The sequence below is a fragment of the Papaver somniferum genome, chromosome 1 (assembly GCF_003573695.1).
Source record: "Papaver somniferum cultivar HN1 chromosome 1, ASM357369v1, whole genome shotgun sequence".
Lineage (NCBI taxonomy): Eukaryota > Viridiplantae > Streptophyta > Magnoliopsida > Ranunculales > Papaveraceae > Papaver > Papaver somniferum.
In genome coordinates, this window is record NC_039358.1 from 184,288,105 (window position 1) to 184,360,193 (window position 72,089).

A 72,089-nucleotide genomic window follows, 5' to 3' on the forward strand; every position below is an offset into this window, starting at 1 on the left:
CTTCAGATAATTAAATAGCTCTTTCTGTGTAGTAGCTATATCGGTTTGATTCTTTGCAAGAGTCTCTTGCACTTTGATGAGATCAGCAACTGTAGATGGTGGGTTTCCTCTGACTTACTTAGGGTGTCGGCCGAACAGAGGATGGCCTTCCGTTTTAGGGTGAGGAGGAGTAACATCATCACCGTCAGTGTTAGAGGCCAAAATTGTTTCCGGGATATCCTGATTGTTGTTGTTGCTAGTGCTAGCGTCGTTTGTGTTGGAACCTGTAACTAACCCAAACCTAAGACCATCCATCTTGTGAAATTGTGAGATTGCAACCGAGAGATTAATCTCCCGCTGTAGTCGCCAATCTGTAGATGGGGAAAACGATTTGCTGGTTTTTACGGAATTGAGGAGACCTCCGTGTGGAGACTCTTTGAACCAAGCGAAATGTTGAACCTCACACAGATGCACTGCAAGAAGGGAGTACTTTAAGTTCGAGAGATCAATCTGTAGGAGGGAAGATGAGAAATGTGTGGGATCAATGGTAATCTGAGATTGTAGGTGTGCTGTGATTTCAGCGTAAGAACGCTCTGAATGATTGAATTTTACTCAATTGAGAGTGATTGCTCAGACGATGAGTTCGTGTAGACGAAGGATTGTCTGTATGAACTTGCCGAGAAATTGCTTGTTTAGACGAATGTTCGAGTGTTCGAATCTTGTTTTTTCAATCAGGATTCAGAGACATTTTATAATGTCGGAGTTGAAAACACCATGATCCCATGAAGTGTGACAGTTGCTGGAATCAGAGAGTGGGGAAGTGAGAAATCGTGTTAAAACCAGTTGCTCATCGTGCGGAGACTTGGTTAATTTTCCACCCACTACTTTGCTGACTTTTCCAACTGATTGCACGACTTGCTCACATTCTCGTCGTGGGTGAACACACGTGTCGTAGACCGCCAGACCAAAACCCTAGTTAATATCCCCCCATGTAACACGATTGATATCTCATGATTGTGGAGTCAGTTGCTGACTTTATGGGACGATGAGTCCATGTATTGTTGAGTTGAACATGATTTGCAAATGTTCTGAAACTCATGAATTAAATATGTCTGCTGAAGGAGGTATTATTATGTTGATTACCTAAGACGAGCAAACTGTGTTGTTGAATTATTGAATATTGATAGTTGAATCAATATTCTTGAATCTGAGCAAATATTGCTGGTTCGAGCAAATATTGCCGGTTTGAGCGAATATTGCTCGTTTGATGAATTGTTGGTAGCATAACTAAATAAAATATTAATTTAAGATACTGACTGCTGGGTCAAGTAAAATGAACGAAAATGTTGATCATGGAATCAACATAAAATTATCAGAGTATTTGAATCCGCTCAGAATCATGTTTTTGCAGAGTCTGGATTCAAAACCCTAATTTTATGAAATGATGATTTATTAAAAAATCAACCGCAGAATGAAGCAGGGACCGGTTACATGGGATGATGACTCCACCATGTAATGCCCATATGCTTGAATGAGCAAAATACCAAAGTCTCTTGAGGACCAGTTGGTGAAAGAATGATTAAATGTTGGTTTAATCACTTATTAAAATAATGCTCGTGTGAGCGACAGATAATAAAACCTAGCCATGAAAATATGAGGGACCGACCAATAGGTCATGAGACCGGCTCTTGGTGGCCATGGGACCAATTGATGGTCGTTTGAGCAAACTCTTAATTGTTTGAAAAGAGTTTGAACCTAATATGAGCAACTGAGCAAATTAGGTTTAAATAGTTAAAACATGTGGGACCGACCACTTGCAAGCCTCAGGGTCACCCTTGGTCGGTCAAGGGGATGCCCCATGTCACCCTGGTGTCCATGTCTCGGTCCTGAGAGTTTCGATATTTTCCAATGCGCATTTGAGCAACATTTTGAGAAAATATGAAGAATTCAGGGTTTTGCTGAAACTAGGAAAATACATGAGATGATGAAAAATAATTACTAAAATAGGGAATTGCAAGGTGTGGGACCGTCCACGGCTAGGGCATGGCCGGCCGTCTGACAAGCACGGTCCCACACTTTCCCAGTTTTATGTAATTTTATGCATTTTCTCTGAATTGAGGGAAATTCCATGAAACTGGAGAGTTTTATGAAACTAGGGAACTTCCATGAGATGAGAGAAATAAAATAATAATAAAATAAGGAATGATGGAGTGTGGGACCGGAAATGACCAAGGCATGGCCGGCCGACCAACAAGCACGGTCCCAGGACACTCTTCCCAATTTTATGTAATTTTCATGATTTTAGGAAATTTTCATAAAATCAAAGAGTTTTGTTGAAACCAAGGTATTTTGTTTAAATCAGGGAGTTTTCATGGAATGAGGAAAACAAAACAAATAATAATAATAAAATAATAGGCGTGTAGGACCGGCTAGGGCATGACCGACCGGCTAGGCCCCGATCCCAGAAGTTTTCTTAATTTTATAATATTTTTCATGGTTTTAGGGAAAATTCATGAAATCAGAGATTTTTCATAGTTTTAGGGAAAATTCATGAAATCAGGGAATTTTCATGGTTTGAGAGAAATAATAAAATAATGGGGACGTGAGGTGCGGGATCGGCCACGGCTAGGGCATGGCCGGCCGGTTGGTGCTCGGTCCCGTGACACCTTTCCCTAATTTTATTATTTTCTTGACATAAAGAAATATCATGAGATTAGAGAATTTCCTTGAATCGAAGGAGATTTGCTCGAACGAGAGAATTTTCATGAGATCGGGAAAAATAATAAAATATGATAAAAATATAAAATTGGGTGTGGGACTGGTCACGGCATGACCGGCCGGCTGGTGAGCCCAGTCCCTGGCGCCTTTGCTAATATTTTTTTATTATTTTTTTTCCTTCCTATTTTGCATAGGTTCATCGTTCATTCGTATTTTTGAAATGCTCACTTGCGCATTCAAATGTTGGTATGTGCATTATTGCTAAGTACACTTGCACCATTTTAGTCAGGGCTTATTCGATGCTCAGATGCCTGTTTCGTTGAATATTTATCACTAACTCGTGGAATTCTGCTGGGAAGAACCACAAATTGAAGTGACGAAATATAACGAAGAATCGTAGAATATTGCTGGATATTCAGGCGATTAGAGATAATTAAATGATGGCTCTATACTAGCAGAGCTTCCTATCTAGGAGCATTAATTATCTGAGAGTTGAGCAAAATGAACTTGTTGGAGTATCATATTTCTCCTATATAGTCAGGGAAAACCTGGTTGCATCCTGAAGACGTTGTCGCTCTATACTAGCAGGCATGCTGTCTAGGAGCCGCCCAATATTTCGATTCTATATAGAAGTAATTACCGAAATTGCTCAGTATTCATGAGATGTTTCGTGGTCTCAGCTGGGAGACTACACATCTACATATACTCTGAGAGACAACCTTCTCAGTCAGAGATTTTATGGCATGAGCTTTCATGCTTTATTGAGAGACATGAGTCTCAATACTCATCGGATTGTCGGATCCGGAGTATGCATAATTATGGTTTTATGATTTTGCCCTTGTCGAAAATCCACCATCTACATTAAGTTCCCTGCTTAGTGAGGAACGATCATGTTCCTCAGTCAGCATTGAATGGTGATTTTCCAGGTACGGAAGAAAATAAGTAATTGAACTTAGTCATAAGATAAGACATTACTGGATTTCGACCGAATGAGCAAACCATGGTTTGAGAAAAAACCCCAGTGGTATAATAAAGCGTCATACAGTAAGCATAAATTGGTGTAGAATCACTGATTTGATGGTGGAACCTTGGTCGGTTTAGGATTCACGGGCCGGGCCCGAAAAGGAAATCCTTATGGAATTAGGTTTTGGAAATAAAATTTGGTATAAAAGGAATTAATTCCCTTTTTTTTTCCTCTCACCTTGGCCGACCACCATCTTCCTCAATTCATCATTTCCCTCACGTCAGCGGCAGGAGAAGAAGTTTTTTCGCTGGAGCCGACCGTCGCCGGCCGAATTCCGGCCAACTCCGGCGCCGACCAGGTGCGTCAATTTTTTTTTTCTTTTTGCATTTTGTTGTTTGTTCATGAGTTGTTCATCACAAAATCTTATACATGTATATATATGAGTGTGAGTTTTGTTGAAAAACCCCGATTTTATTTAAACGTATGTTCGTTCGATCATTAGTTTAGGAAACTAGCAACAATCTCTAATTTAAGAGAGATTTTTCTTTGGAAATAGACCTGAGTCCAGTGATAAAATTTTGTTTATGAGCTTTCATGCAGACCAAAACTTTATCTTTAAAAGGCTTGAGCTTTCACAAAACCAAAATAAACCTTCGCTTTATAGAAAAACACTCGTACGAAGGAAAATAGATTTTTTTTTTATGTATAGACTTGTGTCCAGTGATAAAACTTTGTTTATGAGATTTCATGGGAACCAAGATTTTACCATAAAATATGTGAGATTTCACAAAACTAACATAAACCTTCGTTTTAAAGAAAAATGCTCATACGAAGGAAAATATATTTTTTTTATATGTAGCCGTGACATATTATGCAAAATATGGTGACATATTTTACTCACTTTGAAGATTTTACGTGAGTAATTCACATTAATCATTGTTTTGTAAAATCAAAACGTGGGTTTTGAGTAACTTTCGAAATTAGACAACTTTTTTATGATGAAATATTATCTTGGTGTAAATTTCATAGCTCAGTTGTGGATGTTTATACTATGAAAATTATGTCTATGATTTTATGAAAATCAGTCTAAAAAAGTTTCGTTCGTTATTCGCAGGTTTCAAGGAACGAACTAATTTTGGGGTGTTAACTCTTACAGCACAATCACTACTGTTAGTGGAATCGTAAAGAGCTAAGAGTTAAGTCTTGCTCACACATACAAGTCTATCAAAGGATCAATCTGTCTCCTACAGAAAAATCCTAAAGTTTTTGTTCCGTCTTTTGATAATAATCAAGGTGAACAGGAACCAACTGATAACCCGGTCTTATATTCCCGAAGAACAACCTAGATTAATCAATCACCTCACAACAATCTTAATCGTATGGTAGCAAAACAAGATGTTGTGGAATAACAAACAATGAGACGAAGATGTTTCTTATTAATTTTTATATCTTGCCTATCAGAGATATCAAATCTCAAGCCAATCAATCTGATTGTACTCGTACGATAGAAGATGCAAGATCAGATCACACAACTACTATAAAAGTAGTATCAGTCTGGCTTCACAATCCCAATGAAGTTTTTAAGTCGTTAACCTGGTTTTAAAAGAAGAAAACCAAAGGTTAAAGGATAACCGACTCTAGTACGCAAACTAGTATCACACGTAAGGTGTGGGGATTAGTTTTGCACAATACTGGATGTCTCCTTTATATAGTCTTTCAAATCAGGGTTTTCCCTTGGTAACAACGCAATCAATATTCATCGTTAGATGAAAACCGGATTTAGATTCAAGCTAATATTTCTCAACTGTTAGATCGAAAACTTAGCTTGTTATACACAAATGAACTGCACGCTTCTAGGTTTGTTAACCGTACCCAAACGTGTACATTGTTGGTTCAACAATAGTTAACCAAAAGGTTATCCATATGAGCATTTCATATCAACCATGTTCTTCTTCACCATAACTAGTTCAAATGACTCAAATGAACTAGTTAGAGAGTTTTTCAATTGCAAGGAAATCTTATGTAACTACACAAGACACAATTGAAGCAAAGATGATTGGATTCACTTGAATCGGTTCATGAACTTTTATAGCCACGGTTTGCAAACTGCATTCCTTAGTCTTTTTAAAGTTGAAGTTCAGAAATCATCTTCAGATATATAACCTTCTTAAGTTCGCACACTAGGTTCGCGGACTTAAGCAACCGGACAGAGTTTACAAACTCCAGCAGAAAATCTTGGCAAGAGACCTTCCGCCGGTTCGCGGACTGGGTCCGCGGACTAGTACTCATGCAACTAGTTTGTCAACTCCAGCAGAATTTCTCGGGATGAGAAGTTCGGCAGTTCGCGGACTTGGAAACAAGCCATTCTTCCGGTTTCTCTTGATCAACAAAGTTCGCAAACTTTGACTCAAGGAATAGGACTTATACATAAATGTGTTTCCACAAAAATGCTTATGTCCATCATTGGTTATGTAATCTAAACTCTCATTTTAATCATTGAAACATTCTTAGAGGACGTTATATAGTTGTTACACCATTTCTCGTCAAAGAAATTTTCAAGATGATTGAAACATATCATGACTTCCATCACTAGGTAAAGATAAACTTGGTCGAAGCGCAAAAGATTACCAACACATATTTCGAGATATAGATAGGCGAGGTATACTCGGCTCGAAATACCAAATGTGTATAATCTAAGTCTATATATATAGCATACGACTTTTTTTCTCAAGAAGTTGGAGATAGAGTAGATAGACTTTTGAGTGACAGATAAGTTCAAGTCTTCACATACCTTTTTGTTGAGAAGTTCCACCGGTTCCTTGAGTAGTTCTTCTACTTGTATAATGAATCGCCATGAAGTCCTTGAGCTCAACTACACTTTCTATCCTAGTCCGAAACTTAGCTATAATAGACTAGAAATCAAGACTTATAGTTTTGATCACTAACATTGACAAACATGCTTGAGATAGAAACGCATACGAGTTCGACCGAGCAATGCTCTAACAATCTCCTCCTTTGTCAATTTTAGTGAAAAAATTATCAATACATATGGAATACAAAAAAGATAAAGAAATTTAAGTAGATCCTATTCCACATGTCTAATCTTCAACATTCCTCGAAATCTTCGTCACTTCCAAGTACTTCAATGATCCCAAAGGTTGTAAGTTTAGCATCACCGTTGTTGAAGATCCGTAGCTATAACAATGAGAAAGCATCGGTCTCGATTATTGTTATACAGTGTCATAGTATTATTACACAACGTCAAAGTTCAATTGTTCACAACTTCAACAATAATACTATGATGATATGTATCACTCCCCCTTAGTCAATACTCCATCTCACATGGAAACCACTCCCCCTTACATATGACCCGAAGACCATATGTATTCGTAGTGTGAACTACATATTAATTCTCCCCCTTTTTGTCAATAAAATTGGCAAAGGTACAAGAACGGGATCATAATGAAATTTCCGTAAGAGACATTTCATGACTAAAAAGAAAGAACACACATCTTTTTATTTAGATGCAATCATATAGCCGAAGCTAATAGCATTCATCAAGGAGTTTAAAGATACAAGATAACCCCTAAAATTCCACAGCCGCACACCCCTCAAGATATGACCATTAAGCACAAGTTCAAAAGAACTCTCCCCCATTTGATGTTATTTCCGAAAGAACAACAAGAGCGACCTTAATTTCGAAAGAAAACAAGGATTTTATTGGACACCAAAAACCATAAGAATGATTTTTTATATCCAAAAACTCAATCAAATTAATCACAAGTAAAACCTGTGATCACTTTAATCGGTATACGCAATCAAATCAAACACAAAAAGTGATCAATTCAATTGTTTGTGCTCAACATAAGAAAACTCATGGAGACACAAAAATACTCAACTAGATTAATTACAAGAGAACCCATAATTAATCTAATTGGAATACACAACCAAACTAATTACAAAAGTAATCAATTTAATTGTCAATTGTTTTGCTCGACATAGGAAAACTTACGGAGCAATAACTAAATAACCAAACAAGATGATTAATTTAGTTCAAAATGCTCAACATAGAGTACCTTACGGAACAACCAACAAAGCCAACAAAAAATAATCAACTTGGTTGTATCGTGCTCAACATAAGACACATTACAGAGCCTCACAGTAATACATACGAATATGGATCAGGGATGATCAATACTGCGGAATGCACAAGGATTCATTCTATCTTCAATCATTATTTGCATAAAACAATAATAGACATAATCCTTGAAACAAAAGATTTTAACCTATCTTCCATCAACATAATTGACAATATAGGCTTAACTTTTGTATTTGTCAAAAGTCCATTCATCCTTTTACCAATACGTGAATACCGAACACAAACGACTTTACTTTTCACAAAGTATGGGACCTTCAAGTTCACGGACGCAAATACACATATCCCATAACAAGTTGCAATATAACAAATCATAAAGATTAATACTGCAAAAACATCACCCTCCAAATATTTTAGAATTTTATACCAATAAACCTAAAAAAATAACACAAGAAGATGAAAAATAATAGCTATGTGTAGTCACAATCATTGCTATTCAAAGCACTAGTTATTCTTCCAACTAAACCAAAAAGAAGACATACTAGGCAATAATGTCTTTGAGAAATTCTTTATCATTCCCGAACTCCTTGTCGTCAACAGCCATTGGAATATAAGGTTCGTGGAGGAAGGAGTCAATACCAACAAACCGTCTTGGATGATGATGTCGAACCAGGGCTTTCTGAATTTCCAAAGATCTTAAAACACAAGCTTTTATTTCAGTAATGTCCTTTCTTACTTACTTCAACTCATCAAGAACATCGGAAAACTTCTGAGAGTTAGAAGGGACAGGCCTTGGCTTTCTTGTATTTCTCCTTTTTCTTTTCAGGGAAGGAGTTACTGGAGATTCTCTTTTTCCTTGATTGATGGCTTAACAATCATGTTGACATATTTTCCATCCAAAGACATTATGCTTGGAGAACAGTTATAAACAACTGATTTCTGTGAGTGGAATTCACAGTCTCAACAAGTTGTCTTAAGATATAAAGGATATCAGAGAGGAAAAAGGAATCTAGGGTTCGCAACCTTTTACACAGGTTCGTGGATGCCCAATTCTAAACCCTATAAAGAGTAGAATTATCGATAATAACTCTTTACTTTATTTGATAGACAAGAAACACGAACCTAAGAAAAAAACTTTTTCTGAAGCCTGAGCAGTACACAATCTCATCTCTTTTGATCAGGCATATGAGACCAGATTTACCAAACAACACAATTAATTTGTGCTGTGGTGAACAACAATTTGTCCACCATTTTTCTCTTGAGAAGAATCCTCTGACTTATGTCTATCAAAACGATTTGACCATACCTTCTTCTCTAATGATCTAATTTTGTTTTTAGAAACCAACTTCTTAGTCGAAGATAAAATCCTACATACCTCAGCAGTCTTCTGAGCAAGTTTAAGCTTCCTTGCCAATCGATTTGCTCTTCGTTGAAGTTTGTTGGCGTGACTCACTTGATGCTTGTACTTGTAACATCTTGATAGTTCATGACCCTTATGAGAACAAAACGAGCACGTCAAACTTGGATAGTATTCAGGTATCTATGGTGTGAACGCAGCTAGACACATAGTGGATCCTGAAACATTAAAACCAGTGTTTCCAAAGGATGGGTCGATTGATTCTTCCAGCTTGATTGGATTCTCCTCTTCACCGAAACCATCAAGGTTGATATATGTATTGCTACAATTATCAAAATCAATGTTTTCACATAGAAGACTGACACTTGATTTCCTGTCTTCATCAGAATCATAGATCTCAGACATCTCATCAAGTGTTACAGCAAGACCTTTGTTCCCAGTGTATTTTCTACGATTTTGGCACTCGTTTGCAAAATGACCAAAACTTTTACACTTAAAGCATTGTGGCATATCCTCGTCATCAGCCTCGTCAGCATCCCTGTTTTTAGGAGGGGCGCGATTGTGAGGTTTATCTGACGACCTAGGTTTGTCTCTTGAAAACCGTTTACTTCTCTTCAATAGAAGATCCCTAAACTGTCTTGTGATCAAGGAGACTGATTTGTCAAGATCTTCATCCGAAAAATCATCCTCAGACTGATCATCCTCATAGACAAACACTTTTACTTTTATCAAGTAATTTAGTATTCCTTTGTGCTTTAAAGGCAACATCCTTTCCGATTTTGGATGTATGCTCATGATCAAAGATCTTTAGCTTTCCAACCAATGTATTTCTGGAAAGATTATCAAGGTTATTTCCCTCAACGATGGCATGCTTCTTAGACTCGCATCTAGATGGCGGCGATCTGAGAATTTTCATCACAATGTCCTTTTCAAGAATAGTCTTACCCAATGCAAACGATGCATTAACAATCTCAGACACTTTGTGATTAAACTCATCAAACGTATCTTCATCTGCCATATGAAGGTTCTCCCAATCGGAATTAAGGTTTTGAAGCCTAGCTTCCTTTTCACTGGAGTTACCTTCGAATACAGTTTCTAAGATACCCCAAGCATCTTTAGACTGAGTGCAATTAGACACATGGTGCTAAAGATTTGGGGTAATGACATGTATGATAACATTCAAACCGTCAGAATTTTGCTTTGCAGCATTTATCTCAGCAGGGGTGTATTCACCAATAGGTTTTGGAACGTTTATATCTCCAACTGCCACAACGGGAATATCATAGCTATTAACAACATATACCATGATTGAAAATCACGTGCTTGAAGAAAAGCTCGCATAGCAATTTTCCACCATAAGTAATTAGAGCCATCGAAGACTGGTGGTACGTTAATAGAGACAGCACCTCTGTCCATAGAGTCAGATCGCTACAAACACAAACTTGTAAGGTCTTAAACGTGTTTGCCTGCTCTGATACCAATTGAAAAAGCGGGGGTCTAACAACACCACCCAATATTTTTCTTAGCAATCTGTATGGACAAACTCGAATATACTTTCAAGAGAATCAACTAGACTCAATCAATTAATAGTATATCAACGGGTTTATATCTCTCGCTTGATTTGATTTCCTCAATAGAAACTGCGAGTACTAATCAAATACAAGGAATAACTTGGATGGTACCAAAGACCAATATCCAAGTGTCAATCAATTCCAATCAACAACCATTAGGTCGGATTCTCCAATTGATTGAACTAACGCACAACCTGTATTATTTCAATTATAAATATAAAACAATATAATGTGGAAATTGAAATAACACAGACACCAGAAATTTTATTAACGGGGAAACCGCAAATGCAGAAAAACTTCGGGACCTAGTCCATATTGAACACACACTGTATTAAGCCGCTACAGACACTAGCCTACTCCATGCTTACTTCGGACTGGACTGTAGTTGAACCCCAATCAGTCTCCCACTGATACAAGGTACAATTGTACTCCCTACGCCTCTGATCCCAGCAGGATACTGCGCACTTGATTCCCTTAGCTGATCTCACCCACAATTAAGAGTTTCTACGACCCAAAATTGTAGGCTTTGACAATAAACAAATCTGTCTCACACAGACAAGTCTATCAAAGGATCAATCTGTCTCCCACAGAAAAACCCTAAAGTTTTTGTTCATTCTTTTGATAATAATCAAGGTGAACATGAACCAATTGATAATCCGGTCTTATATTCCCGAAGAACATCCTAGAATAATCAATCACCTCACAACAATCTTAACCGTATGGTAGCGAAACAAGATGTTGTGGAATCACAAAAAATGAGACGAAGATGTTTGTGATTACTTTTTGTATCTTTCCTATCGGAGATATCAAATCTCAATCCAATCAATCTGATTGTACTCGTACGATAGAAGATGCAAGATCAGATCACACAACTACGATAAAAGTAGTATCGGTCTGGCTTCACAATCCCAATGAAGTCTTTAAGTCGTTAACCTGGTTTTAGAAGAAGAAAACCAAAGGTTAAAGGATAACCGACTCTAGTACGCAAACTAGTATCACACGTAAGGTGTGGGGATTAGTTTTGCACAATACTAGATGTCTCCTTTATATAGTCTTTCAAATCAGGGTTTTGCCTTGGTAACAAAGCAATCAATATTCACCGTTAGATGAAAACCTGATTTAGATTCAAGATAATATTTCTCAACCGTTAGATCGAAAACTTAGCTTGTTATACACAAATGAACTGCACGCTTCTAGGTTTGTTAACCGTACCCAAACGTGTACATTGTTGGTTCAACAATAGTTAACCAAAAGGTTAGCCATATGAGCATTTCATATCAACCATGTTCTTCTTCACCATAACTAGTTCAAATGACTCAAATGAACTAGTTAGAGAGTTGTTCAATTGCAAGGAAATCTTATGTAACTACACAAGACACAACTGAAGCAAAGATGATTTGATTCACTTGAATCAATTCATGAACTTTTATAGCCACGATTTGCAAACTGCATTCCTTAGTATTTTTAAAGTTTAAGTTCAGAAATCATCTCCAGATATATAACCTTCTTAAGTTCGCACACTAGGTTCGCGGACTTAAGCAACCGGACAGAGTTTACAAACTCCAGCAGAAAATCTTGGCAAGAGACCTTCCGCCGGTTCGCGGACTGGGTCCGCGGACTGGTACTCATGCAACTAGTTTGTCAACTCCAGCAGAATTTCTCGGGATGAGAAGTTCGGCAGTTCGCGGACTTGGAAACAAGCCATTCTTCCGGTTTCTCTTGATCAACAAAGTTCGCAAACTTTGACTCAAGGAATAGGACTTATACATAAATGTGTTTCCACAAAAATGCTTATGTCCATCATTGGTTATGTAATCTAAACTCTCATTTTAATCATTGAAACATTCTTAGAGGACGTTATATAGTTGTTACACCATTTCTCGTCAAAGAAATTTTCAAGATGATTGAAACATATCATGACTTCCATCACTAGGTAAAGATAAACTTGGTCGAAGCGAAAAACTTACCAACACATATTTCGAGATATAGATAGGCGAGGTATACTCGGCTCGAAATACCAAATTTGTATAATCTAAGTCTATATATATATCATACGACTTTTTGTCTCAAGAAGTAGGAGATAGAGTAAATAGAATTTTGAGTGACAGATAAGTTCAAGTCTTCACATACCTTTTTGTCGAGAAGTTCCACCGGTTCCTTGAGTAGTTCTTCTACTTGTATGATGAATCGTCATGAAGTCCTTGAGCTCAACTACACTTTATATCCTAGTCCGAGAGCTATAATAGACTAGAAATCAAGACTTATAATTTTGATCACTAACATTGACAAACATGCTTGAGATAGCAACGCATGCGAGTTCGACCGAGCAATGCTCTAGCACTAGGTACTAGGATCGGTTCCCCACATATATATGGTATCTTACTTGAATGTGTTGCACATGTCCATAGGATCGGTTCCCCTTTTCCTAAAAACATGTTGCACATGTCCATAGGATCGGTTCCCCTTTCTGCTAAATCATGTTGCACCTCATACAAGGATCGATTCCCCTTTGTAATGTGTTGCACCTCTTACTAGGATCGGTTCCCCTTTACCCAGAGTCGGTCTTACACAAAATCACAAACTCGATCATACCATCTCAGGTGATTACTTAAGATCGGTTTCACTAATAAAAGTCATACCAATACATAAATCAGGCCTTTGTGAATAGTTTTACCAAGAACACAAACAAGTCATGAGCGGTTATACTAATCATACATATTGGTTGTTCATAAGATATGCAATGAATAACAATACCAATAACGCCTGGCGATTTCCTTTTCGATTCACAAAACAAGTTCATGAATTTACTTCCTTAAAACACATGTAAAACATTGTTTCCTAGGATAAAATCCTCACCTCATACCCATACATAATCACAATAGCATTTAAACGATTATGTCGATGTCTTATCTACAAAGTTTAATGGTTAAGAAATAAACCTCGTATTGTATTCCTTAATACTATGTCTATCTAAAGTGTTCATGCTTCGCAGTTTTGTTTTCAATATGCACGACTTGAAAGATATGTTAGGGAATGAAACAGTTCAAGTCAAATATCACTAACATCAAGTGGAAGGATGATGTTGTCGTTGTAGATTCTTACTTCTTCACTTCTTCAAGTCTTCGCAATACTTGTAATGTCTCGTATCCTAATACTTTCAAACTAACCTATATGAAGTTGACTCTAGTATATAATCAAGCGACTCTTTAAATGAGTTTTGATTCATTAAAATATGACAACCAAACTTGACATACCAACGCTTGGTGGGTTCAACCGAGCTATGCTCTAACATTTGAGCTAACTAACACTAACACTAATACACTATAAAAAGGCTAAGGATCAAAGCGGTGAAGCAATATGCAGTTTAATTGCGATTAATTTGGTATGTTGGAGTGCCATGCTTGTGCCAAAGGCGAGACTTAGAGCAGTTGAGAATCAATAAAGGTATATAAAACAAGAAGAAATGATGGATTAGACCAAATATGATAAACAAAACCTTTTTTTTCTTTTATTTTAATCAAGAAGAAAGTAAATTAATCAAAATGAAAAATAAAATAAGTAAAAAACCCTCTAGCACCTAAAACCCTAGATACTAATTTTTCTGGATGGGGAAGCCGAAGACAGGAGCAGCCCAAAAAACGGGGTCGAAAAAATGAATCAAAAAAAAGTGACCAAATAAAAGAAGACACTTAGGATAACTCCCCAGACGGAAATTGAGACAGGCCCTTAAATGAAACGACAATCCCAGTAAAGATCTTGACTAGATAAAGATGTCAAACAAATTCCACCTAAACCGCCCATACGTTGTGACATTACCTACCAATGGAAGTAGACAGCGAACACACATCTCGAGACAAAACTTCGAGATCAAGAAAGAAACGATGAATATTCTTACACACGATTTGAAGCCGAGTCAACCCGGAGCAACACGTCCGACATGGAACACATCATCTTCTCCGATGAAAGCTAACAGGAAAAGCAAAAACTTCTCCTACTGTAATGAGAATCAAAACCCAGCAACAATAAACTATGGGTCTATTGATAAAGTTGCTTCTACGATAAATTTTCACTACCATAGACGAAAATCACTACCACTCCAAACGACTACCTTGATAACTGGTGGGAAAACAGTGAGAAACAAAGGGCCATGATTCCCCAAACTAAAAGAAGAAACCTAAATATCTACCATTATTTAATCTTCAGAAAAAACAATAAGGCAACCCAAGAAGAAAAACAGAAATAAATGAAGAAAATAAAGTATGAGCTTTACACAGAGAGGAAGCAACATAGAACATAAGAAAAGAAAGAAAATAAATCTAATCCATCATTTACAGCTACTTCGAAATAACCAAATTGAAAAACAAACTTGACTCTGTCCCGCCCGACAACAAGGTCCGGCACCACAGGAGAGGACTACTCCCGATTTTCCATCATGCAGGATGATGTTTTGATTTCCATGTATGTTAGTAATCAGAAGATGGGTTTTGGCAATTCACAATGGTCTGGGACATACAGTGATGGTTTGAGGATTTCAGGCTTCCTTCTTCAGAATACTGAACCAGAAGACCTTTTCAATTAGTTGATGTTCGTGTAGTTGTGATGATGGTTTAGAACTTAGAGAGAGAGTGTGTGAGTGAGAAAGTCCTAAATGGTTTTTTATTTTTCTTCTTTTTGGTTGACAATCCACATTATAAGAATAAGCTAAGTCTTATAGGCTAGATTGATCTGTTAGATTAGCTAAAAAGTGTTGCAGTTCAAAAAAAAATGTTGTCTATTTATTAACACTAGTTCTCTCTCCTAGCATTTGCTCGAAGTTGAACTAGCAACGAGTACAAAAATTACCTTTTCGCTGAATGGTTCAGCGTAGATTGATTAATTTTTTGATCTGACGGTTGAGATTGGTTCCTCTGAACCAAACAGCGTTGGGCGGTAGTCTAAGCTGATGGGAACTACTAATCTAGATGCTAGATTAGCACTCCCATAGGACTTAGGAGGTAGTCATAGCTGACGTGGACTGCTAATCTAGATGCTAGATTAGCACACCATAGGACTTAGCCTAAGAGCTTTGAAAATGATAGTGAAGAGAATGAGCCAATGAAAATTCGAGAATGGATCAGGATCTCGTTATTCGAGAATAAGTCTAAGTTTATAGATCTATCATGTTGTTTTTGTGAGAATATATATTTTGATTTAAGCTATCCGATTGATTTGTGATATAATTCACATAAGATCCTTTTTTTTTCTAGTCGTATAGGGACGTATAAATTAAAGTCACATTATTCCTTATCTGTTACGGACGAGAGAAATAAGATGGTGACTAAAAACGATATGATTAAGTATTGCAATTGTTCTCAGAAGTTTACTTCTCTTTTAGCCAGTTATGAATAAAAAGAGTAAAGAGTGTAACTTAAGAGAAATCATGAGGTCACTTTCTAATCACATCTACGATAAAAAAAAACGATCTCATGAAAATAAGCAACACACAAAGAATAATCAATAAAGATCAAGTATCGTAAATATCATCAGAATAAAATTTAACTAAATAAACTTCAATAATTGATAGATGATAAATATGAAGTACTAATGTACGAAAAAGATTAATGAACTACTTCAAAATAATAGTTATTCATCCTTAAAACAAATAAGAATAAGTCCTCAGAAGGAGTTACCTGGAAACAAAAAAAATTGAGAAATTTTTCATTATCTCCAGAAAAAGAAGAAGATTGTTAACGACATCATAACATAGGGTTCATGATGTTTAGCTTTGAGGGCTCCAATCAATAGTTCATATTTCTTGACACTAGCTTACTATCAGACTTCGGACTGGAAAGCAGTTGAGACCGAATCCACGCTTCAAGCGATTCAGTTACAGTCACGCTCCTTACGTCTCTTGAACCTTGCAAGGCTCTACGCACTTGATTCCCTTGGTTGACGTCCTTTACATCCTATAGTTTCTTCAGCAAGTGAAGACTTTTGATACCAATCTGCCTCTAACAAATAAGCCTATTTGATTTCCGTTTATATCAAAGATCAAGGTGTAGAAATATGTTTGCAATAGATAAAGATAGTAAACCTCACAAATATAGAAATTACGACTCCTGAATAGCAGCCTAGATTCTTAATCACCTCTCAAGAACAATCTCCGAAAGATCGACTAAGATCAGTCTTTATATATTTATCATGAGGAATCACAAAATCTGAGATGATGAGAACTTTGCGATTACTATCTATCTTGCCTGAAAAAAGATTATGAAAACCTCGATAACAGAAAAGCAAGATCAAATTCACCAATTATCAAGATAAAGATAGTCAGACCTGGCTTCACGAATCCTCAAAGCTAACTCTTTTAGTCGTAGACCTAACAACGTTTCACAGAGGAAACCTATGTCAATAAAGGACGACTTTAGAATCAACTAGGACACAAAGTGGTAGGGATTGATTTTTCTAGTTGACAGAGATGATATATTTATAGTTTTCAAAGACCTGGGTTAACTTAGAATTCAAGCTAAGATAACTTGAGAATCAAGCAAACAATTTAGGTCTTCAAAATACAATTGAAAACTATACATATAGGTTGGGTTACGGAACCGTGTATAATGACTGTTCGGTTTGGCAAGTTAGCCAAAGAACTGAAAGCTATTTGATGTTCATTTAAACAGCTAAGAAATTAATCATGATACAAACACATAAGTTTTTAAGTAGTCAATGAATTTTTGGAAGTGTTTAAGAGAGTTCTAGCAATGCCAAACATATTAAAATAATAAGTCTTTAAGCATTTACTAAATAATGTCGAGACAGTTGGTACAACGGTTTGCCAACCCAAAGGGCTTGTTCACGAGTCAGGGTGTTACGGTTCGTGACCTGAGTTCGCCAACCCTACTAGACTATCGAACTCAGTTAACCACCGTTCGTGAATGCTAGCCTATTTATCCAACTTGTAAAATTCAGTTCACCACGGTTCGCCAATCAGGTTCGTGAACTGTTCCCAACTAAACTTGCGGTTTGCGAACTGGTTCGCCAACCTTCCTATATTTCTGTATCTCATATATCTATGGTTTGCGAACTGTTTCGCAAACCTACCATGTGTATAAATTTCAGTAAGTTCATATTTCTCTCTTATGATGTTTGAAACATTCCCAAGTGATATAATCATTTTCATGGGCTGAAAAAGTGGTGGTATAACAACAACACCCAATAATTCGTTCGACAATCTGCATGGACTAACTCCAATATAATTCCGAGAGAACCAATTATAAAGCGAGCTCAATCAAGAAATATACCAAAGAGTTATATCTCAATTTCTCAATACAATCTACAATCGAACAAATAAAAATCTGTGAGCCCGGTTGATATGAGAAATAACTTGGACGGTACCAAATACCAAAGCCCAAGTGTCAATCAATTTATATCAAAAACCAAATGTCGGATTTACCAATTGATTGAACTACGCACGACCTGTGATATTTCATAAACAGATATAATGCGGAAAAGAAATAACACAGACACCAGAAGTATTGTTAATGAGGAAACCGCAAGTGCAGAAAAACCCCGGGACATAGTCCAGATTTGAACATGACACTGTATTAAGCCGCTACAGACACTAGCCTACTACAAGTTAACGTCGGACTGGAATGTAGTTGAGCCGTAACCAAGTCTCACACCGATTAAGGTACAATCGCGTTCCTTACGTCTCTGAATCCCAGCAGAACTCTACACACTTGATTACCTTAGCTGATCTCACCCACAACTAAGAGTTGCTACGACCCAAATTCGAAGACTTATAAACAAATTTGTCTCCCACAGATAAGTCTATTCTGATAGATAAATTTGTCTTCGACATAAGTACCTATGAAATTTTTGTTCCGTCTTTTGATAAATCAAGGTGAACAGAAACCAAATGATAATTCGATCTTATATTCCTGAATAATAGCCTAGAAATATCAATCACCTCACAATAACTTAACTATATGGTAGTAGAAAAAGTTATTGTGGAATCACAAAGAATAAGACGAAGAGCTTTGTGATTACTTTTTATATATTACCTATCGGAGATAAATCTCGAGTTAATCTTAGAAAATATATTATTAAATACGATAGAACAAGTAAGATCATATCACGCAACTACAGAGAAAATAGTTAGGTCTGGCTTCACGAATCCCAAATGAAGTCTTCAAGTTGTTAACCTATAATGGTTTTGGAAAAACCTAGGTTAAAGGAGAATCGACTCAAGTCGCAACTAGGACACAGGAAAGTGTCGGGATTAGGTTCTCCAGTTGCTAGAGTTCTCACTTATATAGTCTTTCAAATCAGGGTTTGCTTTCAATCAAAGCTAAGATTACTTAGTAACAAAGCATTCAATATTCACCTTTAGATGAAAACCTGATTTAAGATTCAAGCTAAGTCTGCTTAAAACCAAAGCAATATCTCTCCACCGTTAGATGGTCTTAGCTTGTTACACACAAATGAAATATACTTTCATTTAGATATGAGTAACCGTACTTAAACGTGTATATTGAGTTGGCTCAATAATAATTAACCGAAGTTAGCCGTATGAACACTTTTGTCTTAACCACATTCATCTAACACATCTAGATCAACTATGATGATCAATCAACCATGAAACATAATCAAATGAATCTAATTATTTTTCAAATATAGTTGTTCAATTGTTCACAATTTCACAGAAATATATATGAACCAATTGAACCAAAATCGGATTGATTCATGAGGATCAATTCATGAACATTAAGCCACGGTTTGCAAAGATTGCATTCCTTAATTCATAAATGTATTTGTTCATGAGTATGAAAACATACTTAACCGATTTTAGAACTTTAACCACCAAGTTTGCAAACGAGTATGCAAACTATAGCTTCCGGACTTTGGTCTTGTCCAGCAGTTTGCAAACCGGTATGCATACTGCTATCACAGACCGTAACTCAGGTAGAACCGTTCGCAAACTGGTATGCAAACTTGGTTCCCGGACTTTAACAGTTAAAACCGTTCGCATACTGGTATGCAAACAAGGTTTTCGTACTTGAATCATACCACAACAGTTTGCATACTGGTATGCATACTGTGATGTATCCAGACAAAGGTTAATTGTTCTAAACTCCCATTTCAATAGTTGAAACATCCTTAGAAGACGACAATAGCTGTCTCACACAAACTATTAGCTTATAAGTAATTTACAAGTGATCGAATGATCAATAAAAAACTTTCCGAGTCGACATCAAATGATTGTCTCACACAAATTATGTAAGATGTTTCAAGGAGATTTTCACATGATCATCTTTTGACTTATTATTTAGTTTCCAACAAATAAATTGTTTACAACTAAACTCGTCAAGAATACGATGAACGTAGCTAAAGAAAGCTTCCAACACATATTTTCGAGAAATAGATAACCGAGTTAAACTCAGCTCGAAATATCAAATGTGTATAATATAAAAGTTTATATAGCTATACGACTTAGTCTCATTAGGAGATAGAATATAATAGACTTCTGAGTGATAGATAAGTTTTAGTTTCCACATACCTTTTGTTGATGAAGTTCCTCCAAGCTCTCCTCAGTAGATCTTCGTCTTCAATCGATGAACATCGTGAAGTCTAAAGCTCAGCTACACATTTTATCCTAATCTGAGACATAGCTATAAGTAAACTATAAACCAAGACTTATAGTTTTGATCACCTAAAATTGACAAACAATCTTGAGATAGGAACGCTTGCGAGTTCGACCGAGCAATTCTCTAACATGGGCAATTTTCAATTGATCTACAAATTAATTCATAGAACTAATATATTGTTAAGGACCTTTGAACATCTAATCGTTAAATCATATTTCGAGATTTTTCAGAAGACAAGCTTGACTCGAAACATTTTCTTTGTAATTCCGCTATAAGTCATATGACATAGTCTCAATAGATAGAACGATGGTATCGTGAGTAAAATAGAATGGTTCAGTCTTCACATACCTGATACATAAGTTCTCCAAATGTCTTAGTCGATCTTCAGTCTTCAAGGGTGATCTCTGATACACTACTACAATTCTAACCTATCCGAGACTTGACTTAGTAGAATATAAATCAAGATTTAGTTTTGATCACCTAACATTGACAATAAGCTTGAGATAGCAAAACTTGTGGGTTCAACCAAACAATGCTATAACACTTGGTTACCTTGCTGATGCCTACCTTAATATTGACCCCAACTGATAATATGATTGTGTCCTTTAGGCTTTCTTAGTTGAATTTGATCAGAACAACTTTTGTTTAATAAATATATTTTATTGAAGGGTTAGCCTTCGTATTCACTGACACTATTGATGTAGATTTGCTTGTTTGTCCTTTTACTATGTATATAATGGTTTCCTTTGTATTAAATTTAGGGACTCATAAGCATCTAAAGGCTTAATTAACCCATCTAGCATAGTTGAATGATTTAACTTCCCGTTCTAAAGATAATTTTTAAAACATTCCTATTTTTTCCTTCTAATGTACACATAGTACTGTGTACATAATTATACACATGTAGATTGTTAATGTATTTATAGTTGTACACCTGCTGATTGTTAATATGTACATAGTTGTACACACGCTGATTATTAATGGTAGAGAACTGTATTATACCATAATGCACCTTTGACATCAACCTTTTATAGTTTTATGTATTTAATTTAGGGACTCATAAGCTCAAATAATAGAGCGCCCAAACCTATCACAATGTTTGTGGAGGTTGACGGTTCAAATCTATCCGAGTTTCCATGTTATATTTATCCAATATGGATAGATTTTTGTAGATGTGTACATAGTTGTACAACATTGTCCCATATCATGAATATATTGCTTGTTTTATGGGTATGAATATTGGATTTTCTGGATTTTGTGGATGTGTATATAAATGTACATCAATGTCCTGTCTCATTGATATACTGTTTGTTTTGTGGGTATAAATGTTGGATTTCTTTAGATTTTTGTAGATGTATACATGTCTCTACACCATTGTCCCGTCTCATGGATATATTTCCTGTTCTGTGAGAATGAATGTTGGAGATGTGTACATAATTGTAAACCAGTGTAAATTAAAAAACGAAAATTATATAGTCATATGGTATTCTTTTTGTAGATTTCAGAAAGAGCTTTCCGAATATATAAAATTTACGATTTTTGGACGAGTTGTTTGAATGACAAATTGTTTTTAAATTATTTTTATGTTATTTAAACTCGCTAACATCATCATGAGTCATTTTGGACTAAACTATAAATATTTGAACTAAATTGTCAATCAGGAAGGTTATTTATGTACTTTTCATATATGCGTTTCCTCCCCTTCTAAAGATCTATAATTTGCGTTCCTCCCTAAACAAATTTAAATTAGTGTTTCCTCCTATTGTCAAGTATTCCGTCCAATTGCCAGTTAGCTGACTCAGCAGGACCGTTTACGTAGCAAATATATACACATGTCAAACATGTTTCCAAAAATACCCTTATCTTCTTTGGTTAGTTAAACCAAAATTCATTTGTCCCAAATCAGTAGAACCCATCGATTCCTTATTCAAATTCTTTATCATAAAGCATCAACTTAAATGAATAATAGAATCAAACATATCCAGTTGCCTCCTTAAAGACAAAAAATGAGATGAACCCACATGGATTGAAATTTTTAGTTTTTGATTCTCAACATTGCAATCCATGTTTGCTAGAGTTACTCTAGCTCTATATTTCGTTTCCTTGTTTTGATTTTATGGTTGAGCAAATTCTCTCCATCAACTGATAAGAGTTAACAAAGTTCATCAGAGAAACAAACCTGAGTTAAGATAAGAACACCTCATACACCAATCGATTTGGCCTGCAAAATCGATTTAAAGGATAACTTGTATTTCTATTTCTCCAATTTTAGCCGTAATTACTCGAATCTTGTTTCTCTAAAAAAAAAAAAAATTTAAATAAAACACCCAAAAAACTAAGGTTTGTTCTTGAGTCTTTTTAATTTCCTCTCTATATTTTCACCAGACTTCGAATCTTAATATAAATTTGTATTAAGAAAATTTCAAATTGAATACCCAATTAATTCCTTTGGAAAGAAATACACTTCAAAACTTCCTCCTAATTTGGTGTTCTTAGCCTGCAACTATCCTCGAGGATGCGAGGAGATGAAGAAGATGGTGCATTTGTTTATGTTTATGAATTGTTTTTTGAATGACTCCAATACTTGTAAAGTTGGATGGGATAGTTTGATTGATATCAGATGTTGGTGGATCTGATACATACCAGAAAAACAATTTCATTACTAAATTGCAATAAATTTTCAATTTAAACATCATAGGAATAATCAAAGTTCTGAATTTTACCAGATTGGTAAACCCCTTCGAGGAAAACAATTGTATTAATGACAACTTCAAGGAATTTAACTAAAGTTCTTGTTGTTTCACCATCATTGGAACCACTAGCACTGTACAAAGAGATTCGTCGGATCGGATAAAGAAAGAAATTTTAAACTAAAAGGAAGGAGGTACTGATTAAAGAAAGACGAAACCTTGTCGAGATTGAATGCCTCTCTGATTCATTAACTTTAAATAGTTGATCTCCGGTAAGTGGTTGTCAATTCCTCAACTTTATTTCTGACTTCCTGCAAATTCCATTTCCTTTAGAAACAAGAAGCACTTGTGAAGAAGGCGAGGATATACCAGGGATCTAACCGAAATAATTATTACATGTACCACGTGTACAATAGTGTTGACTCAGCTAACCTATGTTTGGATGGAAAAAGTAACCATACGAGGAAACACTAATTTGAATCTATTTACGGAGGGAATGTTAAATCCCGTTCAAATGAATAAAGGACTAATTTGTATCATGCTGAATGGTCAGGCCTAGTATTTGGATGGGAAGATGGCCGCCAAACATAGATTAAACTGTTTATACGAAGATGGCCGCCGACGGCTACAACACCAATTCTAAGATTTTAGGACCCAATCTATGCATAGCCCGGCAGGTTACAGAGTCCTAAACTGGGGCCTTACACATCCGCAGCTGACGTGGAACGAAGTCATATCTTAAATATGGCAAATCTCCAATTGTTTGCCGCCTCTTTTCATTTCAGAATTCTCAAATCAAAATTCGAGAGAGACGGAGAGTTCGAAAAACTTATTGGTTGTTCGTTGTAGCGATCTTGAGAGTGAGAGATACTGAGATAATTGGTAGTAAATTGATCGATTCTTCTAGTCCAGCGGTAAGTTTGAACTTGGAATTCAACTTCTCTGGATTTTGATATCGAATTTTTTACATGTTTCTGCTCGATTCCAAGGTTAAATCTCGTTTTATTTTTGAAGTTTGAGATTAGGTCTGTTCGCTCTGTATCTGACGAAGAAATCTTGAGAGATATAAATTTTCTGCTTGAAAATACTGGTAAGATTCGTGATTTTCCATTTATTCCCTTTTTTTCTTTGGTTGTTTGATTTGATTTACAGATGTGAGTTTTGTTGTGATTCTTAAGATGTTTTTTTGATTCTACATCACCAATTGTCATGAAATCCAGGAGTTTCGTTTTTCTCTACGATTTCCTTACAAAGCCCTAATTTGGAACTTTCCGCAGTTCTGAACCATGAACGAACATTACAAACCCTAATTTGATGGATGTGATTCATGTGAAGTTCTTCTCGTATAACTTTCAATTTCGATAATTCCCCTATGTTTTATCATGTGAAGTGTAGTTTGTGGTCTTCTCTAAACAAACGTCTTTGATCTTCTCTGAACATGTTGTGATTTTTTTCAGTCTTCGGAATCTGGTATAAATTGTTTTTCATGATTTGGATATTTAAGACTAGGCTGTAGAACGATTCATTTAGTAAATGAGGTCATTAAGCGCTGCGTATCATCATGCTTCATCATGATAGAATTGAAGTTAAAGATAGTGGCAAGTAATTGCCGCGTCACATTTTTCATTCTTTATCTCTTTCTGCACCATGACTTTTTTTGATTTTTGCAGCGACATCAAAATGAGGTGTAATGCTTGTTGGCGAGAATTAGAAGGTCGCGCGGTAACAACAACCTGTGGGCACCTCCTTTGTATCCTTGGCCGTGTAATTATAAGTTTTGTGTAGTTCTGCCATATTTGGATTTTAGATATTTAGATCTCGAAAGCTGCACCAATTTTTCCTTGACACCAAAAAAACAGGTACAGATGACGCCGGCAAAATACTTAGCAATGATGGTGCATGTCCAATTTGCGACCAAGTTCTATCAAAAAGGTATGTACAATATCCTGTTTATAGCTTGAGAGAGTTTTTGTGTATTCACGAGCTGTGGCTGTGTTTATCTGCTTTGTATTCACTTTTTGATTTGCTTAGGAAAGTTATATGCATATTCACGCTATCACACTAGCTGGTTGACTTGCTGCAAGCTGCTAACTGGTGTTGGTGATACGTTAGATGCATAAGATACTACTATTAATGAACTGTTCTGTTGTCGGTAGCATTTAGTTGTGGTTATGCTATGTTCCTATGTTTATATTTTTCAGTCAACAGCAGTAAGTAAACCAAAAGAAGAAAAAACCCAGCTGTTTGATATGTATCCTTAGCATGGACCCTTAACAATGAATCATCGACTCCAGATGCTTTAGAGTAACTTCTGCAGGCGTATTCTAACTTAAATTATCTTCTCTAAGTGCTAAAGTTCTTATTCCATTGTGGTTTCTAATTGCCAGCCTTATGAAAGCCGTGGATATCAATCCGAACGATGAGTGGACAAATGTAAGCAGCACTTCCTCCAGGAACAGAAACCTCTTTTATTCTTCTTGTTCTGAGACTTATGTAATGTATATTTACAGATGGCAATGTCAGGAATAAATCCTCAGCTATGTATCCTTTTCTTTCTGTATATGCTAAAGCAGTTCCCCTTGTTGTTGCACCTTTCAAATATTCAAGGATGATAAAGTATGATATCTCCATTACATTTATACGTTTTCCTTGAACAAAAACCAGTGATGAAAAGTGCATACAGAAGTGTGATGTTCTACATCGGGCAGAAAGAACTGGAGATGCAATACAAGCTGAACAAAATAGTAACACAATGCAGGCAGAAATGTGAGGCAATGCAAGAGAAGTTCACAGAAAAGATGGAACAAGTACATACTGCATACCAGAAGATGGCCAAAAGGTGCCAAATGATGGAGCAAGAGATTGAGAGTTTATCCAAAGATAAACAAGAACTCCAGGAAAAATTCGCAGAAAAGTCTAGGTCAGTGTCCTTTACAGTATTTACTTATAATTTGTATATTACTTGCCTTACTCCCTAGCGGTTCAACTTCTTATCTATTTATACTTTTATTTCCAGGCAGAAGAGAAAACTGGATGAGATGTATGATCAATTAAGAAGTGAATATGATGCAATTAAACGATCTGCTATCCAGCCTGCAAACGATATCTTCTCTAGGGCTGAAACTGACTTGTTCGCAAGCCCAGCTAATATGATGGACAATAGAGACCCATTGAGACAAGGTAATCTCGTAACAACAATTGCAACAATGATTTATTAGCCAACTCACAGTCGCATGCCTATAGGAAACCCATCATTTATGCAAGTACTCTGTGACATGTGACACAGAGCTGATCTTAAAAGACTGTTAATAGTACCTTCCGTAAATACAAGTTGATATTTATTTTTGGCAGCTCGTTCTCGGTCTGTTTTGACTCCTGAAACTCCAGGACAAAGAGAGGATATGTGGCCTGGAGCAAGACAGAAGAATTCCAACTCGGGCCAATTAGATGTTTCTAGTGGCTCGCCTATGAAACCACTACAAGTTCCTAATGATATTGGCAATAAAAGAGGTGGACGTTCACTTTTTGGAACTGCAGCTGGTAACCCATCTTCAACTTTGCGAAATCTCATAATTTCCCCAATGAAACGGCCTCAGCTCTCTCGCACCCGCCCTCATATGTTCACGTAAGACTTTTTAGACCATCTACACAATAACAATCATTATCTTTTAATAAATCAGAATTTAAGTTGTTCTCAATTAATTGTTATTGCATAGGTAAGCCTAACTGTTTTTATTTTACTCTGTATTCTGATAATATTCCTCTATAATTCTTCAATACCGTATGAGTCCCATACTGATTCCGAACATATCAATTGACTCTTGTTTCAGGTTATAGGCTGAAAGGAGAATTGCACAAATGGTAGAACATGTAGAAAGACTTGTTTGGTTGACTGAATAGTAGCATTTCTGGCAATCTCTCCAGTGAAATCTTTTGACGGACTTATGGAAGTGGAGAGAAGCTGCTCGATAGCTGATATCACTCATTTTCTGAACGAAACATGTACGCAGGAAAATGATTTGGATAGAAGTAAAGAGTATAAAGTATGTAGTATTATATTTCTCCTAGCTTCAGTATTGAATGGAGTACTACTTTAGGACAAATTACAATATTGTAAAATGATGAAATTGCTTATTATGGCCATATTTTTCTTCATTCCGACCCTTCTTTTTCTGCATCTTACTACACATTTGCGTAACATTTAATTGCATATCGATGTATGGATTCTAGGGATCCATAAGACTACGGTCTGTTTTCACTTTTGAGAATGATATCTTCTGAGAATATTTCTTTCAGGTGAGTGGACGGCTAAGTGGGAAAAGAGTGCGACTCTATAGAAAAAAATAACACATTATTTACCACTAAAAGTGGAAAGAAATAAAGATTAATTAATCATGTACGAACTTGTTTACCAGAAGTGAATTAAATTTTAATATGTACAAATGTACTTATGCTAATGAGTGTTGGCGCAAGAACACTTTTAAGGGTGGAGCTTTACAAGAGATTTCAATGGCATCTCCATGCCGCACTGAACGTTTAACATGGGATCCATCTATATATATAATGCCGTCTTCATTATACCATGTCACATGCATCGATTGACCAGACTTGATAAACCCATGCATCAAGCTGGCGTTGGAAGCTCTAGATAAAATGGGTTCTCTAACCATATACTGAAGGTCTTGAGATGAAACAGACATTTGAAAACCTCCTGCCGAAAGCATGGCGGCCGTTGATCCAGCAGCAGAAGAAACTCTAAGCCCACTTGATCGAGAATTCACCATGGGGTAGATTGGTTCACCACAGGCCATGATTCTGTAGAAGCAAAATGAATGTACAAGTTATAGAATGGAGGTCTAACAAAGAACCAGTAAATCTAGCTTATGAAAATATCCCAGTAGAAGATTACTAACTTGAATGAGAAACGAGAAACTGATGCAGGACAAGGGTGTGAAATTAGTATGTCATTTAGGCCGCATTTTGACAGTATATGATTGTTCACCCTTATACCAACCCTTGATAGTTCATGAGGCTCTTTGCGTCCCTCGAGGATACCATCCAACACCTGAAGAAAATGCTTGTATTGTAAGACGTTGGCTGAAAAAATGCACGGAAGATGAATTTGATTTTGGTAAAATTGGTCAGAACTTGAACTGCTTAAGAGATGCAATCAAGCTCCATTATTTAGAAGGGTAGATCAATGAACTGAAAGCCATTATGTTTGTAAGTTTGGTCTCGTACAAAAACTGAAACCGCGCCGAACACAAAATTTGCTGCATTTGTAAGTGTTGTCTTTTTCCTTCTGGCATAAATGCAGTTGTAAATGCGTTGAACTTACCTGTTCAAAGTTACTGACAGTTGCAGCACAGAGGTAACCAGTACTCCTAGAAGCATCAAAACTGTCGTTGAATTTCTCTACCTAAACCCAAAAACCGAGATATATAAGTAAACTGGGATTAAACATGGTCTGTTAATTAAAAATAAAAAAGAAGAAAGAAAATACAGCAAATAGAGAAGGAAAAATTTAAGTGAACTAACTTCTTCGTCTTGTGTAGGATCAGAATTCACACCCAGAAGTGGAATTGTATCATCCACGAAGTGACTGGCATGCAAAACAGTACCATCACCACCAATAGTGATTACCATGTCTACATCGCAGATTGGTTCAGATACACTGTCACGCAAAACAGGTACCCAGTCAACTGATTTTCGCCGCAAAATATCCTCACAGAATTTTACTGCTTCCTTATGAACCTTTACTCTGCTGTCCAAGTGGTTTAGAAACTGCAGTACTGAGAAGTTAGTTTAGAGGTTGGAATAACATAACGACTCAAGATGGCAGGACATTTTCATAAGAAGAACACTAGCAATGCTGTAATAAATAAGCAAAACAAAACTTTCAAGTAGAAACATATGATACCAGTCTTTTCTCTGAAGATATCAATCCATGGATACTGACAACCAAGTGAAGCCATAGGGATATCTGGAAAGTTAAAACTTGTTGAAACAATATTCCTGCCAGAAAATGTCCAATCTCGCCAGTGTAACTGACTCATGGTTTCATACCTTCCTCCAAACAAAAAGCCCAAGGCAGACAAATTTGAAAATCCTAAATTCTTCCTCTATAACCACCATCCACCAATATCCACTACAAGCAATCAAAGTGACATCTTGTGAAATTTTTCATTGAGCATGCATTAACAACTGAAAAGCCAAACACTGGATACTTAGCTTCCTTTTGTTAATCTTGGTCGACAGTTAACTAAAGTCTAAACCATCAGCCAGCAACCATATCATTACTTATTTGAATTAGTTATCAGGATCACCAAGTGTAACAATTCAACGGCAAATACAAAGCTGTTTAATTACTACATAGCCAGGAGTGTATACCTAGTTCATATATTTAGAAACTACAGAAAAGCTAATGTGGTAGTTATTAAAAAGTGTGAAGGACACTCATATATTTAGAAACTAAAAAAAAGCTAATGTTGTAGTTATTAAAAAGTGTGAAGGACACGATGGACTAAGGAATTGAATAAAACTCTAAAGCAATACAGAGTAGGTGGTAATGGTTCAATCAGACTTCTCTAACAACTGAACTTAAAAAAACATAGAAGTATTTCTCAAGCCGAATGAAGTGTGTGGACATTTCACAAACATGAAGATACAAATAAATGAAAATGGGAGAAGGAAACAATGAAAAGCAGTGCACTTACAGGACCTATCAATGAGTGGATTTAGGTATGAGTACAGGGCCCATTGTTCCTCTAAAATTCTATACAACCATTACCAATATAAGTACCAATTTTCAGTTACATAAAGGAGGTTCACTGTTGAAAATTGCAAGGTTCAACGAGAAGGGACTTCGAGGAAAATCCTTCGATAAAGACATTCCAAACAAATTGTTTTTTAAGATTATTACAAAACAGTTCCAACCAAAAATCAAGTAAAAACCTAAAACCACCAGACGAATGTGATCCCCATAGGCAAGGAGATAAAAAAATTACGGGAGTTTGGGTCTCTCCATAAATGATTGCTGGCCATTCCTTTTCTGTTTAGGTTGTGATTTAGCACATACTTTTGAGAACTTTAGCCCTTAGTTTCCATTGATTTACTAAATGCTTCACCATTTGACCCACAAAGTAAACCATGAGTTTAGAAAACAACAAAAGCAATCCAAGAATCAACAGTTATTCCAAAATTTCAGTAGACGAGATCCTAACCTAAAATATACAAAGCATAAACCCTCCAACAAGTTGAAATCCAATGATTTTAACTCCAAAATTATTCAACATTGTACCACCCACATGGCCAATTTCTCCCATTATACGCTACTCACAATAAAAATATCACAAAGACAGCAAAATACCTACAATCACAGCATGCAAATTCAACCTATACGTATAGCAAATAAACTTCAATTGTCATTACTCATTAGGTATTAGTCCTTTACTATCTCATTCAACACTTCGTGAAACCCATTTCATAAGTTAAACTTAAAAATAAACCCATTTCTGAATACCTAAAAAAAAAGAACGTGAATTGGAGGTGAGAAGAAATGGTAATGAACGGAGTTTACCAGAGGGTTTCTTATGCGAGAGAATCCATCAGCTAACTTGGGTGGGTAAATAGTCATTGGTTTCAACAAAACTAGCAATTTCTTCCTCAACATCTCTGCGTTTTGGTGTGCGGGAGAAAAGAGTTTCTTCGGTTAAACAGAAAAAGCTGCGTGTGCATGCAAAACGGATTACTGGGGAAGCGATGAAACAGAAAGTAGGCTGTACTAGTCATGCAGTCCGTGAGGAGAATCGCTCACGAATTTCTGATTTGAGCAGGGCTATGGGTATGGGTAGTGTGATGCACTGAACTACTAATTTGAGCAGATGAGAGGTTATTATGGATAGTTTTCACCCGGTTTTCACCCCCAATTTGTTGGCACAATCGTTCAGGTGGATGAGTGATTGGTAGTGTAATACTAGACAGACAGGGGATGGTGTCCCGTTTGAAAAAAGAAAGCTACACGGGAGTCTCCCGTGTATCAAAAGATATTGTGCTGGATGGAGGATGATCCGCCGTCTGGATTGTTTTTAGTTTGACACGGGGACTTTGCCTCGTGTATGTTTGTTTTCAGTAATCATTTTCAAATGCAAAACTTTTCCTCCATTATTATTTTATTATAAAATTTTGAATTTTTTTAATAAACGGGAGATTGTTATCCTTCTAGTGTTCCATTTCAATTTTGCCCATAGTGGCTTCACTCATTCAATTGAACTAATTCTCCTTCGGATGAACAAGATAGTCTCCAAATGAAGACTACACATAGCTCTTGCTCTAAACGCTTTAATATTTAGAGCCACTTGGAAACAGTTCCATATATTTAAGGATCATCAAAACAATATTACTGGGGATATGGAAAAAGGGGGGAAACGACTTAGTCCAAATACCCGTCCAAAAAATACTTGTTAGTCCCACCCGAGTCAAATAGGTACAGATCAGTCTAGTTGTTATTTAAAAAGATGTAAAGACGTTATTATTGTTTACACGGTTTTCATGATGCACATGTGCAGAGAATAAACTCTGTACTGTAACTGACACATTTAATTAGGGGCCGCCACGTTATTCATCTTTCATACCTAAATAAAACGGAAAAAAATAACGAAAAAAAACAAAATACTCATCTAAACGAGAGAAGAAATCGGTACAAAAAGAAATCAAAACCCTAACTAAGAGAAAACCAAAATCATTTTGATCTAAAAGAAATCTTCATCATCAAAAGTCATTGATGAACAATACAATAACAGTACATCATGGTGAAGAAGAAACAACAACAAAACAGTCCAAAATCATTATCATCTAAACGGAAAATAGCAATTGAAACCAAATCAAGAGCTTCAAAGAGAATAAGACAACAACAAGCAAAAGATTCAACATATATTCAAGTAGCACCAAGTCCTAAATCTTCATAGTCTAGAATAAAATCAGCGATTATAAAGAAATCAAGACTTTCAAGGAAAACAAAACAACAACAAACAGAAGATTCAACATTTATTCAACTAGCAAAAGGTAAGATCATCTGCTACTTTCATATATTGGCCATTTCAGTGTATATGAATGTTGTTTTTCTTAGATTTATTATAGTAGTGTACAAATTTGTACACCAGAATGTTATTTTAGTGATATATGGCATGTTATGTGGATATGAACGTTATTTTTCTTAGATTTATTGTGTTAGTGTCCAGATTTGTACATCAAAATGTTATTTCAGTGATATATTGTCCTGTTATACGAATATGAAAACTGTTTTCCCTAGATTTGTGGTGGTAATGTACAGATTTGTACGTACACCAACATGTTATTTCAAGGGATGTGTGGCATGTTATGTGGATATGAATGATTTCTTAGATTTGTTATGGTAGTGTACAGATTTGTATACCTGCATGCTACTTCAGGGATGTATGGCATGTTATGTAGATATGGATGTTGTTTTTCTTATATTTCTGCAGGAGTGTACAGATTTGTACACCTATAAGATATCTCAAGGATATATGGACTGTTCTGTGGGCATGCATGTTGTTTTGTTAGATTACTGCAGGAGTGTACATAGTTGTACACCTATGTGATATCTCAGGGATATAAGGTCTGTTTTGTGGGCATGCATGTTGTTTTTGTTAGATTTCTGCAGGACTATACATAATTGTACACCTATGTGATATCTCATGGATATATGGTATGTTATGTATGGGCGTGGATGTTCGATCTGTCGATTTCAGCAGAAGTGTACATAGTTGTACACCTATGTGATATCTCATGGATATATTGATTTTTCTGTGGTTATGATTATTATGTATGCTTCTTGGTTCTTATTTTCATTTGTCCATTTCGTACATAAAAATAAACCTTATAAATCTGGTTTCCATGCACTAGTTGATTTTTTGGATAAGTTTTTTGAGAAAGATGAAGTAAAAAAAAGATAGGAAAATCTCGGTAAAGTGTGGCTCACTGAGTTGCAACTAGAGAAGCAAAAAGAAAGCCCATTTTGGACTATCTTAGATATCATTTTTCATAAAGAAGAAAAGGAAGCAAGTCCCAAAACTAAGAAGAGGAAAGATGAATGGTTTAAGAATCCAGATTCAATTGGAAATTGTGAGAAAATGTTGCCATGATAAAATACTGCCGAAAATTATTTTGTTTTTACTAATAGCAAGAAGGATAAGAAAGTGGTAGTAAAGAGCATACATGAAGAGTTATTTCTTATTTTTGGATTGGAGATGGTGGCATCAGAACCTGAAAAAGGAAACGATGTAAAAACAAAACATGGATCCATAAACGGTCTAGTGATAAATAGATTGAAACTGAAGAGACCGAGTCAGCTGTGGAACTTAGATGTGGATCAAGCAATCCTACACTCTTTACCTATTTATTAATGCAGTATTGGTTTGCTGAGCACAATAACATCATGATGCCGAGCAATAAAGAAGGTATGCCAAGGATTGTAAAGTAGATAATGAGCGACAACAGTATTACAATTGAAAAAGATTTGAATGACGTGATGAATAAGGTATCTCGATTAACTTTCTTACGGTAGTGATTTCTGCTACATGTGCTCAATAATACACCTTAAATACATGTGTACAAGACTATACGCTGGTGATAAATTTTAAAATTTGTTTTGTGCACAACAATATACACATGTAACACAAGTGTACAAGATTGTATAGTAGTGAACGATATTTAAATTTTGGCATGTTTTCAGATGAAACCAGAATGGGCAGAAGCTTATCAAAAGAAAACTTTTTGGATGAGTACCGAAAGAAGAGGCAAGCCAATAACACAGAAAATGTGAACGAAAATCTGCACAAATCTAAAATGCAAAGAGAGAAACTATATTAAGAGCTTACTGATTTGGAGATTAAACATAAAAATGTTATTAATTTTATTGAAGAACAAAGACGATATGTTCACACAATTTCTCCCGACAATTTGCCAATTGATGAGCTGAATCTTATATGTGTAGATATTTTAACCAAAATCTTTGAATTTACGATTAAAATAATTACAAAAGGAAGACGAAGATAAGGAGGGTGGGGAACAAGACGAGTATGGCGAAGGTGATGATGATGAGAAGGAGAACGGTGCTGAAGGTGAGGATGAAGATGAAATGTATGCAGAACTGGATGACGGTAACATTGGGAATGATGGCGATGATGAGGATGATGAATATGAATATGGGAAGGACGACAATAATGAAAATGAACATGAAAGTGAGGAAGGAAGAGACAACAAGGATGAGCCAAAGGGTAGTGAATCTGACAAAGGAGTTCAGTCTGAAACTGCTAAAAAGTCGAGGTATTATCTCATTTTTATTAGATTTCCTAGTCATTTGTTTTCATATTGTATGCATGTACATGGATGAACACCTTTGTGATATCTCAAAAGGATGTAAAGACTGTTTTGTAGCAAACCGTGTTCGATTTGTTAGTTTTCTATAGGTGTGTACATACTTGTACACCGGTGTGCTAACTCATGCATATGCATAATTCATTTTCATCACATGTGCAACAACTATGTACACCCTTACATTTCTCAAAAATTCCATTTTCAACAATACTTTATCAAAAGCAAATGAAAGTCTCGAAGATCAAGAAAACTAGATGCACCATGATAACCAGAGTGCGATGAACAACACTAAAAATCCTGAAGAATCCTTTAATTCTGCTTTGATAATCTCCGTTGAAGCGATATTGCAGCTGAATCCTGAAGCCATGTTGGCGGTTGAAGAAAACATGATTTTACTGACATAGGGAGAAGATCCGGGGAAGGCATCTGAAATAACAAAGCAAGAAATTGATAACATTCTATACATTTTATCAGAGTTTGTGTTCGTGAAACTGAAACTGGTAGTCGCAAAATGACACCTAAACTGAAGCAAAATGTAGCAACCGTAATCACTGATTGTCATACCTGGTCATTTGGATTGATCCAAGATGATCCTCCAGAAGACTCGTCGCAAACATCATTGTCTAATAAAAATTCACAACAAAGGATCATTGTAGAAGCATTGCATACCCAAGAGCATCAAAGTGATTTTTTCAGCAGCCAAGAAAATTAAGAAGATAAATCTGAAAAGACACTAACAAAGAAAAGAGCGAGGAAAATACCCGAAAGAAAAATGTTGAAGACCAAGGCGACTGGAAAGTTTTCCAAAATATCATCATCAAAAAGAGTTTCAAAGACAAAGCCAGACCCTGACTTCACCGAAGGTAAAAACAGAGCAGAAAGATGAAAACTGATCAAAAAGGCAAGGCAAAGGTACAACAAGGAAACATGTATGTTGTTAGAGCACAACTCGGTTGAACTCACCAAGTGTTGGTATGTCAAGTTTGGTTGTCATATTTTAGTATCAAAACTCATATAAAGTCGCTTGATTAAATACTAGAGTCAACTTCGTTTAGGTTAGACTAGAAGTCTAGGAATGTTGAGACATACAAGTATTACTCTGAAGACCTGAAGAATGTGAAGAAGTAGCGAACTACAACGACGACATCATCCTTCCACTTGAGGTTAGTAATATTGACTTGAACTGTTTCATTCCTAACGTATCTTTCAAGTCGTGTTATATTGAAAAAATAACTGCGAAACTGTATATACTGTACATATTGTATAATACTCTAGTGATGTGACATGATCATAATAGTATGATCATAGTATTAAGGAATTATACTACGAAGTATAATGCTTATCTTTTGAACTTAGTAGATATGACGTCGACATAATCTTGTATATATTGTTATGATTATGTGAATGGGTTATGGTGAAGATTTCATCATAGGAAACAATGTTTTATATTTGTTTAAAGGAAGTACATTCATGAACTTGTTTCGTGAATCGAAATGCATTAAGCTTATTGGTTCGGCTATTTATTGCAAATCTTTGGATGACCAATATGTGTGAGATGGTAGAAGCGATCTTAACTTAGGTTATGTATTTTGGTATAACTAATCACAATGCCTGACTTATGATTTGGTATGACTAGTTTTTATTAATTGGTGTAACCGATCCTCAGTAATCACCATGTGATGGTATTATCGATCCTTGTAATTGGTGTGACCGATCCTAGTAATTGGTGTAACCGATCCTAGTAATTGGTGTGACCGATCACGAGTGTTGTCTGACGGATCCTTGTAATTGGTAACCAAGCTTAGTAACTGGTGTAACCGGTTGAGAATTTCAGTCACAGGAAACAAAATATATTCTCAATATAATTTCGAAAATTCCTTGATATTTCGGTCTTAAAGTTGTCTCTTCTTAAGAGAAACTTTCTCTTGCTTGTATTGAGAAACCATGATTAATTCTTATTTAAATCCTTGAGCATGCCTCTAATAACTCGCAATATTACTAAGGTAAATAAGGAGGAAGCTCAAAGAGTTAAGGATTGTCAAGGAATCAATGCATAAAGGAAGAAGAAGATAATATAAAAAATCATGTCTGATCATGAATCTGATAGTTCTACCGGATCCCAAGATGAGTCATGTTTGTTGGCTTACAACCTTCAAGATCCAAAAGAAACCAACTGGATACCTTATGATAGTATGGTTAACTATATCCATGGTTTTGAAGAACTAAGAACCAATCTCATAATAACGGTTCGAAATCAAGATTGGTTGAAAGATAGGATTGAAGAAACAAAAGTTGATCTTGCAGACATGAAAGAACAAGTTGAAAAGCTTGAAAAACAAGAAGCGGTTGCTGACAAGTCTCTCGAGACATGCTTCAAGAGTTTGAACTCTGAAGATACCTTAGTGAAAAATCAGAAAACCACTAGGGATTAAGTTATATTCTATAATACTTGATCCAGAAAATAACCATCAATGTTTTGACTTACTTCAATTATTATATAAGGTCTATTTTTGAATAAAACTATCATCATTATTTATGAATATAATTATTATTTTATAATTTTTCTTGTGATAGTTAACGATTATATAGCCTGTGAATGAATGCTTATGTTTTTGCTATGTGTTTTCGGTTTATGAGATGTCTGATTTCGGTTTTTAATAACCTTAATATTCGATCTCATATGATGTAACCCTTATGTTTTGTGTGGCTTTTGATTTATCGGGATTAAGTTCTAGCCCATGTTGGTAGGCTTTATCAAAGGATCATAAGGTGTTCCGATTGAAAATCATATGTGAAAAGTCACAATATGTTGAATCAATTTGTGTTTACATGAGTTTTGTTTAAAATAACATATGTGTTTCGGGTTTTCAACTTTTGTTATTGGCACGCATTAGTTAAAACCAATTCAACCTTTCTCTGGTAAAGGCTGCCTTTGTTGTTGTTCTTTTGTTCTTGCGAGAGGATGACAACACACTGGGGGAGAGTTCTTATTTGAACTTGCGCTTAATGATATATCTTTCTGGGGAGAAGAGGCTGCGCAATTTGAGGTAACGAATTGTTAGTTAATCATTTTCCTGTTGAAGAAAAGCCTATTTATATTGCAAATATTTTGTTTTTGCTTAACAAAATTTCGGTACAATTGATATGTTCCATTATATTGTGTATGGATGTGTGTGTGTGTGATTCAATTGTTTTCGGTTAAGAAAAATTGTGTCAATTTATTTGGCTTATTGTTTCGGTTTTTTTATTTATTGTTGGGTATCAAGTGTTTTTGGTTAATGAAAGTTGGTGCAATTGCGGTGCTATAATGTATATCTTTGTTTCATTTGCTTCCGGCTAAGAAAATAATTGTGCAAGTCAATTTATTTTGGTTTGTATGTATTGTTTAGGCTTAACAAAAATATAAGATCATTTGTTTAGTCCAATTGATTTCGGAATTAAGTTTACAAGTCTAACAAGGGAATTAAGTTTCTTAGTCGATTTGTTAGACTATTTGCTTCGGGAAATTATTTCATTGATAACATGTTGAAACTAAATTACTTTGTAGTTTCAGTTTTAATATTGGTAATCTAAAGTGGTATGTGAAACCCTCGTGCTTAACTCTTTTAGGTTGTTTACAAGTCTTTTAGATTTGTACGATCCTTTCGGTTTGTCCTTTATTTACACGAACCTTTGTCATTTTGTGACAAAAAGGGGGAGAAATTTATGGAGTAAACAAGTGATTGTTTATCACTAAGGAAAGGACAATTGTGCGTAAACGTTATATCTAATGAAAGAGTAAAGCATTGACTAAGGGGGAGAAACATATCATATAGTTGTGTAGTAATTCTGACTACAAAAGGGGAATAATAAAGATGTTCGGATTGAATATTTACCTAGCTTACCTTTAGGGGGAGGGGAGTAAAAGCTTTAATTTGTTCAAATATCAACAACGGCATTTATTGATTGAATATATGCAGGTTATTGTGTTGTTGAAACTTGGAATCAAGCGTATGTAAAATGAATTCTTTTGTAATTTATTTATCCATATGTAATAATAGTTTTGTCACTAAAATTGACAAAAGGTGAGATTGTTAGAGCATGGATCGGTTGTACTTACCAAACATTGGTATGTCAATTTTGGTTGTCATATTTTAGTATCAAACTCATCTAGAGTCGCTTGATTAAATACTATAGTCACTTCGTTTGGGTTAGACTAGAAAGTATAGGAATTTTGAGACATACAAGTTGTTAGAGAATCACTCGGTCGAACTCGCAAGCGTTGCTATCTCAAGATTGTTTGTCAAGTTTAGTTGCCAAAAACTACAAGTCTTGATTTCTAGTCTACTTATAGCTAAGTCTCGGATTAGGATAGTAAGTGTAGTTGAGCTTTAGACTCCACTGAATTCATCGAATGAAGACAAAGAACTACTCAAGGGAACTTGTGGAACTTCATCAACAAAAGGTATGTGGAGACTTGAACTTATCGATCACTCAAAAGTCTATCTACTCTATCTCCTATTTGAGACAAAAAGTCGTATTGCTATATAGACTTCAATTATACACATTTACTATTTCAAGCCGAGTTTATCTCGCTCATCTATTTCTCAAAATATGTGTTGGTAAGCTTTCGCTTTAGCCAAGTTCATCTTTACTCGTGACGAAAGTCATATTATTTCAATAACTTGAAAATCGCTTTGATGCTAATAGTTAGTGAATAACAACTATTTTAACATCCTCTAAGAAAGTTTCAATGATTGAAATGAGAGTTTAGAACAAGTACCATGTTTGGATATAAACATATTGTGTCCTCACATTTTTGTAAAAGTCCAAAACCGGGACGCTAAAGTATGTGTACCCGTACGCATACTAGAGGAAGTTTCACGTCCGTGAATTTCTGCTAGAGTTTGGAAGTGTGAATTGGTATGCGCACCCGTACGCGTACTGGCGTAACCAAACTCGGTCCGGCTACTTAGGTATGCGTACCCGTTTGCATACTTAAGTAGGTTACTTTCTAAAATCGGTTTATTCATGAACTAAAATATTTATATAATAAGGAATGCAATCTTTGCAAACCGTGGCTATAATGTTCATGAATTGATTCGAGTGAATCAAAATCGATTTTGCTTTGATTGTGTCTTGTATACTTCTATGAGATCTAGAAATTGAACAACTCTCAAACTAGTTCATTTGAGTCATTTGAACTAGTTATGGCAAAGATGAATAAGGTTGATATGAAAGTGCTCATATGGCTAACCATTGGTTAACTATTGTTGAACCGACTAAGTGTACATGTCTAGGTACGGTTACTCAAACCTAAGTGAAGGTACATTTCATTTGTGTATAACAAGTTGTAGATGGGGGAAAATGATTTGTTGGTTTTTAGGGAATTGAAGAGACGGGCATGTTGCCGAGACTCCTCAACCGAGAAAACTGTTCAACCTCACACAGATGCACTGCAAAGGGAGTGCTTAGATTCGAGAGATCAATCTGTAGGACTCCGGCCTAAACCAAGTCAATGGTCGTTCCAGAGTCAATTCGGTCACAAAGAGGGAGATGGGTTGATCTGTAGGAGGGAAGCTGAGAATTGTGTGGGATCAATGATGATCAAGGATTGTGGATGTGTTTAAGGTTTCTGTGAGTTTTCTGTAAATTGTTGAGTTCAAAGTAAGTTCTGGTTGATTGATGGAATTTCTGAGAGTGATGACTCGAAAAAATTGTCTTGTTTCAATCATGGATTCAGAGACTTATTTATATTGTCAGAATGGTAAAACCTTGATCCCTGTAAGTGTGAAGGTTTCTTGAGTGAAAGAGTAGGGAAGTGGGAAATCGTGGTGAAACCAGTTCCAGGTCGTGCGGAGACGTGGTTAACCGTCCACCCACTACTTTGCTAACTCCTTCAACCGTTTACACGACTTACTTACATTTATCATCGTGGATGAATCCACGTGCCATAGGCCGCCAGACCAAAACCCTAATTGATATCCCCCCATGTGACGTGATTGATGTCTCATGATTTGTGAAGTCTCCAAGGCAGACATGTATTAATTAGTCGGTTGTCGACTGATTATACAGTGAGTCTAAGTTTTGATGAATTGAGCATGAGTGACGAATGCTCAGTAATTCATGAGTTGAACATACATGTTCTTATGTTGATATTGCTCGTATGAGCAAATACTGTTAAATTCGAGCAACTGAGCAAGTATTGCTCGATTTGACGAATTACCGAATATTGATAGTTAGATCAATATTCGAGCAACTGAGCAAGTATTGCTCGATTCGACGAGTTATCGAATATTGATAGTTGGATCAATATTCGAGCAACTGAGCAAGTATTGCTCGATTCGACGAATCAATGAATATTGATAGTTGGATCAATATTCGAGCAGCTGAGCAAGTAGTGCTCAATTCGACAGATTATTTATTGGTAACATGACCCAATAAAAATATTAATTAAAATATTGAATATCATATAATTAATCCAGATGTTGATTGTTGGATCAACATAAATTTATTAGTGTCTGAACTTGCTCAGAATGATGATTTTGTGGAGCGTTTGTTCAAAACCCTAATTTTTGATCAATTGTTCGTCAATTGATGAATTGTTGAAAATAGATATGAGTGAGGAGGGACCGACCATATGGAATGAGGGAGTCCATGTGGCGAATGAGTACTCAAGTGAGCGTGCACCATGGTCCTTTGTTGACCGGTTGGTGAAAGAATGATGATTAAATGCCAATTTCATCATTCATTAAAATAGTGCTCAATTGAGCATTAGGTGATAAAACCTAATTATGAAAAAGTGAGGGACCGACAAAGAGGGCATGAAATTGGCCCTTGGTGGTCGTGGGTCCAGTGGATGTTCGTTTGAGAAAATTCTAAGTTGGTTAGAAAGAGTTTGGACCCAATATGAGCAATTGAGAAAATTAGGTCAAAATTATAAGAATGTGTGGGACCGGCTCCTTGCAAGCCTTAGGGCCGGCCTTGGTCGGTCAAGGAAGCATGCCCATGTCACCATAATGTCCGTGTCTCAGTCTGAGAGTTTCGGCATTTTCTGATGTGCGTTTGAGCAATATTTTGAATTTTCAGAAAGAGTTCGATCTTTGACTGAAATTCTTGATTTTGCTCGAATGACCAAGTAGAACTTTGCTCGTTTTATCAAAATTTGGAAAATATTAAAATAATGATATTTTAATATTTGGCGTGAGTAGCCTAGTCGGTCTTGTGACCATTTGACTTTTGGGCTTTTTCATGGTTTGAGCAATATTTGAGAAAATATGAAGAAACCATGATTTTTGCTCACATTGAGGAGTTTCATGAGATGAGGGAAATAATAATTATGAAAGATTAGGGATTGTAAGGTGTGGGGCCGGCCACGGCTAGGGCATGGCCGGCCGTCCAGGTAGCCTGGTCCCGCGACACCTTTCCCTATTTTATTGTTTTTCATGAAACCATGAAAATATAGAGAAACCATGAGTTTTGCTCAAACAAGGAAAGTTGCTAGAATGAAGGAGTTTTCATGAGTTCATGAAAATAATAAAATAAGGAAAAATAATGGAAGAGGCATGGGGACCGGCCACGGCTAAAGCATGGCCGGCCGGCCGGTGGGCCCGATCCCCGGGCGCCTCTTCATTATTTTAATATTATTATTTTCTCTCTCCTATTTTGTGTAGGATTCCTCATTTGTCCATATTTTCGAATGCTCGTTCGTGCATTTGGGTGCTCGTTCGTGCATCATTGTTGAGTACACTTGCACCATTTTCTTGGGGCTTACTCAGTGATGGTCCAGATGCCCGGTTGTTGAGTATTTATTACTAATTTATGAAATTCAGTGGAGAATGATTCATGAAACTGAGTAATAAAGGTAAGTGGTTATTTATTATCAATCCATAGGATCATCCGTGGATTCGACCATTAATTCGGAATAATAAAATGAGTATTACCATTTGATGTATTGTGGATGTCCCATATCGATATTGAAGCACCATTTATCGTCCATCCTAGAATTACTTTGAATATGCCAAGTATGCCCTTGGTGCTAGTATAAATTAGAAGACATAAGGCTAAAGGAGGTTTTTTTTGGGTTTTAGGATATTGTGTGAAGAATGAGAGTTTCTCTTATTTCAAACCTAATTGTTATCTCTAGGGGGAATTAGATCATCTAATTATAAAGTATCAACTAGATGCCTCTAATAATCTTATAGTTTTCAATTTAATTGGGTAGAAATTGTAAGTTATTTGAGAAGAATCTCCATTATTAGGTTCTTCCTTTATTCAAAGGGTAGAAGAAACTAAATTGGTTGATTATTTATCCTTTTCAAGTTATCAATTTCAATTTATTTTCATTGTAAGCTTCCAATTCTCATCATTTGGTATGAGGGCCAGGTTTGATTCTCAAGGGGAAAATGTGTGATTGGTGAAGATATTTGTTTTTGAGGTGAACACTACTAATCTCTTTCTCAAGTATTTTGGGTTGATTTTTATGTTCTTTGATAGTGTTTTTAAATTGGGTTTTCAATCTTATATTGATTTCACCATGTTTTACAAAAGAGAAGTTAATTTGGGTAGGATTCATTCAAAGGATGTGTTAAGGAATATTGTGCATGAAGTGTTTGATGATATGTATCTAAGAATGGGAGAAATTTTTGAAGAATATTATTGGAAACTTGTAAGTCTCCATAACCAACAAAGGATTCTACCTAATGATTGTGATGATGTAAGTGAACTAGATGTATCAATTTTGGTTGGTGGATGTGAGGATAAACAAAGTGCCCAAAAGGTGTTTGATAAAATGTTCTTCCAATCTATAGTTATTTGATAGTTATTTGAGTCATGAGGAAAATGAAATAATGGGTGTTCTTCCAATCTATCAATATGACATGAATGTGGATCAAATTTTTGATTATTTTACCATCATGGACCAAGTGATATCATGTAAGAATCAAGAGAAAGAAGAATACAATCCTTTGTGTTCAATTTTTGATGAGGTAGTTAATGGTAGTGAAGTAAAAGATTTTGGTGTACCAAGGTATGATATTGAATTGGAAAATGCTATGTTAGAAGCATCTCAAGAACAATTTCAAGTATGTGAACCGACTAACGGAAGCAAGCATTCACTCAAGCTACAACAAAATGGGGAACCAATATATATGAATCCAATTTGGGATTTCATTGAAGATAAGTTTCATGGTTGTAGTCTTCGTGCAAGGTTGAGAGAGATGCTTGGTGTTTCTTTACTACTTGGGGATGCTTTAGAGAATCCGTGGACGAATTTTTTCAAACAAGGGGAGGATGATGTATTTACAAACGAAGAAATACTTGGTGTGTCATTACTACTTGGGGATGCTCTCAACTATGACCACAAAGTGCTACATTTGGTGAGTAATTATAGTGGAAGGTGTAGAGGCAGAATTGTCTTTAAACAAGGAAGAAGTTCAAGCACTAATGAAGAATATGCTTTGAAGAATTCAAGCACTTAAGGAGGGAGGGATGATGCATAATGGTATTTCATATGAACCATTTATGCCCTTTTATTTCGTATTTACTCTTTTACTCCCTTATTTCCTACCTTTGTCCTTTTTGTTTACTATTTATTGTTTAACCCTAGCCCTTATAGTTTTGAAGTTTGTTTGTTTAGAAAAGTGGTGTAAGAACCCTAAATCATTCCTAAGAGAAGATCCTCCAACACTTTGTTATTTCCAATTTGTAATTGGGTAGAAATTTCAATTTGTAAGAGATGCATCTATTATCTTCTAGTTTCCAATCTTAGAATTGGGTAGAAATTTGAAGATTATTAGAGAAGAACCTCAAATCTTTGTATCTTCCTTGTTCCAAGGGTAGAAGAAGCATCATTTGAAGGTTGGTTACTTTTATTTCATGGTGTTTTGTTATAATTTAACATCCAATTTCAATTATAAGTATTACTTTACATTAGTTGGTATCAAGAGCTTTGGTTTGATTTTTGGGGGAGGTTTGGTGAAGATATTAATTGTTAGTAGAGACTACTTATTTGATAATCAATTACATTGGTTTGTGTTTAGTTTGCTTGATAATTTTTTCAAATTGGATATTTCAATTATATGGTGATTTCATTATGGTATCAACAAGAAGAATTAAAATGGATGGAGAAGTAATACTAAGTAAAGTTCAAGTAAAAGAATGGTTAGATAGAATAAGACACAGGATGTTTGATGAAATGTGTCAACTAGTAGAAGAGAAAATTAAGAAGTTGGAAAGTCTTTATATGGACTCATTTGAACTCTCTAATGATTATGAAGATGAAATGGAGTTAGAGAATTCAATTTCCATCGGTGGGTATGAGAATCAAGAAGTTGCCTATAAGGTATTTGATAAAATATCTATAATAAAATTTGATATTTTTTCAAGTTGTGAGGAAGGTGAGATTGGTAATAATGTTTACTTTGATCCTACGTCGCCACCCATATTTGATGAAGAACCTAATGAAGAAATGGAAGAAGAGTTTATCACCGGTTATCAAATACAAAGATTGGGTGTCATAAACAAACACTCCATGCTTGAACTTGACGATGGTGATCGAGGGACAAGGCATGACGCATTACAAACCACTTGTACCATGACAAGAAAGGTAAGCAAGCCATTTAATGATTCCAATAGTTATTTATGCATATCCGAAAATGTCGTTAAAAAGATGAAATTTGAAACAAAAATTCACCCAACAACAAGCTCTTTGTCAAATATTATACAAATAAATGAGAATTTATCTTATGTGGATCCAATTTGGGTTTCCTTTGAAGATAAATATCATGGAACTAGCGACCGTGCAAAGTTAGGAGGGCTACTTGGTGTTTCTTTGATTTTTGAGTGTGTGCTTGACCATCACCACAAGAGGTTAGACTTAGTGAGTAATTATAAAGGAAGAAATCGTGGTCGAGTAGTTTCTAATAAGGGAAGCACTAGTGAGTTCATTTTATTTTTGGAGAATTTGAAGACATGCGACCAAGTTTTATGCAAGGCTGAATTTTCTTACAACCATGCGGTGAACCGGAGTAGTGGTTAGTCACCATTCATGGTGGTGTATGGGTTCAACCCAAGAGTACTCCTTGACTTGTCTTTAGTACCGTATTTGAAAAGGCCAAATGCTAAGGCGGAAAACTTTGTTTTTCAACTCCACCTTATACATGAAAGCACCCAAAAGCATCTAGAAGCTTCATCAAGGAAATACAAGAACAAGGTTGATCAAAGACGACGCGTGGTTGAGTTTGAAGTAGGAGATCTTGTTTATGCGGTTCTTACTAAAGAATGTTTTCCCGTGGGTGAGTACAACAAGCTTAAGGCAAGGAAGATTGGACCGTTTCCAATTGGAGAAAGGACAAATGATAATGCTTATCGACTCAAGTTGTGAGGAAGGTGAGATTGGTAATAATGTTTACTTTGATCCTACGTCGCCACCCATATTTGATGAAGAACCTAATGAAGAAATGGAAGAAGAGTTTATCACCGGTTATCAAATACAAAGATTGGGTGTCATAAACAAACACTCCATGCTTGAACTTGACGATGGTGATCGAGGGACAAGGCATGACGCATTACAAACCACTTGTACCATGACAAGAAAGGTAAGCAAGCCATTTAATGATTCCAATAGTTATTTATGCATATCCGAAAATGTCGTTAAAAAGATGAAATTTGAAACAAAAATTCACCCAACAACAAGCTCTTTGTCAAATATTATACAAATAAATGAGAATTTATCTTATGTGGATCCAATTTGGGTTTCCTTTGAAGATAAATATCATGGAACTAGCGACCGTGCAAAGTTAGGAGGGCTACTTGGTGTTTCTTTGATTTTTGAGTGTGTGCTTGACCATCACCACAAGAGGTTAGACTTAGTGAGTAATTATAAAGGAAGAAATCGTGGTCGAGTAGTTTCTAATAAGGGAAGCACTAGTGAGTTCATTTTATTTTTGGAGAATTTGAAGACATGCGACCAAGTTTTATGCAAGGCTGAATTTTCTTACAACCATGCGGTGAACCGGAGTAGTGGTTAGTCACCATTCATGGTGGTGTATGGGTTCAACCCAAGAGTACTCCTTGACTTGTCTTTAGTACCGTATTTGAAAAGGCCAAATGCTAAGGCGGAAAACTTTGTTTTTCAACTCCACCTTATACATGAAAGCACCCAAAAGCATCTAGAAGCTTCATCAAGGAAATACAAGAACAAGGTTGATCAAAGACGACGCGTGGTTGAGTTTGAAGTAGGAGATCTTGTTTATGCGGTTCTTACTAAAGAATGTTTTCCCGTGGGTGAGTACAACAAGCTTAAGGCAAGGAAGATTGGACCGTTTCCAATTGGAGAAAGGACAAATGATAATGCTTATCGACTCAACTTACCAAGCTCAATTCGTACGCCCGACATCTTTAATATGAAGCACTTGGTTCCATATTGGGGTGACAATGCTATGGACGAAGAGATGGACAATTCGAGGGCGAATTTCACTTAAGGAGGGAAGGATGATGCATAATGGTATTTCATATATACCATTTATTCCCTTTTATTTCATATTTACTCTTTTACCCCCTTCTTTCCCTTATTTCCCACCTTTGTCCTTTTTGTTTACTACTTATTGTTTAAACCCTAGCTCTTCTAGTTTCGAAGTTTGGTTTGTTTAGAAAAGTGGTGTAAGAACCATAAATCCTTTCTAAGAGAAGAGCCTCCAACACTTTGTTCTTTCCAATTTTTAATTGGGTAGAAATTTCAATTTGTAAGAGATGCATCTATTATCTTCTAGTTTCCAATCTTAGAATTGGGTAGAAATTTGAAGATTATTAGAGAAGGACCTCAAGTCTTTGTATCTTCCTTGTTCCAAGGGTAGAAGAAGCATCATTTGAAGGTTGGTTACTTTTATTTCATGGTGTTTTGTTATAATTTAACATCCAATTTCAATTATAAGTATTACTTTAATTACCATTCCATGGGATCGTGGATTCGACCATATAATCAGAGTAATAAAATGAGTGGTTATATTACCATCCCAGGGATCGTGGATTCGACCATATAATCGGAGTAGTAAAATTATCTATTACCATTCCATGAGATCAGCCGTGGATTCGATCATGAAATCGGAGTAATGAGATAAAATAATTATCTATTACCATTCCATGGGATAGACCGTGGATTCGACCATGGAATCGGAGTAATGAGATAAAATAAATTATCTTCTAGGATTTCAGTACTGAATGTCACGGTAGAATTAATCTATTGGAGAAGGGGATATTATCCAGTAAAGCGTCATACCCGTCCTGAAAGGTGTATAGTCAGGGAACAACGAGTGTTGCCGATGTCCTGACGGTGTTTTTCCCTCTCAACAATTATGTATGGAGAACCGCATGAATCTATACACGGTCTCTATACATAGTCAGAGAACAGTGAGTGTCACCGACCTCCTGAAGGCGTTTTTCCCTCATAACAAACAATTATGTATGGAGGACCGCCCAATCGTTCTTCTATGTAGAGGCAGGTCTCTCTATGTAGTCAGGGAACAACGAATGTCGCCGACGTCCTGAATGCGTTTTGCTCTCTCAACAAACAATTATGTATGGAGGACCGCCCAATATTTCTTCTACATAGAGAGGCACGATGAAATGTATAGCATCGAACTCTCAGCAAGTGGGAGGCCTTTCGAAAAACATATTCATCATGGCTCTGATAGGTACTCGATCAGAGATCGTGAAAACGGTTCACGTATCGTAGAAACACGAATCGTCACATGCGTTCCTGAAGCCGGGCCAGAAACATGCAGTATCATGATTTTATGATTTTAGCCCTTGTTGAAAATCCACCATCAACACAAGCTAAGTTCGATCTAACGGTTGAAAGATATTAGCTTGAATCTAATCAGGTTTTCATCTAACAGTGAATATTGAATGCTTTGTTACCAAGGTAACTTAGATTGCAAACCCTGATTTGAAATCTATATAAAGGAGAACTCTAGCAACTGGGAAACCTAATCCCCATACCTCTTGTGTGATACTAGTTGCATAGCTAGAGTCGATTCTCCTTTAACCTTAGGTTTTTCACGAAACCCCGTAGGTTAATGACTTAAAGACTTCATTGTGATTGTGAAGCCAGACCCAACTATTTTCTCTGTAGTTGCGTGATCTGATCTTGCTGTTTTCTATCGTGTTTGAGTACAATCGTAAGATTGACTTGAGATTTATATATCCGATAGGCAAGATAGAAAAGTAGTCACAAACAACTTCGTCCCATCGTTTGTGATTCCACAATATCTTGTTTCATTAATCGATTAAGATTATTGTGAGGTGATTGATAATACTAGGTTGTTCTTCGGGAATATAAGTCCGGGTTATCAATTGGTTCCTGTTCACCTTGATTTATCAAAATACGGAACAAAAACTCGTAGGTATATTCGTGGGAGACAGATTTATCTATTCAATAGACTTTTCTGTGTCATACAGATTTGTTTATCAAGTATTCGACTTTGGGTCGTAGCAACTCTTAGTTATGGGTGAGATCAGCTAAGGGAATCAAGTGCGTAGTATCCTGCTAGGATCAGAGACTAAGGAACGCGACTGTACCTTGATCAGTGTGAGATTGATTAGGGCTCAACTACATACCACACCGAAGTTAGCTTTGTAATAATCTAGTATCTGTAGCGTCTTAATACAGTGTGGTGTTCAAACCTGGACTAGGTCCCGGGGTTTTTCTGCAATTGCGGTTTTCCTTGTTAACAAAATCCTGGTGTCTGTGTTATTTATTTTCCGGATTATATTTTGTTATATAATTGAAATATCACAAGTTGTGCGTTGGATCTATCAATTGGTAAATCCAACCTTTGGTTGTTGATTGAAATTGATTAATCCTTGAACATTGGTCTGTGGTACCGTTCAAGTTATTTCTCTTATATTCAATCAGGCTCGCAAATGTTTATTTGCTTGATTGTGGATTGAATTGAGAAATTGAGATATAACTCTTTGAATACTTTTTATTAAGATTGAGTCTGACTGTCTAGTTGATTCTCTTGAAAGTATATTGGAGTTAGTCCATACAGATTGCTAAGTGAAATATTGGGTGAGGTTGTTAGACCCCCGCATTTTCACAAGGTATCAGAGCAGGCAAACACTATAAACCTGATAAGTTTGTGTTTGACTGATCCCTAAAGTCTGTTCTCATGGGAAATTTATTTTGGAAACTTGCTCTCGGCATCTGTAACGCACGCCAGAATTCCCTAAAGATTGTTCAGAGATTATTATGGACTAGACATTTGGGTTCTCATGATAATGTCACTCCATCTAAGACTTTGGAAAACTTAGATAATGAGAAACAATCTAGAGGAAAAATTAAAAGGTCCTCTAAGAAAGTAAGGTTGAGAAAACGTTCTCTATGATCAAAGATATGAAATCTCACTAGATTAACTCTTGATCTTTTCGAGGAATACTATCATGATGGATCAATTGACAAAGATCTATTTAGAGCATTCGAAAACATTTTTAGATTTTTAGAAAAGCTTAACTCGGTTAAGAATAATAATCGGTCTGATAAAAGTTCTTGTACATGTCAAATCATGCAATCATGATGTACGGACGAAACATGTTGTCAACACGAGCAGGTCCTATAAAACGGGTTCTTGTGTTTCTAATACATGTTTAAGTCATCAGAAAAATATCCTTTCTGGTTATATGAAAAAGAAGTTAGAAAACTATGTTAACCCTGATTATCATCATTACTATGATTATATTACTGGTACAGTTCACAAATATCAACCGGAAATGGTGCATGAGGGTCTCTCTGCACATCTTGCCACTTGGTAACTTGTTTGGCGCTATCCAATTTATATATATATCCTGGGATGGGGCAAGAAACGATTTGATTTGTTTGTACTTGGGTTATTGTTTTATTTTGTCCTCCTCAGGATAAGTGTAAAAATAGCTTTCTACTGCATCGTATTCTCACACGATTGTGTTCTTTCGTGAGTTGCATATCCTTGGTGTTTGAACACCTAAGAAATCCTACATTTCTTTTGTTGGTCGTGGTTCAGAAACGGGTCAAAGCCCATCCTTGGGTTTGTAAAATGAGCGTACGCGTACCTTCTTCTTCCTCCCATCTTGTCCGCGTTCATGAACATTTTAGGGTTTTTGTGTTTTCTCCATTAATCATCCTTCAAGTTTGATAAGTGCATAATTCATATGGTTTTAGTATCCATTCCATACTTGTTTTAGCTATTATTCTTGCATATTTTCGTATTATTACTTTTGTTTTCTCTTATTTGTCTCAATTAGGTGAATCATCCAAAAAGGAGCTACAAAGTGCTGAAAAGATCTAAGAAGAGAAGTATTCCAAGAATCAAAGCGCCCAAGTCCAAGAGAAGTGGAAGAAGTGCGACGAAAAGGAGCAAAACGCTCAAAATCAAGAGACGGGCCAAATACCGAGTTTAACTCATCCAAATTAAGGATTTATCATCACCATCTTAAAGAGAATTGAAAGATAAAAAGAATTCAAAAAGAATGAGGTCATTCCGAGTTCGGACGAAGAAGTTGTGGCCAAAACAAGATTTTTATCGAATTCCGAAGACAGTAAAGTATGCAAACGGGTACGCATACCTTAGTTCCGAAAAATTTTGCTGGAATTTGAGGTATGCATACCGGTACGCATGCTTAACAAGTATAAAAACGGGTATGCATACTTGTGAAGGCCTAAGGTCACGGTTAGGGTCTTTATGTCGTATTTTCGGGTCGGGTTCTTGAACCGAACTAGATACTTGATGGCCAAGAAATGTATACCTATAAAAATAGGTATTAGGCCTTTCACATAGGATCGAATATCATCTCATATCACAAGTTCTACATCAAAAACCTAGGGTTTACCCCTTTAGGGGGAAACCACCATGATTCATCTTCTTTGTAATATGAGTAGCTAAATCCTTTGTTGATTAAGGATGAATTCAATATTCTAAGCGTGAAGCTTTATTAATAATACAAGTCTATTTGAGGTTTTAATCATCATCGTTTGTTTTCATTATATCTAGGGTTTATGATTGATTCTTAGATTGGTTTGGGTGCGCAACCAGATTAGTCTATTTATCATTCTATTGCTAGTAGTCACTTGAGCGATCCGTAATTGTCGTGCATCTCCTACACAAGTAGAAAATATGAGACCTTTCAAAGGGATTTTGTAAAACAATCATGTGTGCAAACAACACCAGTAAGTGAACCGAGCGTACCGAGTTTAACTGTTGGAATCAAACCTAAATTCACAAACCCTAAAGTGTTCGATCGAATTACACCTTGTAAGCGTACCTCAAGGCGGCTCAGTTGGATAGAATCTGGTGACTAAGCGTACCTGTTATCCGGTGATATATGGAGTTTTGGGGATAGCTAAGCATACCTCCTATTATACGGTTGGTGATGAATGGTTCTAACGGAAGAGTCCTGCTATCGCTTGGTAACGGCGAAGGATTCCTTAATCATCTCTTTCTTCTTTATTGTCTTTCTATTATCTTTAAACCAATCCCCCTTTGTTATTTTTTTTATTTTGCTAATATAAATAACCTATCAATTACACAGCTCTCTGTGGGAACGATCTCTTACCACCGCTATATTACCAGTTAATTAGTGGGAAATATCTTTATTAATTTGTTGCATTAACGACACGCATCAAAGGTCAAAAGGTTAAAAGAGGTTTTCAAGAAACATATCAAGTAACTCATCTCTTCCACCTATTTCTTAATTTCTAAGATCTCATGAAGAATTTCAAGGTTTCAAAAGAGGGTTCAAAAAACTTGGGTTCTTCATCTTCTTCTAGCATGAACTTACCAATAGATCAAAGTTCCATTAGAATTAAATTTGTCAATGATTCTTGTGGAAAGGTTTTTGAAAGAATTTCATCTAATGGGTTTATTCTAGAAAAGAAGTTGGGTTTTACTAGTGGGCATAAAGAAGATTTTATTTGTTTTGAAAAATTAGATCTTGGAAATATCTTTGATGGTCTTGGTGAAGGTTTTGACACTCTTACAAGAATCTTCTATGCTAACATCTATGATGTTAATTATGATGACATGGAATTCAAGACCATGATAAATAGACAAAGAATTCTTGTAGATAGAGAGTTGATTTCAAGAATTACTAAAATTACCTTAGGGAATTTTCGCCTACCAAGACCTAGTCATGAAAGACCTTCTTATGAAACCATCTCTATAGGTCTATGTGGTAAGAGTGTTGATTGGAATATGGGAAAATTTCCTACTAATAATCTTAGTCTCTCCTTGATGTCCTTTGGTAAACTTGGTATATCTAATATTTGTCCCTCCATGATTGATAATTCTCGTTGGAGTCGTGAGTTTGCGGAGTTGGTCTATTTCCTTGAGTTGGAAACTCAAAGTCTCGACATTTGTGGGTTTATCATATATCAAATGTTGTCTATGACGTCTTCCAACAAGAAGTTAGGCTATCCTTGCTTGATTGAGCGAAATTGTTGCACCTTCTCTATAGCTCCGATTGGAAACTCCATTGGAACTCCCAAGCTTGTTCGTCCGTGTACTTTCAAACGTATGAAGGAGAATGCTTGCAAGAGACAAAGATGTGACACCCTTGATGGCTCATGTGATCCCTCCTCCATGAATCTTCTACATCAAATTCTCAAAGGTGTTTGTAAGATTAGTTCCAAGGTAAGGTGTGTGCAAGAACAATTACTAATAATTTCTTCTAAGTTTCCAGAAATCAAGGATGACATGGATAAGATTCAAGCCACTCTTATGGTCTCCGATGATGAAGATGATGATTAGTTTTTCGTGCTTTATCAGTTTTTGGTTTTAGAGTTTTTTTTTTCCGTGCTTTATCAGTTTTTGGTTTTGGAGTTGTTTTTTTTTTTTAATCTAGGAAACTTCTTGTGAGAATTTATTCTTATGTTTTAAGAAGGATAACTAGGGTTTGGAATGGCAATTATTGTGAGAATACATAGCTATTTCCAACGATGTTCATCTTGCAATGTTTTTAGATTTATTTATTTAAATTCTAAAGTTTATTTGGAAGATGATTTTGCAGTATTAACCTTTATGGTTTTATATGTTGCAACTTGTTACAGGATGTGGGTTTGCGTCCGTGAACTATGATTGTCCCATACGTGGTCAAAAGTTAAGTCTTTCATATGTCATTATGCAAGTATTGATAAAAGATTGAATGAACTTTTGATAAATAAAAGTTAAGCCTATTATGTCATTATGCAAATATTGATGGAAGGTAGGATAAACTTTTGTTTACAAAGATTAAGTTCATTATATGTCATTGTACAAATAGTGATGAAAAATATCCCTGATCCATATCTTTTTGTAAATACTGTGCGGCTCTGTAAGTTCTCTTATGTGAGCATTTCCGATTAAATTAATCATGGCTCTCTTGTGGTTAATTTAGTTGAGATTTTTGGATACAAATTTATGTTTCATGTGATTTGTTAATGTCCAAAGAAATCCTTCTTTTCTTGTGAAAGTAAGGTCGTTCTTGTTGTTCCTTTTGGAATGTCATTCTATGGGGGAAAGTTCTTAATTGAACTTGTGATTAATTGCCAAATCTTTGTGGGGAGTGAGGCTGTGGAATATTATAGGGGTTATCTTGTATCTTAATAAACTCCTTGATGAATGAATTTAGTTTCGGCTATATGATTGCATCTAAAAAAGTTGGTATGTGCTTTTCTTTTGGTCATGAAGTATATCTATGGAAATTTCATTAGGATCCCACTATTTTTCGTACCTTTGCCAATTTTATTGACAAAAAAAGGGGGAGAATTAATGTGTAGTTCGCACTACAAATATATATGGTTTTCAGATCATTATGTAAGGGGGAGTGGTTTGCATGTGAGACGAAGTATTGACTAAGGAGGAGTGGTACATATCACCATAGTATTGTTGTCGAAGTTGTGATACAATTGAACTTTGATGTTGTGTAATAATACTATGACACTGTATAAAAATGATTGAGAGCTATTGTTTTCTCATTGTTATAACTACGGATCTTCAACAACGATGATGCTGAGTTGAACACATTTAGAATCATTGGAGTACTTGGAAGTGACGAAGATTTCGAGTAATGTTGAAGAACCAAGGCGATCAAGCATTTGGATGAGAAGCAACAAAGTTTATTTATTTTGTATTCCATATATATTGATAGTTATGACGCTAAAATTGACAAAGTGGGAGATTGTTAGAGCATTGCTCGGTCGAACCCGCAAGATTTTCTATCTCAAGCTTGTTTGTCAAGTTTAGTTGCCAAAACTATAAGTCTTGATTTCTAGTCTACTTATAGCTAAGTCTCGGATTAGGATAGTAAGTGTAATTGATCTTTAGAATCCACAACGTTCATCGAATGAAGACGAAGAACTCCTCAAGGGAACTTGTGGAACTTCATCAACAAAAGGTATGTGGAGACTTGAACTTATCTATCACTCAAAAGTCTATCTGCTCTATCTCCTATTTGAGACAAAAAGTCGTATTGCTATATAGACTTCAATTATACACATTTGCTATTTCAAGACGAGTTTATCTCGCTTATCTATTTCTCGAAATATATGTTGGTAAGCTTTTGCTTTAGCCAAGTTCATGTTTACTCGTGACGAAAGTCATATTATTTCAATAACTTGAAAATCGCTTTGATGCTAATAGTTTGTGAATAACAACTATTTTAACATCATCTAAGAAAGTTTCAATAATTGAAATGAGAGTTTAGAACAAGTAACCATGTTTGGATATAAACATAGTGTGTTCTCATATTTGTGTAAAAGTCCAAAACCGAAAACCTAAAGTATGCGTACCCATATGCGTACCGGTGGTTGTTAGAAATCCGGGCAAGTATGCGTACCCGTACGCATACTGGCGGAAGTTTCACGTCCGTGAATTTCTACAGGAGTTTGGAAGTGTGAACTGGTATGCGCACCCGTACACATACTGGCGTAACCAAACTCGGTCCGGCTACTTAGGTATGCATACCAGTTTGCATACTTAAGTAGGTTACTTTCTAAAATCGGTGTATTCATGAACTAAAACATTAAGGAATGCAATCTTTGAAAACCGTGTCTATAATGTTCATGAATTGATTTGAATGAATCAAAATCGATTTTGGTTCGATTGTGTCTTGTATACTTCTATGAGATCTAAGCAATTGAAAAACTCTGAAACTAGTTCATTTGAGTCATTTGAACTAGTTATGGCAAAGATGAATAAGGTTGATATGAAAGTGCTCATATGACTAACCATTGGTCAACTATTGTTGAACCGACTAAGTGTACACGTTTAGGTACGGTTACTCAAACCTAAATGAAGGTACATTTCATTTGTGTATAAGAAGCTAAGTTCGATCTAACGGTTGAAAGATATTAGATTGAATCTAATCAGGTTTTCATCTAACGGTGAATATTGAATGCTTTGTTACCAAGGTAACTTAGATTGCAAACCCTGATTTGAAATCTATATAAAGGAGAACTCTAGCAACTGGGAAACCTAATCCCCACACCTCTTGTGTGATACTAGTTGCATAGCTAGAGTCGGTTCTCCTTTAACCTTAGGTTTTTCATGAAACCCTATAGGTTAACGACTTAAAGACTTCATTGGGATTGTGAAGCTAGACCCAACTATTTTCTCTGTAGTTGCGTGATCTGATCTTGTTGTTTTCTATCGTGTTTGAGTACAATCGTTGTTGTATTGTCTCGACCTTGTATCCATAGTCAATCACGCAAGTTATTTTGTTGTCGTATTGTCTCGATCTCGTATCCATAGACGACCACACGAAGTGTGAACCGATAAGTTGTATTGTATCGACTCAGTCCATAGGCAATCACTTTCGGAGAAAGGACTTATAGGTGGAAAAGTTTTAGATTGAGGTATATTTGGGTACCCTCGTCTTTTCAACTACCACATCTCTTATCTTGGTGTACACTGGCCCTTCCAGGCTACGTAAGTGGTGGCAAAAATACATTACAAGATATGCACTTGTTACCTATGAATTTTTTCCACACTTACACAGCTTCAGGTCGCATCAATGAATCCTGGCAAAACAAAGGGAAGGGTAGTAAGAATCATGTGTAAAGTGCCACACTTTCAATTTCATGTGTAAGAAAGTGCCACTGTTTTTTTCACAATTTATTTAATGCCACACATTTGACGTTTTCCATCCCGTTTTTTTTCAAAAAACAGTTAACATCCGTTATTGCGTAGATGGCAGTTATTCAGCTTAGTAAAAGACATCTACATCCTCAAATCATCTCACGAGTTAAATCAACTCATCATTAGAGAGTTCAGTTGTGAGTCATTAGAAAAGAACCATCAAATTCAAGAGTAATTAGAAAATCACATCTACCACTAACTATCACTTGAAAATCCAATCGTGGCATTGAAACAATTAACATTATCAAGATGACTGAAACAAATCAAAACCCACCAATGGAAAAATGATCAAAATTTCTTACTAATACCACTTTCAGATCCAAAAAAAAAAAATCAAGATGAGAACACAATTGAGTAAGACGCCTTTTAGTATCTTTTAATTAATCTTTCTTCTCTTCCATGGGGCATTTCATCGAACAAATAGCATGCATAAGCTCACAGTAAGAAAATACATGAAACAAATGTTATTACTACCAAAGAATTGAATCAAAAAACGAATGAATATTCAAATAACAGAAAATGAATCCCCTAAACTGGAAAAACGTGCATGATTTGTATTACCATTTATCTTCATACTTTGCAGATGAGTGGAGGGGCAGTAATCCTCACCAATGCCATCTTCTGGTTCATCATGGTTCCTATTCCTACCAGCAAACACTACAAGCTGAAACCTGCAAGCATCAGAATACCAGCCAATTTATTTTTCATTCATAATATGAACCTTATATTCTCCCTTTTAAAATCTCTCTTTTATGCGACAGATGTTGGTTCGATGCAGTTTTTTTCTGTCACAACCTTGAACCTGCTAGATGATTATATCTTCTCCTAACTTGCTTAACGATCAAAATCCCTTGCAACCTATTGTTCCTAATCAAACCAGGACTCGAAATTACTTGCAATTTTCCATTCAATTCAACCATTGAACTAGATATCTGCACCTTGCCATTAACATTAACCCCATTCATTTGTATCTCTCATTTTTTCAATTAATCTAACAGATTTCCTCCACCTTCAATTTCAGATCCTTTTCCACCTCTTAAGTATCTTCTTCATCACCTACACCTCAAATCAGTTTAAACCCTAACTCAATCATATCACACAATCCCTAATTTCAGAACCCCTATCTTCCTTGTTCGAATTATCAACTCAAACCCGGTTTAATTTCTACTTTAAATTCTTCCATTAGAGCGGTTTCATCTTCTCAATTTCTCCCCTATATTCTTCACGAATTGATTCTCTAACCCTAACTCTGAAATAAAAAGCATAACTTTCTCTCTGTATGGAGAAGAATAAGATTAGAAGACGAAGAAGAAGGTGGTGATTGTGGTGGTTCTGATGGAGATGAGATCACGGATTCATGGCTGCCGCTGTGAGTGAAGAAGAAAGAAGAAGCCGAACGTTTTAGATTTTTAGGGTTATCTAATAAGAAGCAAATGTGAAGGGTAAATTAGTGAATACGAACAATTTCTTGACTTGTTCAACGAATATAGACCCGTTTGGTGGACCATGACAGAATATTGAACGGTTGTGGCAGTTTAATTTTGAAAAAAACGGTGACACTTTCTTAAACCAGATATTGGAAGTGTGGCATTTTTTTAAAATTCCCATCAATTTTCATCAAGGGAAAGAGATCATAATAATAATAAGTAATGCAAGAAACTATAATGTGTTAAGATTTTACTTACCAACTGGAATTAAAGAGGTTCCTTGTGAAAAAGTGAGGGTCTAACAACCTCACCCAATATTTCGCTTAGCAATCTGTATGGACTAACTCCAATATATCTCAATTTCTCGATTCAATACTTACTCAAACCAATAACAGTTTGCGAGTCTAATTGAATACAAGAGAAATTAACTTGAACGGTACCAAAGACCAATGTTCAAGGATCAATCAATTTCAATCAACAACCAAAGGTTGGATTTACCAGTTGATCGATTCAACGCACAACCTGTGATATTTCAATTATGTAACAAAATATAATGCGGAAAAGAAATAACGCAGACACCAGAAGTTTTGTTAACGAGGAAACCGAAAATGCAGAAAAACTCCGGGACCTAGTCCAGATTGAACACACATTGTATTAAGTTGCTATAGACACTAGCCTACTACAAACAAACTTCGGTCTGGACTGTAGTTGAGCCCCTATCAATATCACACTGATCCAAGGTACAGTTGCACTCCTTACATCTCTGTTCCTAGCAGGATACTACGCACTTGATTACATTAGTTGATCTCACCCACAACTAAGAGTTGCTACGACCCAAAGTCGAAGACTTTAATAGACAAATCTGTATCACACAGAAAAGTTTACAGTAATAGATAAATCTGTCTCCCACAGAAATACCTACGAGTTTTATTCTGTCTTTTGATAAATCAAGGTGAAGAGGAACCAATTCATATACCGGACTTATATTCCCGAAGAACAGCCTAGAAATATCAATCACCTCACAATAATCTAAATCGTATGATGGCGAAACTAGATATTATGGAATCACAAACGATGAGACGAAGATGTTTGTGACTACTTTTCTATCTTGCATATCGGAAAAATTAATCTCGAGCCAATTTTACAATTGTACTCAATGCGATAGAAACAGCAAGATCAGATTACACAACTACAGAGAAAATAGTTGGGTCTGGCTTCACAATCCCAATGAAGACTTCAAGTCGTTAACCTACAGGGTCTCGGTAGAAACCTAAGGTTAAAGGAGAATCGACTCTAGCTTATGCAACTAGTATCACACATGAGGTGTAGGGATTAGGTTTCCCAGTTGCTAGAGTTCTCCTTTATATAATCTTCAAATGAGGGTTTGCAATCAATGCTACCTTGGTAACAAAGCATTCAATATTCACTGTTAGATGAAAACCTGATTAGATTCAAGCTAATATCTTTCAACCGTTAGATCGAATCTTAGCTTGTTATACACAAATGAAGTGCACGTTCATTTAGGTTTGTGTAACCATACCTAAACGTGTACACCTAGTTGGTTTAACAGTAGTTAACCAAATGGTTAGCCATATGAGCACTTTCATATCAACCTTATTCATCTTCACCATAACTAGTCCAAATGACTCAAATGAACTAGTTCGAGAGTTGTTCAATTGTTTAGATCTTATAGAAGTATACAAGACACAATCGAAGAAAAATCGGTTTTGATTCACTCGAATCGATTCATGAACATTATAGCCACGGTTTGCAAATTGCATTCCTTATTATATAAATGTTTTAGTTCATGAACAAACCAATTTTAGAAAGTAACACACTTAAGTATGCGTAATTAAGTAACCTAATTTGAGTTTGTTTTGATTTTCAAACTAAGAAGAAATTCACGGACGTGAACTTTCCGCCAGTATGCGTATGGGTACGCATACTTAGGTAACCAGATTGAGTTGGTTTTGATTTCCAAACTCAGCAGAAATTCACGGTCGTGAACACACTATATGGTTATATCCAAAGATGGTTACATATTCTAAACTCTTTATTTCAATCATTGAAACATTCTTATATGATGTTATATAGAGGTTATTCACACTCTATTTTTCATCAAAGCGATTTTCAAGATATTGAAATAATCAACATGACTTTCGTCACTTGTAAAGATGAATTTGGCCAAAGCAAAATCTTACAAACACATGTTTCGAGAATTAGATAAGCAAGATAAACTCGGCTCGAAATAACAAATGTGTATAATCGAAGTGTATATAGCAATATGACTTTTGTCTCAAGATAGGAGACAAAGAAGATAGACTTTTAAGTGATAGATAAGTTCAAGTCTCCACATACCTTTTAGTCGATGAAGATCCACCAGTTCCTTGAGTAGTTCTTCGTCTTTGCATGATGAACATCGTGGAGTCTAGAGCTTTACTACACTTTCTATCCAAGTCCGAGACTTAGATAAAAGTAGATTAGAAATCTAGACTTATAGTTTTGGAAACTAAACTTGAGAAACAAGTTTGAGATAGCAACGCTTGCAAGTTCGACCGAGCAGTGCTCTAATAATCTCCCCCTTTGTCAATTTTAATGACAAAACTATCAATACATATGAAATACTGAAAAGGCGAGGGTACCCAAATATACCCCAACCTAAAACTTTTCCTACCTATAAGTCCTTTCTACGAAATTGACTGTCCGTGGACAGAATCGAGACAATACAACTAATCGGTTCACACTTCGTTTGATCGTCTATGGATACGAGATCGAAAAAATACAACAACGAAGTATGTTTACTTTATAAGAGGTTCGGACTTAACCAAACACAATAGGATTACTATCAAGTAAAATAGGAATTAACGTTTGTGTAATTTACTTTAAATTATAATAACAACAATTATAATTGCGGAAAATAAAAGTAAATGACACAGCAATATTTTGTTAACGAGGAAACCGCAAATGCAGAAAAACCCCGGGACTTTGTCCAGAATTGAATACTCTCATGATTAAGCCGCTATACAAAATCAAACCAACTTCGTATAGTTGAGACCAAGCAACTAAACCTATAGTTCACCTAGTTCCGTCTGTATTCCCACGCCTCCAACTTATGAATAAGTCACGTAGTTGGAACAATTCCTTTGGTTCGTATTCCAAACAGTAAAGGAACAGCAAATCTGTTTGATAGCAACTCTTTTCAACCAAGTGATGTGAGTTCGACAATGGATCTTCTGTTTATCTCAATAAACTCTGATCAACTACCGAAGTAATTGTTAAGATTTTGCAATCAATACTTTTAATCGCAAAGAATTGTATTAATGCCGATCTACACAACTAATTAATCTAATCTACCACAAGGATAAACCAATTATAGTTGGATCCTCTATACTGAAACAAGTATTGTGCACACTAAAGAGTATGAACTCCAACTCAGAAATCTTCAATATCTTCTTTGTCTTCAAATCTTCTTAGATCTTCAATAAACGCCTGCACACAACAACTTGAATCCCTTGTGATCAATCACGCACAGAACGGAGTATGTTAACAACGGATTATCACAAGACGTCTTTAGATCTACAAACAGTCTAAAGATCCTTGTCGAAACTTCGATCTAGTTCGAGTGAATCTTATATCATAAGAGAAGATTCTCAAGCATAAACAAACTAGGTGCAATCAAAGTTCAACCACCATTAGTCAATCAAATCAAATGAAAACACAAGATAAACCGCAGTTATCTAGTTTCCCACCAATGGTACTAATAGAGCTTCTCAATCCCAAAGAAGACTTTAAACTGAGCAATTGTAAGAGATTTCGCCTAATTAGGTTACTCTCCTCTCCGAATAGGCGGCTTCACCAGTAACAACACAACCGAGGAAGTTAGCTGTCACGAAGGATTAGTTTGCAAAAAATGCAAACTTCAAGTATTTATAGACAAGGAAGTTTGGACACCAAGGAATTTCCAAAACCGAACATATTCTCAAGATATGCAATATATTCCAAATTCGGTTTCCATAATTCCTGAAAATGCTCTGTCCAAAATAATGACCGAAAATCTCTTTCGAAAATCTTCAACTAGTAAATGCACATTACTAATTCTCATTTTCCTAAAATAAAATTAAAAACCTTAAATAAAAGATTCTTAACTTATTTATGTTTCGATCCTGGGATTTTCTTCCATTAACTATTAAGGAATAACTTTGAACAATTAATGATAAGCGTTACTGCACATGTTCAAAGTATGTCGACATCCTTACTCTGTAAGTCCTCCTTCATACTTACAATCTGGAAACCGATTTTCCACACTTCCAAACAAGTTTAGAATTGGTTCATCTGACTTTTAAGAACTATGTGATTGATCAAGAACACTCAATCACCAATCATGGGTTTAACGGTTCTACCAAAACAAGTTTCGGTTCTACCTCCGTGTGAGTACTGTGCATAGTCACACTAGCTTTACAAAATTCGGTTTACTAGGTACTACGGTTCCCCACATATATATGGTATCTAACTTGAATGTGTGGCACATGTCCATAGGATCGGTTCCCCTTTGCCTAAAAACGTGTTGCACATGTCCATAGGATCGGTTCCCATTTCTGCTAAAACATGTTGCACCTCATACAAGGATCGATTCCCCTTTGTGATGTGTTTCAACTCTTACTAGGATCGGTTCCCCTTTACCCAGAGTCAGTTTTACACAAAATCACAAACTCGATCATACCATCTGAGGTGATTACTTAATATCGGTTTCACTAATAAAAGTCATACCAATACAAAAGTCAGGCCATTGTGAATAGTTTTACCAAGAACACAAACAAGTCATGAGAGGTTATACTAATCACACATATTGGTTGTTCACAAGATATGCAATGAATAACAATACCAATAACGCCTGGCGATTTCCTTTTCGATTCACAAAACAAGTTCATGAATTTACTTCCTTAAAACACATGTAAAACGTTGTTTCTAGGATGAAATCCTCACCTCATACCCATACATAATCACAATAACATTTAAACGATTATGTCGATGTCTTATCTACAAAGTTTAATGGTCTAACAATCTCCCCCTTTGTCAATTTTAGTGAAAAAACTCTTACATCATATGGATAAACAAATTACAAGAACTCATTACACATACGCTTGATTCCCGAATTCAACAACACAATAACATGTATACATTCAATCCTTAAATGCCGCTGTTGACATTATAATAACAAAGAGTATTACTCCCCCTAAAGGTAAGACAGGTAGATTTTATCAATCCGCACGTCTTTGTTATTCCCTTTGTAATGATATGTTACTCCCCCTTAGTCTATGCTTTCACTCTTTCGTTAAATAAACGTTTAAGCACAATTGTCCTTCTATTAGTGATACCAATCAAAATAAAATCAATGCCAGTATCACTTGTTTACTCCATATATTTATCCCCCTTTTTGTCACAAAATGACAAAGAAACGAAAAAATAAAGGACAAACCGAAAAGGATCTTACAAATCTCAAAATAGACTTGCAACCTATAGAGTTAAGCACGAGGGTTCCACACACCATTTTTGATAACCAATATCAAAACCGAAGCTACAAAGTAATTTGTTTTGATATGTTATCAAGGAAACAATTTCCCGAACCAATTTTCCCTAATAGTTTAGCAAACCAAAAATCAACTAAGCACCTTAGTTCCTTTGCTAAACCGATTGTACAAATACAATCGCTTGTTCGATAAGACCAAAATAAAGATAACTCTATTTTTCTCATCAGGTTCTAATTATCCATATAACTTAGACCTTTCAGTTTTAAACAAGACAAGTACTAGGTTAGTTAACTAGCATTTCTTGTTTAGGCATTCGATTAGACTTGAATAACCGAAACCTCCACTTTGATAAGTCTAACTAAGATCAGAATTAAATTAGTTTCTGTTATCCGGAATCGAATTGGACTAAAAAATTCATCCCGTAAACCTTTTCTTTTGTTAACCCATAAACAATTCATACAAACCAAAATAAATCAACTTGCATAATCATTCACCTCAACTGGAAGCAATTGAAACAACATAGACATTAAAGCACCGCAATTGCACCGAAATTTTGTAAGCCTAAACGATTGATACCACACAATAAAGTAAGATAACAATAGTTTTTCTTAACCGGAAACAATTGAATCATACACACATCCATACACACATAATGGAATAAAACATCAATTGTACCGAAATTTTGTTAAGCAAAAGCAATAAATATACGCAATAACATCAGGATTTTCTTAAACAGGAAAACAATTAACTAACAAGATTGTTACCTCAAATTTCGCATCCTCTTCTCCAATATGTTTGCATCTTCTTCTAGGGAGAATTTATATTGAAATATCATTATGTTGTCATCCTTATGCAAAACAAAAGAATAACAACAACCAACCTTTACCAGAGAAAGGTTGAAAACCGGTTTTTAACTATTGCAAGCAAAAGTTGAAAACCCCCGAAACACATATGCTTTTATACTAAACCAAAATCGATTCAACATATTGTGACTTTTTCACATATTGTTTCTATCAGAACCCCTCATGATCCTTTGATAAAGCCTACTAACATGGGCTAGAACTTAATCCTGCTAAATCAAAAAGTCACCCAAACCATAAGGGTTCACAACATTATGAGATCGAATATCAAGGTAATAAAACCGAAATCAAACATCCCATAAACATACATAGCAATAAGATAAATCATTCAAGAACATGCTATCTAAATCAAAAACTATCACAAGAAAAATTATAAATCAAATAATTTTATTCAATATAGTTTTATTCATAATAGACTTAATACAATCATTGAACGAAATCAAAAATTGATGTCTATTTTCTTGGATTAAGTATTGCAGCATACAACTTAATCTCTAGTGGTGCTCTTGTTGTTCACTGAGGTTTCTTCAGTGTTTAAACTTTTAAAGCATGTCTCAAGAGACTTGTCAGCAACCACTTCCTGTTTTTCAAGTTCTTCAACTAGAACCTTGAGTTCAGCAAGAACACCTCTTGTTTGAACAATTCTTTCTTTGAGCCAGTCTCGATGCTGAACGACCATGATGAGATTGGTTCTCTGTTCTTCAGTTAAATCTTCCTCACTACCTTCATAAGACGAAAGCATTGTATCACAGGGTTGTGACATCATAGGAGCATAATCATACCAATTTATAGTCCCTTGTCTTCCCCCCCCTTTTTTTTTTAAAAAAACAACAACTCAAATAGGAAAGTTTTTCTATGCAAAAACCGAAACGAAAACCTAGCCTAAACTTACAAAGAGGCTATCACAAATTTTGAGAAGTCATAGAGTTACGGTTAACTCCCCTTTTGTCTTTCTAGAGTTTAGTAAATCATCGAAAGATGCTTTCACATTGATATCACTGGACATCTCTAGATCCTTTTTGAGTATAAGCACTGGACATTCATAGTCATCTTTGTCTAAGATTAAAACTGGATTGTTTTTCTTAGAATCCGTTTTAGATAACTTCTTTTTGGATACCTTCTCGGATTTGGTATCAACTTGTAGGTGGATTTTGAATGAAGGTTCTTCATTTCTAGTGACATTGCATCTTTCCATCTTGAAACATCAGATCTCATATCCCCTTTGATAAAAGTATTACCTTTTCTATTAATTTTCCTTTTAGAAATGTTTCTTTTAGGATATGATTTTGAATTTTTGTAAAAATTCGTTAGTCTCACAGTACAGTGATGATCTGAGAGGTTTTCGTAGATGACATTGTTCAATTCTTTAGATACAAATTATAGAGCGTTTTGCATCTTTCGAATTTTAAAATCCCTTTGCATATGACCTTTATCTCTACAATAATAACAATGTTTATTGAAAGGAATAAAGTTTTTAGTTTTACCTTTATGAGATGTTCAGCTACTATGCTGATCCTTGGTTGGAGTCTTCTTCTGACTGCTTCCGGAGATGGTTTTCGTTGGAATCTCAATAAAGCACTTGGGTGTCTCAGACGTACAAGCTTGTTCAGGTGGATTTTCTGGAGTGGGTGGGCTAACAACCTTGACGAATTTTACATCTTTGTTGATTTACAACATATCAATTCCATCATATCATAATCCACGTTTGTCGCCATGACTTCTTCCTGCATCAAACATGGAAGATAAACTGATTGTGCTATCACTGAGTCTTCTTAGCCTTACAACTTCCTCTTCTAAGACCTTGATTCTTTCAAGTGTTTCAGCTAGTTGATCCTCAAGAGGATTTTTTATGAAGAAATACGACTCATGTTGTTCGTTACTCGTTGATTGTTGAGAGTTAATCTTTGCTTCTAACTCAACAAGTTTCTTATTCAACAAGTAATGTTTCCTGTTGAGATTCCCAAACTCAAGAGTTTTTGAGTGTAGAGCTTCTTTGTAGTCTTTAAGTAGATATCTGGAATTCTGATATCCATAAAAGAAGCCAGAAAATATTTTTCTTAGTTTCCTATTCTCTCTGCTGAGAGGAGCAAGAAGTCCAATTACATCTGTGGAAGTCAGTCTTTTTATGGAGACAGTTCCTAGTAGTGAGGAAAATTCAGATAGATCATCTTCAACATCTTGATCAATTTCTAAGTCACCATCTTCAGAAATCTCATCAAGTTGCTTTTGAAGGCAAGTTTGCCAGTCACCAGAGTCTACATTATAGGGGTCAGCCTGTTCAGTAGATTCACAAAAGGTGTTATCCTCAAGTGCTGATTTATTATCTTAACTTGCGTTAACTGAATCGACCATTAGATTCAATTTCTTATAGGTTGGATCGCACCAAACACAGATTGTTAGATCTTTTCGTGTTTTCCTTATCTGATACCAATTGAAAAGGAGACGGTACCCAAATATACCTCAAGCTAAAACTTTTGCTACCTATAAGTCCTTTCTCCAAAAGTGATTGTCTATGGATAGAGTTGAGACAATACAACTAATCGGTTCACACTTCGTGTGATCGTCTATGAATACGAGATCGAGACAATACAACAACGAAGTATGTTTACTTGATAAGGGGTTCGGACTTAACCAAACACAATAGGATTACTATCAAGTAAAATAGGAATTAACGTTTGTGTAAATTACTTTAAATTAATATAACAACAATTACAATTGCGTAAAATAAAAGTAAATGACATAGTAAGATTTTGTTAACGAGGAACCACAAATAAACCGCTATACAAAATCAAACCAACTTCGTATAGTTGAGACCAAACAACTAAACCTATAGTTCACCTAGTTTTTATGGGTGAAAACTATTTCTGCCGGTTTTGGTAATTTGGGGTGTGTGGATAAGAAATGAATCTAAACCCTAAACAAATGCACTGCACGGGAGTGCTTTTGATTAGAGAAATCAATCTGTACAATTCTGGCCTAAACCAAGAAATGGTCGTTCCAGACTTGCTTCGGTCACAAAGTGAAGGAGATTGGGTTGATCTTAGGGAGGGAAGCGAAGAAGGTGTTGAGATTGTGAAGGTGTTGGTTGTGTATGACTCGTATCAGAAAGCTGAACTGGCTTGCAGGGTGTAAGCTATCAGTTCTGGTGTTTGAATACGATTGCATCAACACTAGGTTTCTGTCTTGTCTTGGAAATAGGGAGGAGAACCTATTTATACAAGTCATTGAGCCTAACCTTCGTATCTCGTGGGAAGTGGAGGAAGTGGAGTGATGGATTAGTGGAGTCGTGTGTTAGTGCCACACGATTAGTCTTGCCCACTTCTCCTGTCATCACTAACCGTCCATGACTTCCTGACACGTTCTTGTGATGGCGCGTTGTGCGCTGCACGCTGTAAACCGCCAGACCAATACCCCAGTAAGTATCCCCTAGTTTGTGACATGATTAATGTCTCTAGTGTGTGGATCATGGGAGCCACCAAAGGTAGCATGTGATGCTAGATTAAATAACAAGTTATTCAGGAAGTCGATATTTATTAAATATCGTGTGTATCCTATGCATGTAATGTATCGAATATATTCAACACGTATGAAGCATCGCTATTTAAGGCTTAACGGAGTAAGTCACGGCTAAGCGTCTTAAAATAACATCACGTCCGACCATCTTCGAGTGATCGTTTGAAGGATGTACAGGTAAGCCCTGACTTGGTCGATCACTCTGTGTGGAAGAGTGGTGGACGGTGATCGTGGTGATGCCTCACTGGTCGCCTAACTCCTGTCTTAGTTTGTCCGTCCAAGCTGGCGAAGTTGGACGGACGAGATGAATTGCAACCCACATCTGCGACCGTTGGATTAGGGTTTAGGAGGTGCTCAAACACCAACCTTTAGCTTGGTCGAATCCAAGCATGGGACGCGTTTTTGTCAAGACCGATTGGTCATGCGTGTAGACGGCATGCCTATGTACACGTCCGTACCTCGCTGTCCCATGGATATGCGATCTAAGCCACTCAATTTGTCTGGTAAAGTTGAGTGGTCGAGATCAGTTTGCAATAGAAAACCGCGCGACTATGCCTAGTTTGGGCGCACGAATCGAGACACCTATCCATGGTTTGTATTGGTCAGTCAGACATGGAGATAGATGGGTCCACATTGATTATGTTGATACTCTTCGGACCTGCTTAGTCTATTCCTGGACCCTTCATCCAAGCTGGCGAAAAAAGACGCTCGCGATCAATTTGCGACATATGCATGTCACAAACCCTAATTAGGGTTTCCGGCCGGTTGCGTGCATGCTAGTTTGGCCGACCGAAATTGCACCCTACACTCCTCATCTGGAGAGGTCGATCGTGTGGGACCCACATTGGGCCAGTGGTGAACACGCCAATACCTGTTTGGCGGTTATAGGTATGATCTAAGCCATCCAATCATGCTTGTGAAGTTGGATGGTCGTGATCAATTTAAGACCTTTAGTGGAATTTCCTTCGACCCTTTGAACCTCAAGTCGGACGAACTTCGGGCAACTGTACGTGATTATGTGGCTAGGTCAAGGGAGGATCGATTATGCAGGCGTGAAGGGGGCCCGCCGGTGTTCAGGACAACGCTTGTCCAACCGTCCATGGGACGGTCTACGCCGTCCAACTATACCGGTGAAGTTGTACGGATGTGATGAATTTGAGACTGCCATAGGCGGCCTTTGTTCGTACGACTCCTCTAAACCGCTTCATACCAGCCTGGACATCCAACTTCAGGCTGGTGTTCGGTGGTAGTTTGGGAGGCATGGTAGGTATTCGACCAACCAGGGCATAAGCGGGCCCACCGGTGGTCATTAAGGTGGTAGCCTGCTCCTGCTGAGGATCGTCTAGGCTGGTTAAATCATGTGGCCAACTTGCGTGGTCGTGATTATTTCTGAGACTGAGATGGACAGTCCAGATGATCGATCGGGCTAGTATAACAAACCGAGAGATGTGTGCTCAATCGGGCTAGTATAACACACCGAGAGTTGTAGCCTGTACGGGTATTTCGTGCATGCCTCATTAGTGACACTTGGAGATTCGTGTTACTCTGCTGAGATTAGCACTCAGTCGTCATGCCGCACCAATAATGAGAGTTCAGCAGGAACATCACATGAAATACAAGGCTGGTCATGCATTAATTGATAATGCTATAAATTCACATAATATTAGGATTGTTGCCATATGCTCCATTCTAGGTGAATTAGTAAAGTGGAGAAGTATTCATCACTTATCAGTGGATTTATCCTTTGCAGGATGTCAGCGCACAATTTTGGCTTTTATAATTTTAGCCTTAAATGAAAATCCACCATCAACACCTAGTTCTGTATGTATTCCCACACCTCCAACTTATGAATAAGTCACGTACTTGGAACAATTCCTTTGGTTCGTATTCCAAACAGTAAAGGAACAACAAATCTGTTTGGTAGCATCTCTTTTCAACCAAGTGATATGAGTTCGACAAAGGCTCTTATTTTTATCTCAATAAACTCCTTCGTCAGGTTCTTAGATCTATCTTATGATCAACTACCGAAGTAATTGTTAAGATTTTGCAATCAATACTTTTAATCACAAAGAATTGTATTGATGCCTATCTACACAACTAATCAATCTAATCTACCACAAGGATAAACCGATTATAGTTGGATCCTCTATACCGAAACAAGTATTGTGCACACCAAAGATTATGAACCCCAAATCAGAAGTCTTCAATATCTTCTTTGTCTTCAAATATTCTTAGATCTTCAATAAACGCCTGCACACAACAACTTGAATCTCTTGTGATCAATCACGCACAAAACGGAGTATGTTCACAATTGATTATCACAAGACGTATTTAGATCTACAAACAGTCTAAAGATCCCTGTCGAAACTTAGATCTAGTTTGAGTGAATCTTATATCAGAAGAGAAGATTCTCAAGCATAAACAAACTAGGTGCAATCAAAGTTCAACCACCGTTAGTCAATCAAATCAATCGAAAACACAAGATAAACCTCAATTACATAGTTTCCCACCAACGGTACTAATAGAGCTTCTCAGTCCCAAAGAAGACGTTAAACTGAGCGGTCGTAAGAGATTTCGCCTAATTCGGTTACTCTCCTCTCCGAATAGGCGGATTCACCAGTAACAACACAACCGAGGAATTTTGCTGTCACGAAGGATTAGTTTGCTAGAAATGCAAACTTCAAGTATTTATAGACAAGGAAGTTTGGACACCAAGGAATTTCCAAAACCGAAAATATTCTCAGGATATGCAATATATTCCATAATTCCTGGAAATGCTCTGTCCAAAATAATGACCGAAAATCTCTTTGGAAAATCTTCAACTAGTAAATGCACATTACTAATTCTCATTTTCGGAAAATAAAATTAAAAACCTTAAATAAAAGATTATTAACTTATTTATGTTTCGATCCTGGGATTTTCTTCCATTAACTATTAAAGATAAGTGTCACCGCACATGTTCAAAGTATGTGGACATCCTTACTCTGTAAGTCCTCTTTCATACTTATAATCTTGAAAATGATTTGCCACACTTCCAAACAAGTTTAGAATTGGTTCATATGACTTTCAAGAACTATGTGATTGGTCAAGAACACTCAATCACCAATCATGGGTTTAACGGTTCTACCAAAACAAGTTTCAGTTCTATCTCCATGTGAGTACTGTGCATAGTCACACTAGCTTTCCAAAATTCAGTTGACTAGGTTCTAGGATCGGTTCCCCACATATATATGGTATATAACTTGAATGTATTGCACATGTCCATAGGATCGACCCCTTTGCCTAAAAACGTGTTGCACATGTCCATAGGATCGATTCCCCTTTCTGCTAAAACATGTTGCACCTCATACAAGGATCAATTCCCCTTTGTGATGTGTTTCACCTCTTACTAGGATCTTTTCCCCTTTACCCAGATTCAGTGTTACACAAAATCACAAACTCGATCATACCATCTCAGGTGATTACTTAAGATCGGTTTCACTAATAAAAGTCATACCAGGCCTTTGTGAATAGTTTTACCAAGAACAAAAACAAGTCATGAGTGGTTATACTAATCACACATATTGGTTGTTCACAAGATATGCAATGAATAACAATACCAATAACGCCTGGCGATTTCCTTTTCGATTCACAAAACAAGTTCATGAATTTACTTCCTTAAAACACATGTAAAACATTGTTTCTAGGATGAAATCCTCACCTCATACCCATACATAATCAAAATAGCATTTAAACAATTATCTCGATGTCTTATCTACAAAGTTTAATGGTTAAGCAATAAACCTCGTATTGTATTTCTTAATACTATGTCTATCTAGAGTGTCATGCTTCGCAGTTTTGTTTTCAATATGCACGACTTGAAAGATACGTTAGGGAATGAAACAGTTCAAGTCAAATATCAGTAACCTCAAGTGGAAGGATGATGTTGTCGTTGTAGCTTCTTACTTCTTCACTTCTTCAAGTCTTCGCAATACTTATAATGTCTCATATCCTAATACTTTCAAGCTAACCTATACGAAGTTGACTCTAGTACATAATCAAGCGACTCTTTAAATGAGTATTGATTCATTAAAATATGACAACCAAACTTGACATACCAACGCTTGGTGGGTTCAACCGAGCTATGATCTAAAAAATACAAAATAAATAAACTTTGCAGCTTCTCTTCCACATGCATGATCTCCTTGGTTCTTCAACATTACTCGAAATCTTCGTCACTTCCAAGTACTCCAACGATTC

General features: G+C 36.1%; 3 protein-coding genes across 8 annotated transcripts; 2 read left to right on the forward strand and 1 right to left on the reverse strand.

The window, feature by feature from the left end:
* Nucleotides 1-23,779: 23,779 nt before the first annotated feature.
* LOC113334491 (E3 ubiquitin-protein ligase CCNB1IP1 homolog) lies at nt 23,780-27,156 on the forward strand. Of its 4 annotated transcripts, none has more exons than XM_026580731.1 (10): nt 23,780-23,915; nt 24,016-24,091; nt 24,672-24,751; nt 24,861-24,933; nt 25,389-25,434; nt 25,512-25,542; nt 25,666-25,921; nt 26,018-26,181; nt 26,353-26,626; nt 26,832-27,156. In XM_026580731.1, exons 3-10 carry the CDS (start codon nt 24,682-24,684, stop codon nt 26,836-26,838), a joined length of 921 nt encoding a protein of 306 aa, XP_026436516.1. In that variant the 5' UTR covers nt 23,780-23,915; nt 24,016-24,091; nt 24,672-24,681; the 3' UTR covers nt 26,839-27,156. The 4 variants fall into 4 exon arrangements, with proteins under 4 accessions (XP_026436516.1, XP_026436522.1, XP_026436519.1 ...); XM_026580737.1 differs by having other exon boundaries at nt 26,389-26,626; XM_026580734.1 differs by lacking the exon at nt 26,832-27,156 and having other exon boundaries at nt 26,353-26,630.
* Nucleotides 27,157-27,389: 233 nt separating this feature from the next.
* Nucleotides 27,390-30,936, reverse strand: LOC113309706 (NADH kinase-like). Of its 3 annotated transcripts, none has more exons than XM_026558218.1 (6): nt 30,581-30,936; nt 28,922-28,984; nt 28,540-28,785; nt 28,340-28,420; nt 27,915-28,066; nt 27,390-27,816 (listed from the first exon to the last, which is right to left on the reverse strand). In XM_026558218.1, exons 1-6 carry the CDS (start codon nt 30,671-30,673, stop codon nt 27,450-27,452), a joined length of 1,002 nt encoding a protein of 333 aa, XP_026414003.1. In that variant the 5' UTR covers nt 30,674-30,936; the 3' UTR covers nt 27,390-27,449. The 3 variants fall into 3 exon arrangements, with proteins under 3 accessions (XP_026414003.1, XP_026414009.1, XP_026414018.1); XM_026558224.1 differs by having other exon boundaries at nt 28,540-28,793; nt 28,922-29,205; nt 30,581-30,604; XM_026558233.1 differs by lacking the exon at nt 28,922-28,984 and having other exon boundaries at nt 30,581-30,934.
* A 2,569-nt stretch (nt 30,937-33,505) lies between these two features.
* On the forward strand, nt 33,506-35,110 carry LOC113355543 (glutamic acid-rich protein-like). Its single transcript, XM_026598427.1, has 3 exons — nt 33,506-33,559; nt 34,064-34,347; nt 34,873-35,110. Exons 1-3 carry the CDS (start codon nt 33,506-33,508, stop codon nt 35,108-35,110), a joined length of 576 nt encoding a protein of 191 aa, XP_026454212.1.
* The last annotated feature ends 36,979 nt before the right edge of the window (nt 35,111-72,089 follow it).

Bases quoted from the DNA above. Each gene is read 5' to 3' on its own strand.
- LOC113334491 (XM_026580731.1), top strand. From the start codon at position 24,682: ATGAGGTGTAATGCTTGTTGGCGAGAATTAGAAGGTCGCGCGGTAACA. The intron at 25,435-25,511 runs GTAAGCAGCACT...GTATATTTACAG, and splicing joins CGAACGATGAGTGGACAAAT to ATGGCAATGTCAGGAATAAA. The intron at 25,922-26,017 runs GTCAGTGTCCTT...TTTTATTTCCAG, and splicing joins AAATTCGCAGAAAAGTCTAG to GCAGAAGAGAAAACTGGATG.
- LOC113309706 (XM_026558218.1), bottom strand. From the start codon at position 30,673: ATGTTGAGGAAGAAATTGCTAGTTTTGTTGAAACCAATGACTATTTAC. The intron at 28,985-30,580 runs GTAAACTCCGTT...TTAACTTTCCAG, and splicing joins CTCGCATAAGAAACCCTCTG to ATATCCCTATGGCTTCACTT. The intron at 27,817-27,914 runs GTTAGTAATCTT...TTGCTTCTACAG, and splicing joins GTTTCTCGTTTCTCATTCAA to AATCATGGCCTGTGGTGAAC.
- LOC113355543 (XM_026598427.1), top strand. From the start codon at position 33,506: ATGAGCGACAACAGTATTACAATTGAAAAAGATTTGAATGACGTGATG. The intron at 33,560-34,063 runs GTATCTCGATTA...TAATTACAAAAG, and splicing joins TGAATGACGTGATGAATAAG to GAAGACGAAGATAAGGAGGG. The intron at 34,348-34,872 runs GTATTATCTCAT...ACATTTTATCAG, and splicing joins GAAACTGCTAAAAAGTCGAG to AGTTTGTGTTCGTGAAACTG.